Genomic DNA, 69,374 nt, shown 5'->3' with positions numbered 1-69,374 from the left:
ATACACCCGTAATAAATTTACCATTCGTTAATTTCTGTTAAATCTTACCGTCAAATTGCTAGGTTGGATGACATGTGGTAATTGATGGGTGTATCAGTTTGGGATTTCATTCTCCATTTGTCACAGGTTTACCAGTTTGTCATTTTCGTGGTATTAATCCAATTTAATGGAAACTAAGGAGAGGAAAATTTGTCACAAATGTACCAGTTTAGGATTTTTGGTGGTAAAAAAATTAGTTTGGGATAAATTTATCACAGACGTACCAGTTTGAGGTTTTTTATGGTCAAAAAATCAGTTTGGGATAAAATTATCACATGTGTACCAGTTTAGGTTTTTCGTGGTATTAATCCTTTTTTAAATAGGATTTTATTAACGAGTACTCTAAAAATGCTTTGTTAAATATTCATATATTAAATGTTTTCCAATTTCGAAGCATAGATGACAAGACCCCTTTAGACGTAAGGAAAAGATATTATTGATATTTCGAGATTAAGTTGTTTCAATAACGAAGCCGTAGTTGCGACGTTATTTTATAAACTCGATATTCTCATATAACCATAAGGTCTGTACGCATAAAACTTGTAGGTATGTGGAATATTTCGAACGCTAAGCCGATGAGATAGATTCAGTTTCCAATTCTCCATTATGAACCTATTCGACATTGTTGGTGAAAGAACTTTTATTTTTACGAGACACAGTTTTCAAACCTTTTAATTCTAATCCTCAGGCACGAATCCATTTACGAACATCAGATAACGCTCTATCTACATTGTGGCGAAAGTGGCCCTTAAGGTTATTCTGATACTAAGGTTTTCGTGTTCATTGAGGTGAATTTCAATGAAGCCAATGTCAATGCAAAACTAATTAGTAATGTCAAGTTGGTTAAGACCAAACACCATGACTCAAGAACGGGATCATGGAATCCAATGCCAGCGGAGGCACCTCCTTAGGGAGCTTCCTCGTGTTGAGGTAATGAATGAGTGATCGCTAATCTTTTCTTCAATGTTAAATGTGATCCTTAAACCTTTTTTTTTGTAATCTAATCATGAAACTTTAGAAATTCACTCAATAACTAGCAAGATGCTGGTGAATTGCATGGGTTTGAAACTATATTTGTGATATTACTCTGAATGTTGGTATCAACATGAATGTTTGCAAAAGTTATAATATCAAGGAAATCATGACAAAATAAATCTTCACATCAATCAAATTTTTTGTTAGAAATTATTCGAAACTTTATTTAAAGTTGATCGGAACCCCATCATGACCATTTGCTGCTAAACACATCCCACCAGCAGCTCCAGCAGCATGCTGCAAAAACATCATAAAATCCTAACAAGAAAACCATTAAAAATAAACATCATATATTATAAGACATTTCGTCCTAAGTATAACGTTAAAAGGCTTTAGCCTCGGAGTTCCCAGGTTATAAAGCAATCAGAGGATATCTCCTCTCTTCCGGGAAGATAAAAATGGGAAGGGAATTGAGGGGCATGAGGGGTGCGAGGAATGCGGGCCTCGACACATTAAAATGAGGTGTGCATCCATCGTGGCGTATCATCTCATCAGTCAAAGACAAAAACGACACACCATCTCATCAACACGCAAAAGCATCACTCTTCCGTTAGGGGATCTCAAAAACTCTCCCCACTTCCTTTTTCTTGGGATGAAACTTTTGGAATGATTCTTAACGTTTGCACTCTTTCCAACTGGAATTGCAGGTAGCCTCACAAAAATTGGTCCAACCTTTCTAATTCAACAAAGGGTCCCAAAATGGGGCTTGTTCTGCGCTCCCCTGATCACATCTTTTTTCACTAGAACGAAGGACATCAGGGAAAAAGTTGACAAGAAGTTGAAAGAAAAGGGCCCCCCCAAAAAAAAAGTTTGATGTGCAACATTCGAGGAATCATGAACCATTTTCCACGTTCCTTTTAGTTTGTTACATTTTTTTATTCTTTTCATTGAAAGTTCTAACACTGTTAGCTGATGTTACCATAATTTCAATTAACTCGACGTATTAAATTAGTCGTACTGGCGTTCGCCTGATTTATGTGTGACTTCCACGTCATCTCCCGCATTATTTTTGTCCAAAAAGAAAGGAGAAAAATGATTTGCTAACTTTAAAAAATCACGTGGCAGTCCACATCAATTTTTTGACCCTTTAAACGCTAACTTGATAGGCTAAATACACTTAACAAAATGACTATATTGAGTGACTTTTCGAAAGTTTAAGTTGTGATTAAACAAAAATAAAGTTCAGAAACTACATTGAACATTGAAAAAGAAAAAGTTCAGATATCACTCATGTTGTATTATGGTACGTTTGAAGGTTTATTTTTATAGAAGAGATTAATTTAGTCAATGCTTTGATAGGTTTGAATATGGAGTGCTCTAGAAAAAGCTACTTGCTAATAACGTAGCTATTGAAATGTCATAATTATTCTACTAGTTAGATTGCCCACACTATGTTCGTAAAAATTTCTTTATTGGTTTGTATACAAATAAAATTGCAAATCTGAACTTAAATCAGAACATGTATACTAAGTTGTACCAATTTCAATAAATGGTGTACAATATCTAATTACAACATCAAATCATAAAAACCTCTAATTCTTTCTTCTCTTGAAGACGATTCCAATCCCGCATTTGGAATTCCCCAGCCTTTCCGTATTTCTTCATCTGCTAGATGTCGAAGAGAAGGAGAGAGGCGTCTTTGATCCCATACTTAAACTAGCTGATTTATGATTTTACATCCATAATATCACATTTAAAAAGAATATCCAGTCTATTTCAGATTTCACTTGGATAAATGTCAATTTAAGTTATATAATTGACTAATTATCGAATAATAGACTAACAAATTACTGGCCACGTTTTTTCCATTCTCTCTATGGTAACAGAGTCTTTTAACAATATTACCCTTTGTTGGTCCCACTTTTTAGTATCCCTTTGTCACTTTTTTTTTTTGATTGATTTCCTATTTCTCCCTAATTCTTCTCTCTCTCTCTCTCTCTCTCTCTCTCTCTCTCTCTCTCTCTCTCTTCTCTCTCAAGAGGCATAGAAATGGAGAATCATGAAGGTCATGTCCTTTTGTTTGCATATCCTAGGCAGGGCCACATCCAAGACGTCAACGAAGCCCTCCTCCTTGGCCACCTCTATCTCCACGGTTATCGATCCGACTCGCTCAACCTCAATGTAGTTCACGCACTTTGCGAGGAAATTTAGCAAATTGGTTGATGTATATTTTCGACAGCTAGATGGAGAGAAGGCAAGGAAATTGATTTTCAGGCTTTGGGAGGTGATGAAATGTTAAGAGAATTTGCTTGTGAGCAAGGCTGTTTTTGCGAATTTCATTGATCCCTTGTGCATATAAGGGTTTTTCAATGAAGTGTTTTAGATTGTGGAGAGAAAGTTTCAAGGCCGTTGCCCTTAGCCTTCCCATCACCCTTCCCAGCTCCTCCTCATCGACGCAAAATCCTCTACCTTTACCGGGCTCATCAAATACGGAATGCACAACCTCCCCACTAATATGCGCCACTCTCCGCGAACATCATCCTTTTGCTGCCATAAAACATGTGGCATAGAGCCTTCACTTAGGCAGCTCGAGAAGGTGCTGTCGTGGGTCAAGAGGACCAGTTCAGTTGCCTCCACCCACACAAGCGTGAAAGTCTCCATTTCTCTACCTTATTATTGTTGTGAGTGATTACATAAGAGAAACGTAAAAAAGGAAGAAAATAAGGAAAGTGAGTCAAGAAAATAAATAGAATATTAATAAAAGAAAAGGGACACAATTGGAAATAATGTAAAAACACTTTCTTAAAAATTTGGCAGAAGGTGGATGCTAAAAAGTGGGACCTGTAAAGGGTAATATAATCAAATTATTATGTTGAGAAGTGTTTTAGTCAAAGAGGGAGTGGAAAAAGCGCAATCCATTCCCTTCAACTTATATCCGATTTTGATTTTTTTTAAAAAATATATCACTAAGATAAAGTTAAGTGCCACAAAAACTCTCTCAACACCGACTTTAGTTATAAATAATAGATTCGTAACGATGGGCTAAATGATAATATACTCTAAAGAAATCATAATTGTTAGTCCTCACAAGGGCTTGGCTAAGTAGTCAAGCATCATGTTGTGATAATCGATGGATGCACTACTGAAAAATCACAACGTCTCCAATGCTCACAGCAATCTTAGAAGCCACCTTGGCCATCCTATGGGCAAAACCCTATTTGATACACATAGACGGGACCTTTTTGTGTACAAACTTGGAGATTTGTCGAGCTTAAAGGTTTGATATAATATCTTTTTTATTGAATTTATTATTTCCATTGACAATACCAGATTTTATTGTGGCTTAAAAGAAGTAAGATAGGCAGGTAGACAAGTGTTAGGTCACAAAGTCAATGAATTTGACACCCTATATATATATATATATATATATATATATATATATATATATATATATATGTATGTATGTAAGCCAATGCTAGGGATACATGTATGACATGCATTATAAGTTTGGTTTGCGACAAACAATCTAAACAAGTAAAGTCAAAAATATACTTGGGCGTTTCTATGAACTAATTTTAGTGGGAGTAACTTCCCACCATAAGAATAGATACCTACCACCAAAGAAACCACTCACTCACTCACTCAAGTACATGATAGTTTTGAAAAAAAAAAGGAAGAGCACATGATAGTTCTGACCGAAAAAGAAAGAAAGGACATGATAGTTAGGGCCTGTTTGGCAACGTGCCCAATAGTAAAAATTTCTGTTCTTTTATTCTCAGAATCAGTTTGGGAACGGAAATCCGTTTGTTAAAATTTTTGTGCCTGGGCACAATTTTGCAAAAAATTGATCTCAGAATCAATTTTGAAACAGAATCAAGAAGCAAAAAAAAGTAACTTCTTGATTATGGAACAATTTTTCCGGAACTCATTCTTCGTGGTTTTCTTCTTTCTTTTTTATTTATTCTTCATCTTCTTCCCGGCTCCGGCCCGCCGCCGGCGACCGGCCACTGGTGATCGGCCAGGGCTGGCGAGGTCAGCCTTGCCCAAATCTGGCGAGGCCGACCTCGCCTTGGTCGGGCGAGGCTCGGACCTCGCCGTGATCCGGCGAGGCCGACCTCGTCGTCGCGGGGGTGGCGACGGCGAGGTCGGCCTCGCCTTGGCCGGCGAGGCTCGACCTCGCCGTGATCCGGCGAGGCCGACCTCGCCGTCGCCACCCTCTGGCCACGGCGAGGTCGGCCGCGATGCCATCACGGCAAGGTCGAGCCTCGCCCGCCATGGAAGGCTTTGCGAGGGCCGCGATGCCCTCGCGCCCTCGGCCTCGCTGCCGCGCCGGCGATCGGCAACCGGCCATGACTAAGGAAAAAAAAAGGAAAAAAAGTAAAAAAAAAAAGAAATATTAAAAGATTCAAAATATAATTAAAATATTATTAATAAAAAGAAATTTTGTGTAGTTACCAAATGCATTTCTGTTTTTTTTATATTCTAAGAATAGAAATTTTGGACAGTTATCAAACGCCTTCAAATGCTTAAAAATTGTTCTCGGGCATAGAATAAAAAATAATCATTTCTGACCAGAATCTGTTCCCGGACACAGAATGATTGCCATGCGCACCCTTATTATTTCATATTAGGATAATTATACAAATGATCGTTGAACTTTGACTTAATGTATATGTTGTCCCTAAATTTTTAATTTATTCAATGTGGTCTCTGAACTTTAACCTAATATGCAATGTGATCCATGAACTTTTAATTTGTTTAATGTGGTAGATGAACTTTTAATAAATGTTCAATCTACTCCCTTAATTATTTTATCTCTGGATTCAATCTAGTTCCTTCATGGACTAAATTGAATATGCACCAAAAGTTCAGGGATTATTCTGAACAATTCAAAAGTTCAAGGATCGCATTGCACATTAGATTAAAGTTAAGGAGCCGCATTGAACAAATTAATAATTTATAGATTATATTGCACATTGGGTCAAAATTCGGGAAACATTTATACCGTTTTCCCTTTCACATTCCTTTGTTACGATAATCAGAAAAAACGTCGAGAGTACTTCACTAAGTATCGTAGAAATTTTTTAAGAAAATCCCATTCATCAGTAGTATGGATATAAGTGATTGGAGCACACATCTCATCATTTATCATGCTTGCAGCTCTCCTGCGATGTGTCGTGATGGACCGGCAGATATTGGTCCCGGATAATTTAATGAGTTGATTGGATTGATGGTTGGACCACCCGACCGAATCGTTCGGCCGACCGAGGAACAAAGCTGTCTCGTCTCTGCATCTGTGTTAATGTCCTTGCACCAATGCGAGGAGACGAGCAGCTTCAATGCCATTCAATTGATGGGGGCGCTCCTTGAGCTCAACTGCAGGTCGAAATCCATCTCGGCCTATAAGTTTTGCGAATTCCCGGGTTATTATCGGGTGATCTTGAGGCACATGGGTCACGCGCATCGCAAGATCAAGCGGGTCTCGTTCAAGACTTGCCTCATCTAAAGGTACACGCGAGTGTACCTTTATATGTATTATAAACATTCGAGTGCAAATTGATGGGGATTCATGGATATATTATAATCGACTTACATTACGTTGGACATATTTATATGTATTATTGTCCTCATTGTGAATTTGTCCGTACTTAATTATACGAAAAATCTGGCTTGTAAAATTAGAGCACATATATAATTGTTTTCTATAACCACCATGGCCCAGGGGTTTGGCCCAAGTGGTTAAGCAGCCTATGTCATGATTTGTCCGATCAATCGATTTTCCCATACTCTACGTCCTGTAATCATATCCACGCTGATTTAGTAAGATATGGATAGTCTATGAAGTGGACTATCCATATCCTTTTACTATTTCGCTTTATACAATCGTTTGATACGGAATATTTTATATTTGTAAAACTCACATGATGTGTTATGTTTTGTTTGGTCGACCATGATGTGTTATTATTAAGAGTTTTTTTTTTGGGTAAAGGTGTTATTATTAAGAGTTAATATCATGAAAAACCTTAAAATAATACATTTATGAAATATTTATCCTAAATTAATTTTTTGACCACAAAAAACCCCAAACTGGTGCACATGTGATAAATTTATCCCAAAATAATTTTTTGATCACCAAAAACCCCAAATTGGTGCACTTGTGATAAATTTACATTCCATTAAATTAAATTAATACCACACAAAAACACAAACTGCACATTTGTCCGTTAAAACGCCAAACCGGTACACCCATTCACTACAACGTGTCATCCAATCTCAGTTTTTGACGAGCAAATTTGACGGAAACTAACGGAGCGTAAAATTGTTATAGATGTATCGATTTGGGATTTTTTTGGTAGTCAAAAATAAGTTTGCAGTAAATTTGTCACACGCAGATTTGCCAGAGTTTTTCTTGGATATTAAGCGTCACAGATTACAGTAATCTCTTCAGGTTCGAGCAATCAGCATTCTTTGTCGAAACGATTCTTTTCGATTCCTCGCGCCCTAACCCATTCGAGCATTTTACAAGGCGCTTTGAATCCACCCAGCATTTCATTCCCGAAATAGAAAGCAACGTAAACGCTGCGTTTAAGATAAAATTTCTTTTTTATTAATAATATTTTAATAACATTTTAAATATTTAAATATTTCTTCTCTTTCTTTTTTTTTCTTCTTCCTCCTTCTTGGCCAGCGGCCGGTAAAATATTTTTTAATTAATAATACTTTTTATTAAAAATAATTTTTTTATTTTTTTTTGGTTGAAGTATGAAAAAATTTTTCTTATAAATAATTTTTTATTAATAATTTTAAAAAAAAAAAAATATTTTACTAAAAAATATTTTTATTGAAAATATTTTTTTTCTTTGTTTTTTCGCCATACGCTCTCTGGCCATGTTGAAGCAATACTGCAAATTTTTTTATAAATTTTTTTTTATTATATACTTCATATTTTTATAAAAATATTTTTATTGAAAATATTTTTTATTTTTTTCGCTACTTGCCATGGGCTTCTGGCTTCCGGGCCATGGCTTGAAAAATATTTTTTTATAAATAATTTTTTTATTAATAATTTTTTTATAAAAATATTTTTTATTGAAAATATTTTTTTTTATTTTTTCGCCATTTACGGTCACGTCATGGGCCATACTTCGTAAATTTTTTTAGTAATAATATTTTTTTTTACTTTTTTTTTGCCATGGTTCTGGTCGTTGGCCCCTTTTTTTTAGTAATAATATTTTTTTACTTTTTTTTTTTGCTATGGCTCGTAAGAATTTTTTTATTAATAATATTTTTTTATTTTTTTCTCCATGGTTTGAAGTGGCTATGGTCGGTAAATTTTTTTTTATTAATAATATTTTTTATTAAAATATTTTAATCTCACTGATAATGGCACAGGGTTACTGCGCACTGATACATACATTTTTTCTATTATAAAAACAAGAAAAAAGTTGTGCCAAGCAAAAATCGATTCTCATTTTTGCTTTCTAAATCAAGAATCTACTTTTTTTTATTCTCGATTCGTTTCCGCAATCTTATTCGGGGCACAAATTTGCAAAAGAATTTGTGCCTAGAATAAAAAATTAAACAAATTGGATTTCTATTCCCTAAACCGATTCTCGGGAACAAAAAAATTAGATCAAACACTATTTGGCAAAGCTCGCTCATGCCAAGCAATTTCCTAACTATGATAATTTGTTCATTTTTTTCCTTACATATTTTTCTTCTTTTCTTTGTTCAAATTCTTCTTTGTTCTTCGTCTCCCCGGTTCCCTGGTTTCAACTGAAGCTAACTATTTTTCCTTTAAAAAGAAAGAAAACGGAAAAATCACACCAGCATATATTTTGCGAAAAGAGAATGTCACGTTCCCTCCCCCAGGTTCTCTTCCTCCATGCATGCTTTGACCTTTCTTCTCCGATCTACAGCGACAGACGTGTTCTCTTTAGTCTTCAGAAATTGAAAAAGAAAACGAGCAGCAAATGAAAGGAAGCAAGCGCAACGACTGCGAACGCTTCAAATGAGGTTTGACCGAACGTGCATATCTTCGAGCACGTCCATTTCATACCCACTTCAATGGCCTTCCAAGCTCCTAGCCTCGTCGTACCGGACTCACTCTTCCTTTGGGAAATCACACCAGCTTGATCCCCGAGCCCAAGCCGCCACTGTCGATCCCCCCGTCGAGCTCGTGTGGTTTGATGAAGAAACGGCCAGCGTTCGGGGGGGTGGGTGGGAAAGAAGACCAGAGAGTTGAGAGAAACATGTGAAGTGCATGGCTAATTCAATGAGGAAGGTTTGGTAAGGGGACCGGAGCAGGCTACCACGAGAGAAAATATTTTCTTTCTATGAGAGATTCGACTCTGGACTATTATATGTCCGAGGTCCAATATCGAAATAACCTCATAGGGGAGGTCCAATATTGAAATAACCTTAGAGGGATTTTCCTTGACTTTGCCCGTGTCGAAAAACAATTCAAAATGCCTCGACTTTTCTAGGGTTGAATAAAAGGAACCGGTTGGACCGGTTGGTTCTGAGAGTTTCTCAGGAGCATCGGCTCAAATTGGAATCAGGGTTTCCGCCCAGGTGTGGAACCGCCCATCCAAACTATCCAGAGAGGAACGACTTTTTTTTAATTTTTTATTTCTTAAAACTATATAAAGAAAAAAACCTACTCTATCTCCCATTTCGAAAAGGAAGGTCTATGGGCGTGAGTTAGGGGTGTCAAAATCAAACACAATACCCGAACCGAAACACGAACCGACCCGACCTGAACACGAAATTTTCTTATTGGGTCGGGTTGGGTCTCAACTTGGTAACAATAAAGATAATTGGGTATTGTTTTGTATTTATTGGGCTCGGGTACTCAAGTCCAACCCAAACAAGGAAACCATTTAGATCTCTCTTCCACGTCTCTCTCACTCTCTCGCTTCTTCTGCGTCTCTCTCTGCGATTTCGAGTCCTCCATCCAGGGCTTCCGCAGCCTCGCCGAAGGCAAGACCATCGAGTTCCCGATCGAGTCCGACCCGCAACCGCACCGGCGACATGGCCAACGTCAATGCTGCGGGGGGCGCCCCCTCCCCCGCGCGGAGCAAGCCGGCCGGCGGAGAGGCCGGGGGCGGCTTGCTCGGGTCGCGCGTGGCCCGCCCTCCCGCGCCCGATAGGGCTCCCGCTCCTTCCTCGTCGAGGTCGCCGCGAATCCCCCGCGCCGAGGACTTAGCCGATGGGTTGTCGGAACCGTGCTCGTATCGGAGGTGATTTTTGTTTTTTTGGGCTTTTCGATTTTCTTTTCGTTGCTCGTTTGGTTGCCCGAGACGTGTCTTTGTATCCGGACATGATGGCGATCTTCTTTTGCTACTGGATTATTACTGGAGAGTGTTAGGAGCGTGATGCGTTGTGTATTGGATTTCTGCTGTGTGTTCGTTCAGATATGCCTCTGGAATTGTAGATCTTCTACTTCTTAAAATAGAGCATGAGTGAACATATAATTGAATGCATAGGAGCAAGATAATGGGGAGTTGGGATGGATGAGAAAAGGTTCGTTTGGCTGAGTTTGAAACACGGAACCCGACCCGGATCGACCTGACCCGATCACTTAGCTATATCTTGTTCGGGTCTTGTCTCGGGTCGGGCCGAGCACACCTGTCTAGTATTTTGGGTCGGGTCGGGTATCATGTAAACCCGACCCATTGACACCCCTAGCGTGAGTGATATGATAAGAACAAATTAAAATACAATAGTAGTTACTCATTTCAACCAAATTTTGCCACAAATTGAAAAAATCTTCGTGAAACCTATAATGTTACACGTAGCTCACTAATTGTAAAAACGTTTTGATTATCAAGAATATCTTCAACTTAATCTTGAATATTAACGACAAATCAAAAAAAAAAAATCGAATATGCCGCTGGTTCTATTGGCCCATTTAGGAACCCGTCGAATTCCCGATTCCAGAAATTGGGAACCGGTCTCCCTGGTCCGGACTCCGATTCTTGTTTTCTGAGCAAGAACCAGATCACCTCGAAACCGATTACTCTTAACTCTTTTTCAGAACCGGTCGAAGGAAGAAAGAAGAGGAAGGACAGAAAGGAACAAAAATAAAAGAGGAAAGAAAAAACAGAAGAAGCTCCGGACGAAAATGCCCCCCCAATCACAACTCGAGTCGAGAAGGTGTCATGTGCTCACCTAATATCCCCTCGAGACTACATCGAGGCCCCCCTCAATTGGAAGCAAAATCCGCTTCGAAACCTCTTTCGGGAAAGAAAGGATCACATTTTCGAGCCCCAATTGAAAGCCCTTCCCAAAAGAAAAAATCCGATGGCACCCTGGCGTCCTTACCCCCAAAACAGATCGATGTCCTTAACCCCCAAAATAATTGAAGGTCCTGCCCAAAAGTCGAAGCAATTTCCTCAAAATGCCATTTTTTCACCCCCGGCATTACTTCCCCCTATATTAGGAGAAGAGAGGAAGAAAAAAACAAAGAGGCTAAAAAGGCCTAAAAGGAAGAGCAAAAGCGACAAAGCTTAAAAAAAGGCGGTCCGTACCATTCACGTGGCGTATGTATGGGATCCACCGTGTCGCCACTCTCTCTCTCTCTCATCAGCGCCTATCCTCCTTCGCCTCCTCCACCTCCTCCTGCCCTTCCTCTTCCTCGTCGTCCTCCCAGCTTGAGACATGGTGGTTTCTCTCTCTCTCTCCTCTCTCTTCTCTCTCCCCTTCTTCACCAACCATTCCTCTCTCTCTCTCTCTATCCATCACTTTCTCTCTCTAGAGATGTGAATTGAAACCCTGCTCGCGCGCGACGTGTCCGCGGCCATGGCGTCCGTGCGCGTATATATACGTGCCGCGCGCGGTGTCGTTGGAGCGAGCGACGCCTCCACCCGCACGGACCAGCCGTGACCGCCGCCCGTACATCTCTCCGCTCCGCCTCCCGAATCCGCGGATCTCCCCCTCTCTCTCTCTCTCACACACACGTTCGTTCTGGTTGGGTTGTCTTCTGACCAGCTTTTGTTTTTTCTGGTTTTTTGTTTCGGTCCGGGTCGGGTTTTGGTTCGGGGGCCTCCAGAGATGCCGACTGCGATTCGGGCACCCGGCGCGTGCGTGTACGGGGCATCGGGGCCGCGGGCGAGGACGGAGGGCCTAGGGATCGCGAGCTGCCGCCCCGGGCCGAGCGCCGCGCGGTTCGGGCGGGGGTCGCGTCTCCGGCTCGGCGGGAGGCCGGTTCCCCTGGCGCCGGTTGGAGCGATGGAGCCGCCGACGCAGAGCAGGGCGGCTTACGTGAACAGCAAAGCTGATGGCGCTGAAGGTATTGATTGATTGGGGGGGTGCGTTTTCGATTTTCGTGGCGGGATTTGACGTCTGATTTTTTGGTGTTTCTTCTTTTTGTCCCCAAATGGAAAACAAAAGCTTCGCGATCGCGAGGAGAAGCGGGGACTATCGTGCGGTGCTTGTCTGTTTGTTTTCGGTGCTCGTGTGGATGGGGGGGTTTTCGCGTGCATTTTGCGAATTGGCGCGTTACCGACGCGAATCTGGCGAAAAGATGTTCGAGATTTTGAATGTGAGAAGAGGGTGTGAGGTACATGCATGTTTCCTGTGGAATGTTTGGTTGAAAATGCTGACCAAACCAAGTTTGACGGTCTCTCCCACGTCTCTGTCTCCGGGCCAAAATGTCGGCTCTCTGGAGCCGCGGCTTTTATTTGAACAAAAAGAAGAAGATGCCTTTGCTGTTGGTTTAGCTTTTGCACGTCCTGTGCAGCCATTGCGCTTTACAGGCTAGGAACTTTGTGTACAGTACAGCGGCTCTTATTCGAGTTATCGTAAAATGTATGTCAATCATCCTGAATGGACCGCTGCGTGGAGGAATTTTGATTCCTTGAACCTGCTTTTACCGGGCAGGGGCATTTGTAGCTCGAAATGCCATCGACTTTTCGATCTGAATTAATTGGAAATTCGAGGAAACTTTATGCTTGTTGAAAATCTGGCCTCTATACTTCTCTTTTTGACTGCATAAGCCGTGAGATTCTCATTTTGACTATCTAACTAGGTGAAAATCTCCACCAGATATCTACTGTTGGAAACTCAACAAACATCAAGTGGCACAGTTGTTCGGTTGATAAACTTGACAGGCAGGAGTTGCTTCAGCAAAAGGGCTGTGTCATATGGATCACAGGGCTCAGTGGTTCAGGTTTGTCTATTCAGGAGCTTGCATCTTATGTGGCGAAGCAACCTTTTTTTTTTACCCATTTTTATGGGCTAGTATTGGAGTTGCCTGCTTAGATAATGTAGAATTCATGCTAATTTTTTTATTCTTGTGCCGTGAATATCCTAGACATATGTATTTTCAAACCCGCAGTTATTCATTGTTAGCTGTGCTACTGTATGGTTCTGTATACTGCATCACATGTTGACTGGTAGTGCTATTCAACAAATAGGTCTTAATCCTTGTCTTAGTTACATAATGTATTTCCAAGTCTACCATTATAAGTTAGTGAAAAGCCTATTAGAAAAAAAAAACATCTTTGTAAGTTTTGTTCAGAACAAATAAATAGAAAAGGTGGACTGGCCAAATGTAAGAGGATTGTATATAGCATAGAGGTCCTCATCAGGCCTATGGAGGCTAAAGCGCTATAAGTATACACTTCATGAGATCGTTTTGTTCTTAAGTTTTTGGGCTGGAATATGATGTTCTGTGACTCTCGGATGATTTTCCGAATTGTTAGTCCAATCATCAATATTTAGAAGGATGAAGAAATGGTGAGGATAGTGACTATAAAGTTTCTCGTGGGCGCTGTTAAGTGTCTATCTGAATTGCTTGCCGGGATGTTCGGGTTTGGATGGTTGATCCATTTTGATGATGTACTTTCTCTAAAGAGGTTTCTTATTCTCGGAAGTAGGGGCAATCTTTGTAAATGTTCCGGCATAAAATACTCAAGCGATCCATCTGGATTGTGATGCGCTATTTTGATGTTTTCCCCTTTTTTGTGACTGTTGTATTCGCTGGTTGGTCATTTCATTTATTCCAGATGAATGGCCCTTTCCTTCGTGTGATTTCGGTAAACCACTTGAAAGTCCTAAATAGTTCACTATCAACTTCAACTTTGTTGCCATCTTCATTCTCTCTCTCTCGCTCTCTCGCTCCCTCGTATTTATATATCTATGAATTTAACAGGGAAGAGCACACTAGCTTGTGCTTTAAGTCGGGGCCTGCATTCAAGAGGAAAGCTGACCTATATCCTCGATGGTGACAATGTTCGTCATGGTTTGAACAGTGATCTGAGTTTTAGGGCAGAAGATCGTGCGGAAAACATTCGAAGGATTGGTGAGCATTTAGGGATGCGAGTTTTTCCTTGTAGTGACCAAGTTCATCTTTGTTTTGGTGCCATTGAACTTAATAAATACGTGATTTTCAGGCGAAGTAGCCAAGCTCTTTGCAGATGCAGGGGTGATTTGCATTGCTAGTCTGATATCCCCATATAGAAAAGATAGGTCAGCTTGCCGTGCCATGCTGCCAGAAGGTGATTTCGTTGAGGTAGGTGGTCCTCGACAGTTGGAGTCTCTGCCTGACATATTGTAACTAGTGAGATCAAAGAAGCTGATTCCAGAGCCAGATAATCGGTTCTTTTTTTGTGAGGGAAAAAATGACCAGGGAACCTCACATATGGCAGGTCTTCATGGATGTGCCACTCCAAGTTTGTGAGTCAAGGGATCCCAAGGGTTTGTACAAGCTAGCACGAGCTGGAAAAATTAAAGGTATCTGTGCAGGAGTGTGATTGGAGAGTGTCTTCTGATTGCTTGATATTGTCTTTCACATTCTTTCTATGTTCTGGTAATATCTTCCTGGTGTGAAATGAAGTTCGTTTTTGAAGAATACTAGAAGTAGTTGAGATGACATGGAACCTTTTAGTACTTCTTTGGATGCAGGAATGCTGCTTTGATACTTCATGATTTAGCTCTATCAACTTTTTTATGTTGTCTACGAATGTTTTCTCTCTGATTAATTTGAATCAAAGTCATCTTTCTGAACTACTGGAGTTGTCGAACACAGTGAAGATAGAAATCTATGGTGGTTAATTCCTGCATTACTGAAGGTGGTAAAAGAAAATGCTGGTAAACTATCTTGGTTTCTGTATTATAACTTACTTTCCCTTCAAATGCTTTTTGATTGATGACGACTCACATAAGCTTGATGAAAAAGGACGTGAAGGTGTTGGTGAAATATTTTTAAAAGAAAAAAGTTAACAAGAGCACTCTGAGTGAGAAGTGCTCAAACCTTAGCAGAAGCAAATGGCCTGGACTGAATTTTGTACTGTCTTGAGTTCTCATGATGAATATCTGGCATCGTTTTGGGACGACGCTGAAGTTGATCATTGACATTTTGTCGTTTGGTCAGTTATGTAAATTTCTGAACAGCGCATAAAAACTTGAATTAGTTATCACCGGTGTCATTTTCTGTTCCTGCTAGTGGATTGTAATTAGTGGTTGCTGGGTGTATGATTTTGCAGGTTTTACAGGAATTGATGATCCATACGAACCTCCACTAGATTGTGAGGTAAGTCTTGTTTAAATTTCGAAATCTATTAGATTGTCGGATGAAATAGAGAGGTATACTTGGAAGCTAAAATAAGGAAAGTAAGGTCGAGGCTGCATATGTCCTTTTCTTTGTGTTCGGGCCCATGCAGTTATCGCCCGGCGCCTTTGCATAAAATGAAAAAGAAAGCATCCTCTGCATCTTCTCTGACACTAAGTGACAACGCTAGAAACTGAAAGAAACTGTTGCATGTTGCAGATAGTGTTGCAACAGAAGGGATCCGAATGTGCTTCCCCTTATGAGATGGCTGAAGAAGTCATCTGCTTCCTGGAGGGGAAAGGGTACCTCAGGGCCTAGTGCGGCGAAGTGGCCCTGGGCTTCTCTCGTCCGAAGCCTTTCTACTGCTAATACCCTTCGTGCCGCTGAAACTGGCGACCCAGCCTCTTGCATTAAGGAAACTCCTCGTTTCCAGTGTGGATTTGTTCCGGTCGTAGATTAAGTGTTGATTAATTTATTAAGTTGTTCATTGTTGTTGTAGCTTAGAAAATTCAGGCTGCGATAAATAATAATGGAACGGTTGGTCTGGGGCTGGGTTGCATATGAGAGGAATGTGTATTATAATGACAAATGATTGTCTTCATTGCTTCTATTAGTTATTAACTTTATTGTGGAATAAAAACTTTGTCATGTTTCGAAGTTTTGTGGAGCGTGTTTTGGTGTATGTTATTACATCGATCTAGAATACGTGTTATTTTAGCAGGATTATTTCCCAGGTGCCACCGCCGATTGGGCCCCGTCTTTAAAGGGGGTCGACGACCTTCATGACGCCGTACCCTGAGGAGCCTCATGATAGTTAAAGTTTAAGGCTCCGTTTATCTCGCGAAAAATACATGATTTGAAAAATATTTTTCTTAAAAATGATCGTTTGAAATAATTAGTCAATGATAAATGTTTCCGTCAACAGTGGAAGGTGGTGCCGACATGGCTCCTAGATGCCCAACTTAGTTAGGAACGTCAAGATTAGATGGAATAGAGGGGTTTCCCGGAAGAAAAAGGCACACGCATTCATAGGAAAAGGAAAATTGTAGTCTAGTTCCCTTTTAATACTGCCGGGACGAAAAACGAGGAATGAATTCCAGCAATCCCCTACGTTAGGTTACGAGGTCATTGAAAATTTGATCAGAATGGCCTCGAATAAAAGCAAGGAGTGAACTGACCATCCCAGATGTAGTCGAGCATGGCCGGAGAGAAATCGATGTCGGCGATGGCGACGGTGAAGATAGCAGCGGCGGACATGCCGACCAAGTGCAAACCAAGGAAGAAGACGAAGGAGGAAGGAGATAACAAACGAAAAAGAAAGAAAGATTAAAACACAATGAGTTGGCATATTTGTGTCACGTCGACGCCATGTCAGTATTGTTTGTCTTCCGTCGTCCATATAGGCAGTCACATAAGATTTTTAATAGTGCCCATTGACGGAAGGTAACGTATTGGGGTTTTTTGGTGTAAAAAAAGAAGTTTGGGTAAATGTGTTACAGTGAAAAAAATTTGAGATTGTTTGAGGTGAGTATATGTGCCATAGTGAGCCTAATTTGGAATAATGTGTTATAGTGGACATTATTGGAGATAAGCCAAGGAGGAAGAGAGAGAAACCATTGCGAACATCAGCAATCTCTCTCCTCTAGTTTGATTTTTTTTTTCTTTTTTTGGCTTTTCTACCTTATCCTTTTTATTTTTAATCTTTTATCTAGATTTTGTTTTGTACAAGAATACCCTATTTCAGCCAATGGAAAAACCGAGTGCTTGTTAGCCGGCGAAAATTTGGCCAACTGGCAAGTTCAGGCCCTTAATGGAGACTGACTTGGTAATTTTATACCCTTATTTGAAACTAGATTCACTCCGAAATCTATTTTGAGAAAATGGCCCTACTTGATATCCTTATTTGAAATTTTCTCAAGACAAATTTTTAAATTTTGCTGTGAAATTGAAAAAGTGCTTTTTTGCTATCGACTAATGCCAAACAAGCAAAAGCCCATATCGAAGGACTCCAATGCATTTGACTTTGAAATAAATGTTTGATGTCAGGGGGTAATTTTATGCTGCTGTGGCCCATGTATGGTTTTTTATAACTTTTTTATACTAAAAATTAGAAAAAATTAATAAAAGCTACTAATCACATAAGCTTTTCACTTTCTTATATTAACAGTCATTAGCATATTGAATATTACTTCGATGTATATATACATACTACTAATCACATGAATACAAGGAGCAAGTGGAAATTTACTAACTACATTATACAATTTTTTTTTGAATTGAAAGTTACGAAAAATAATGAAATTTACTTCGAGTTTTCAATACTACTGGTAAAAGAAAAATTACTAATCATACAATATTTGTTACTTTTCCAATATTAAAAGTTGCTTCGACATATATGAAGATCACTAATCACATTTCAATATTACAATCTAATGAGAGTCGCTAAATTTAATAAAAATTGCTTAGATTAATAGAAAATTACTAATCACCTATCAATATCACTAGTAATGAAAAATTACTAACCACATAAAATTCGTTACTTTTCGAATTTCAAAGTTATGGAGAATATAATGAAAATGACTAATTACATGTGAATCTTAACAATATATATATATATATATATATAAAGTTACTAACTATACATGATGATACTGAACTTTTCTATATTGAAAGTTATTAAGCACGCTAAAAGTGACTTATCAATAACACTGGAAAATGGTAAGTTACCTACCTCATAGAGTTTATTTCTTTTTATTTTTAAGAGTTATTAAGCATATTTAAAATTACTTTGATGTATATGAAAATGACTAAAAGCATATGACTATTACGAGTAAATGAAATGTTACTAGCTACATAAAATATAATACTTCTCTATAGCAAATTAATATCCGAAGTCCAAGCTCCAAATTAAGCAATCACAAAGTAATTAGTAACTCTAAAATACTTCTAGTAACTTTTCATTTAGAAAAGTAAGTTTCCATACATAATAAAAAGTAACTTCTCCATATTTGTTAGTAACTTTCCTAACAAATAAAGTAAGTTTGCTTTTATGAGCGACTGATAACTTACTTGACTTTTTAGTAATTTCAAAATGGATAATGACATAAACAGTTCTTAAATTTTTGTTCAATGTGTAACGTGATCTCTGAACTTTTAATTTGTTCAATGTAATCCTTGAACTCTAGCTAATGTTCAATGTAGTCCTTGACCTTTTAATTTGTTCAATATGGTCATTGGACTTTTGGTACATGTTCAATTTAGTCCCTAAACAATATAAAAATATTCAATGTAGTTTTTTATTAATTCAAGTTCAAGGACTACATTGAATATTTTTATATTGTTTAGGGACTAAATTGAACATATACTAAAAGTTTATGGACGGTATTATACAAATTAAAAGCTCAGGGACCACATTGCACATTAGATTAAAGTTTAGGGACCACACTGGACAAATTAAAAGTTTAGGGATCACATTGCACATTGGGTCAAAGTTCAGGGACTGTTTGTGTCATTTTTCCATTTCAAAACTTACAAAATAATGTAAAATCTCCGGAATTGGTTAGTAACTTGTGAACATCTCAAGTACTTTAGAATATTTAATAACTTTCCCGTGTTGATTTGTAATAACTAAATTGTAAATGTAAGTTTCTTCTTTTTATTAGTTTGGTAAATATTTAGTAATTCTTGAAGTAATTTGTGGCTACTAATAAGGCTCTCTAGTGTTAAGTAATTTCTCAACATTAGATGTGATTTTTATAGAATCAATTTCTAGTAATTTCCAATCGCAAAGTTACTAATTTCTAGTAGAGTTCAATTCGCTTCTTTGGAAATGAACAGTGAGATGTCTCGAATATGAGTATCCATACAAAAATAGCTCATGCGAACTTAGAATTTGCCTATGTCGGTCTATTTGGTCGAAATGCTTTTTATGAATCAATCGAGTGCTCGCAAATACCGCGTTTCAAAAGAACCAGAACGGATGTACGCATTTGTAAAGACGGAAACACTCGATTGATTGGGTGACTGGGCGAACGTGAAAGCGAGGATAACATAATGAAAGATTCGGACAATGCAGCTATTGGTTGAAAGGTCAAATTGAGTTTGGGGTCACTCATGGAGGTGCAATCATGTCCAGGGGGAACAGAGTTAGGCAGGGCTCATAACAAGATTTGGGTCCCCATTCCCTCCAGCCTAATCGATTGGCTTCTTGAATTTCGACTAAAGCTTTATCCTCCTTTCTCTATCTATTTGGCTATTGCCTTTTGCTTGGTTCCGCAGACCAGACATAGCTTTATTTGCTCATTCATTGATGATGGGTAACCTTAAAACTTGTGGGATGTATGGAGAAAGTGGTGTTAAAGGATGATGTAGAGCCAAAAGTGATGAAGTTAGTTCATCTGCTCATCATAAATTGACAAGTAGAATCTGCAGGTTATGTGTAACCAAATGATGCTGAAGCTGCAAAACATGAATGCAGACATTTCAATAAATCCATTTTAGCAGATTTCTATGTACAAAGCCCATGATTGCTGCAGGAAACAGGGAGAGAGAGACACGTAGTAGAGCACACAGTAGTGAAGCGAGTGACTGAGACCACAAGACAATGCACTCGCTCGTTGCATTCGTCTGATTTCTGAAAAGCAAATTCAAAATGGGAAAATGGAAAAGGAACCAAAGAGCATTGAATGGATGAGGAGATCAAGAAGAAGAAGAAGAGAGTCAAATCCAAGCAAGGCCAAGACCACCTCTACGATGCCCGTGGACGCCGGACAAGAAGCAGACCAGGAACGCCATGCCCAGCGACATCGCGGCGGAGCTCACCGCATGGAACGTCGCCGAGAGCCGCCAGTCCTGCAGCCCCCAGATGGCCCTCACCAGTGTCCCCAACCCATCCACGACCACCGCGATCATCACCGCCATTCCCGCTTTTCTTGCGAGCCCTTCCGTCGGGAGAGGAAGAAGAAGAAGAGGGTGGTCTAGCTTATTCCGAGAGGCGAGCACCGGGGAGGGCGAGCTTGGTAGTTTCAGCTTCCAAGCAAAGTTAAGGCCTTAAGGAGTGAGAAGAAGAAGACGAAGGAGATGGAGTGATGTACCGTTAGAAAGGGCCGTCGCTTCCACGTTGCTTCCTCTCTCTCTCTCTCTCTTGACGATGATGACGAATGGGCCCGGGACAATAGCTTGTTATGGCATGGGACCGGAAGGAATGGAATGAACAATTGATTTCGAGTATTACGGTACTCTGTTTGTGACTCCTAAATGATATCATGTGCATGTATCTGCGATGATTGTCCCAATATACTAATAATTTTTCTCAATATGTACGGTTGTCAACGATCATGGCACCCCATAAGACGGAAAAAAACTCTTACCTCGAGATAAAGGCAGATCCCATGTTACTTCGACAAAGATGGGTTTTGGGCCGATGCGTTGCTTTTAGTGTTGTAGACTAGAATTCGACCGAGGTAATGTCGCGCACATTGATTGTCTATACCATATAGTGAAACATTGCCACTTGAACGTAGATTATCCGTATTCTCTGTGATGTTGTGTCCCGATTTTAATGAATGAACTAACTCCTGTGCGCGCTGGTTTAGAAAATGGAAACCTAAACCATTTTTTCCCCTTGTTTGCCGCGAGCGAGGCTAAGACATCTTTAGATGCCAGACCACCTCGCATCAATAAACCAAGTCACACATTGAGTTGGTCCATATAACATAGAGGTCACAGTACTCCTAACTCCTTCCAGGATGCCTATGCAAAACAAAGGGCAAAGGAGAAAAGGAAAAATAAACAAATAAAGCCAACCATGACAAGAAACTAGGAAATTTCAGACTTCTCCGAGTTGCTTGCTTAACTGATTGAAATATTCATGAAAAAACAACATTCATCTGTAAAGATATACTCGGTGAAATATGCACATCGCCTGAACGTATAAAAAGAAGAAACTACACTGACAATGCTGTCCGCTCAGCGCGTTACCACCATTAGCTCCAAACCAGAAACTGCTCTAGCCTCCAGCCACAAAGATATGTAAGCCAATGAAAGAATGATCAAGAAGATGGACGACATACACAGATCCTTTTTTTTCCTCGTGAAAAACACCCTTACTTCGTTGATGAACTCGATCCGTTAGGCAGCCTCCACTTCCTATGCCAATAGATCGACATCCTGGACCATGAAGGAAACCCAAAACTGTACTCAAGGGGTCCATCCACTGGACCCCCGACAAGCAAAGGAAGCCATACGTACCTAGAGTCCCTCAAGTCAGCTGGATTCCACCGATCTGCCATGAAGATGAAAGCGCCAGGGTGACCCAGCATTGGAATGACAAATGTACTTTGAGCGAGGAACGTGGTGAGCTGAAACATTTTGTTCCCGCCTATGCATGGATTCCCAATGGTCTCCCAAGGTCCCATAATTGATTCCGCCACATGGGCCATCGCCTCATTCGGGGCCCAACCGGTGCACCCAGACGTGATCATGTAGTAAGTCCCTTCGTACTTAAACAATGCCGGAGCTTCCCGATGCTGTCCCACAAGTATCCTCCTCATGACATGGGCCACATCGAGATAATCCTCGGTGAGGGGTCCGACATGTAGTACGCTATTGTTTTCTGAGGAATACATGACATAAGCTATGCCATCATCGTCTTTGAATATGGTCATGTCCCTACTATCAAACCCATGAGGCCGTTTACTATAGAGATAATCAAAGGGGCCAGTAGGGTAGTCGCTTGTGGCAATACCCACAGAGGCCTTGGTGTAGTTAGCATCGTCAATGTGCATCCACATCACATACTTCCCAGTCTTCTCATTGTAAATCACCTTAGGCCTTTCGAGGACTTTGGACTTGTGAAGATCGTGGGTCTCGTTTGTTTCTTTAGCTGCCAGAACAATCCCTTCTTTTTTCCACGTCCATAAGTCCTTGGATGAGTAACATCCGACTCCTATCACATCGACCTGAATTTAACCCAAAGTTGAGACCTAAGATAAACTTTATACAATTATCTAGCAGGAGCACACTAAAGACCGAACAAAGTAATTACATGGTACAACAGGACAACGATACTATGCATAATGGATATGAGCTTGAAAAGCAAAATATCGAAGGAAAATAACATGGATGTTCAACCACATGCTTGATACATACTGCACATCGACCAAAAAGTGCAATTTAAGGCTGCTGTGAGGTGTGAGAGGAACAAATAGATTTTTAGAAAGGTGAAATCGTCATTTTCACTGATCGAGATTATGGAGAACCCAACAACTGTTGTCAGGCTATCCTTCGATATTCTGTTTCCAGCAGAAGCACTAATCTTTAACATTCATTATTGCACATGCACGAAAAGCTAACGTAACACAAGAAAACCGCACCTCTGGCAAAGTCGTGTTAAGAAAAGAGAGGATAAAGAATTAAATACAGATTTAGAAAAATATTGACTCAACCGTATCTCACCGGAATTGGGACTTCCATTTCCTGTTCATGAAGAATATTGAAGTCATGGCAGAGTTGATGTGTGACCAAAAAATATTTAAGAGATGACAAATACTCGAGAAACCGCAATGTCCAAAGTCTAGCGGTTTATTTCAACAATTACATGTGAGTATTCACCTATAAACATCATTTTCCCAAATTCCAACATTCCACCAAAAGTAATGAAATGCAACATCTCTTCTCAAAGAAGAATTGGGTGGAGAATTATTAAGGACCAAGATAGTAATCCAACCTTAGGGCTACATTTGACAAGATCATTTTACTTATAAAATGCTTTTGATTAGGTCACTTTACTTTTCAAATGATTTCAAGTGAGATTACTCAAGTCTCCAATATTTTCCCTTCAAATATTGACTGAAAGTTGACATGTCAAATGTGGCGCTTTATCTATGTGCCATGTTGCAAGCCACCATGCTTTCCATCATTTTTTTAACAAGAAAATCAAAAAATAGTTAAGGGGGGAAAAGAAAGAAAAGAAGAAAGTGAAGGAGTTACCCTATTGAAACCAGTATAAAGAAAAATGACCTGATTGATATCTTTAAGTGACAATAACCTTAAGAAAAGTAGTGGGAAAAGTCAAATGACTATGAGGAAATAGGTATAGTTGTGCCATAAAATGGACAGGCAAGCTGTCCAAAAGGCTGGCATATACAGATAAACTTATTGCGGTTGACCAGCAACTTCAGTACAGATGACACTAATGAAAGTTCTTGACATGTGTAGGGGCTTCCATCTGTTGAGCAAGACATCTTCTACATGTGCATTTAGAGTTTGAAGAAAACCATAAGAGAAGTTTGCTGTGAATAGCAGAGCAAAGACACCAAGGTGTCTAAGATTGACCTTTTACATTTTGTTTTTTACTTAATGTGAATTATAGCAAGTACATTTTGATTTTTCTTTTTAAAATCTGAACTCCTGCAACTTTCACAGTATATACAGACTTACCTATAATTTCTTCATAATTTTCTGAAACTAAAATAAAATTTTAAATCTTGGCGGGAGAGCAAAAGAAAAAAAAAACTCTTTTGCATTTTTTTAAATGTAAACAAACAGGCCTTTAAAGAACTCTATGTAAACAGATGGCTTTGGCTCTTTTATCAGAAAATGTTTTGTCAAGAATCTTGGGGTAATAGAGGCAATGTATTCCATTTCCCCCAGTGTTCTTATCTCCCCAAAGTTCATATCCTTCAGCATCACTTCTTTTCCAGGGGAGTGACAAAAGACACTAACACTTCAAGATAAGCAAACACGCCATACAACAAAAATAGGATGTAGCTTATCATGAAATAAGAAAAAAACTCAGAGGATGCATGAAGTTGGCATGAAAAACTCACAGGCTAAGAGAAAAGGGAAGCACTCTGGTTAAGGTATGAGAAATACCCACTAATCATTCTAATTTTCAAGAATCAAACACCCAACTCAGTGCCTCAAGGATGATCGGCTAACAAAAGTAATAACTTACAAGTAGAGAAAATAGCTATGAGTTCAACATTCTGAAACTTACCCTTGCTGCTCCTTTTTTGTGGGCATGGTATGTAGGTCCATCCTTATACTCTCCGTACCAGTAATATGTCCCCGATCTCTCATCATACAGGATCCCACCACCATGAGCCTGAATGGGATTTCCCTCAGTATCTAACCATACTCTACCCGGAAAGTAGTAAAAACTGTCATTTGCTGCACTATTCATTGGATCAATGGCAGTTCTCTTGTCAGGGAAAAAGACATGCCTAATTTGGGATTTCTTATTGAGAAACTCATCAACTATAGGGTGAGTTCTCCTATTCTTTTTTGGGTTCCTAGTGGCATGTGGTGAACGCTTTCCTTTAGGTGGTGGAATTTGAAAATTGTCCTCCTCAACCGTCTCAAGTTCAAGATATATGGGACGGTTACTTGTTCGCAAATAATTTCCTTTGTTTGCGGCATCTTTTTGAAATACTGAGATCAGATGAAGTAGAACAAGACACCCCATGAAGCTCCATACTATAGCGAAGGCTGAACATCTGCTCCCTGCATTGCAATGCAAAGTAGTTGGTTTCCGGTATTTGTTCCTCATCCCCATTTTCTCTTCTGTCTTATCTCCAAATAATGCTGCAAACGAAAAGCATAAAGAGGAAATCTATGGAAATACAGCTAAGTGACAAATCACATGTCATGGCAAAACTGATTCATTAGATGAGTTCCTCTAAGAATGAGATTTCTAACAGAGAAGAGAGTGAAAAGACAATGATCCTGAACTTACTTCATAAGCTAAACTACCATTTAAATTAGTAGTTCATGACCATGCATGCCTTTATAACCGGTTCATGCTAATAATTGGATATGCCAGTATAGAGAAACTTGAAATGAAAATGTGAATATCAAAGAAGCGCATCATCAACTGAAAGACCAAGGTCATTTCCATTCTATGTAAAACTTAACCAGCATAGCCATACGGTCAAATTCAAAGAGCATCTTCAGGTCACAAACCAATTCAAAGAACGCTTCAGCCTTGAAACTCTGAATCAGAAACCAATATGACCCTTAGTCAACGGACCAAGAAACAAGTGCCAGGTTGTTCAAGAATTCCTCACATTTGCATCATGCCAGGACGAGTGCATCTCGCGATCAAAGTTTAAAAACACCAATAAAAAGAGAAGAACAAATGACACAACAAGGAGCAGCAATCTCATCCCAACAACTAAACATGAAAAAGAAAAAGATGGTGCAGATTTATCATTGACCCCAGTCAAAACAAAAGGGGACAAGAACGGAAACCCAAGTCAAAAGCTCCATACCCGAAAGCACCCGCATCGCCTGCGACCCGAAATTCGACATGGGTCTTTTCATGCCGATTCGCTCTCGACTCCGCTGCTCATGGAACGATCAAATCACGGCCAGAAATGCCAAATCTGATGGGAGTTCTCGAGACTCCGGAGAGGTTTTCAAGAGGTGGGCGAAGATGCAACCGACACGGAACGGGGAGAGATCGCTTAAGAACGAGACGAGCGAGAGAGGCCGGTCGTTGGTGAATGGGACGCGCCACCGAACGTCCTTCGTCCAGTGACTATTACAGTCAGCGTGGAGCTCGGGACATGGAGGGAGTTCTTCTTGGGAGGGAGGTGCATCTGCAGAGGGAAGACTATCAAAGTGTGTTCTGCGCATTCATTACGGATGCTTGTCTGCCCTGTTTTTCTTATCATTTGTCTTATTTTTCAACTTTCCTAATTTGGCATTATGAGCACCTAGACAAAGGCTCAAATATACATACACATGTGTGATCAATTTCTCAGTCCATGATTTTTAAGAATAGTGTTAAATATTTTAAATTCGAATTATAAAAATTAATGTACTGATTGTTACTAATATGACCCACTTATCATATCACTTAATTTTATTAATTTCTATGTCAATTTTATCGTCTTATTACATATTGGATCGCTCAATTTCCACATCTTACGTCTTGTTTGCATTGAGCACGTGTTTATCTTCTCCTTCTTCTTCTTTTTTTCATAACATGGCATTGGAATCTTGCGGTCCGATTATTCCCCACGAGTTACACGCAAATCGTTAGTTCACGTGTATTGGGCAAGGCTCCAGTTACGCAATCTATGTTCTAAAGCGCTAATAGGAAAAAGACTGATCGGATTGAGGATTCGAACAAAATGGCATTTAGATGAACGCTCTCTGACCCATTAAGTATTTGCTCGACTCGAGACGAATCCGGGTGCTCTCTACCATATGCGTACATAATAACCACATTATATGATATCTGAGTATAATTGAAATGGATCATGGGCATGATTTTGGTATAGCAACATCATGTAGATTCGATATTATACAACAATAGTGCTGCGAGCTTAGTTTTCACTAGGGGTTTCTTAGAAAAAGTACTCAAAACTCCTGATCAAACCCATATAAAAAGCCAAAACCTTATAGATGCTGGTAAGGATTTAGCTTATTTAAGTACTTAACCACGTTCCATGTTTCCACCATTACCAATTAAATGCCAACACATCCACATTTAGAAGAATCTTATGCTGGTGCAATTGCACGTAGCTTATAATAGACAGAGAAAAGGGGGCCAAAGAAATAGATGTATATTTCATGTTTTGAATTGTATGTACATTTCTCTTCTCTTTGATCAATATGATGTGTGAAGTTATTCCCCATGACATGTACACCTTGCAGTCACCACTGATAAATAAAGAAAAGTCCACAAAAATGAATTAAAAAAGGGTTGTGTCATGTTTTGTTTTGTCCTCTATTTCTAGAAAATTCTTACTACTTATAGACTTAATTATAGGCTTGACGGGTCATGGCTTGCCCAGGCATCGCACGACGGGCGTATTTGAGTGGTCTTGAGCTAGGCCATTTAGTTGTGAAGCCTGCCCAGCCCGGTCCAACAATTTTGTCTTAAATGTTTTTTTGTTACGAGTGGGTTTGGACAACAAGTTAGGCTCGACCTTTGGGCCCGGCTCGGTCCAAACCCACGCATCGGTCGGCTCTACCTAGGAATTGGGAAAAATGGAACACCTAGAGAAGGCTCTTCCCCTATCCTGGCATGCCTTGACCACCCATGCCAACACCAAAACCACCATCACAATTGACAGGGCAAGCATTGATGACCACAACCGGCGTATGGAGGCCCTAAATGGCCTGCACCGGTGCAACACAGCCTCCTCAAACCTGTCCTTCACAAAAGAGCACTCTGACAGGCCCTTGAGATCAGGATATATGTTGATCAGATCCTGGATGGATCGACTGTATGCCCAGGCCATGTAGTAGGTGGACTCTGGCAAGAACTTCCCTTCGCTCTTGCATTTCTCTGGCGGGTTTCCCCGGTAGCATGTGAACGGCGCGAGGACCTGGATCAACAGGACAAGAGAAAAGTTTTTGTGTGTTATGCCTGCGGCAGAAGTCGAGCTCAATCGTGACTTGATTTATCTAACTCTACCAAAGACTAGCACAAATCCTATTGAAAACATGTATGCATTATACTCATAAAGTATGACAAGTGATGGGATTTACTGAGAGTCGTCGAATGCTTTGGACGTGTTGTCGACAATTAACCAGCTAGTATGCTTACGTTTGGCAAGCTGCTGACCGGAATCTCGCCTTTTGAGCAGTTTCCGGGGATGTAGCTGTAGTCAGGAGGTCCGGAAAAAGGTTCACATATCTTCATGACTCCTGGCAATTCGTCGCCTAGTTCACTAATTCCTAAGGACCGATAAAACTCGGTTGACTTGGCATTCAACTGCATCACAAGAAAAAAGACTAGAGGTCAAGATAACATTTGGACATTCGAAGCGTCTGTATGTTTTCAAATTAATCAGTAAGTACCTGGGCGAAGAAGTTGTGAATGGTGGAGCCGATCTCCGTCATGAGTTGATCCGAGTATGACGAGTCCATACATGGTAGGATTGTAGCAAGACTGTTGTTTTTGGGATTTTGCACATAATCCTTAAATGCTGAGCAAGTATCCTTGGCAAAACTTCACAGTCAAATGAAAAAAGAAAATTTCTTGAGCGTTTGCATCTGTTCTACGCTTCCTTGCATGGAAACGCCATGGAATTACCACAAAACTTAAGAGAGTTTAGGACCGAGTTCACCACGAAAAAGGCAAAAAGGCAAACGCTTTCTTGTAAATTTTGACAAGATTAGGAAAGCTGCGACAAAATGGAACTTACTAATGACCAAAAGAAGTTACGATCTTAAGCTCAAGGGACAGTTAGCGAAAGCAGAACATCTGTTTACTCACTCGTGGAAGAAGAAATCGAAGCCGGTGATAACCCAGCAAAGAGTTGTTAAGATCCAGCAAAAGAGAATTATCCTGAAAGCGAAAGCAAAAAGTGAAATGAGAGATGATTGATTACAGGTAAACAACCATATGTAGCTAATGAAATTTGCACATAAACTTACATGACGAGTCCTGGATGCCAGTGCAGTAGAAGAAGAACTGAGCGAAAAGGAAGCACCAACTTCATTAGCCAAACAAGAAAGCAAAAGTCAGGAGGAAGAATAGAATCGAGAAAGAAAACATACCGATCGCCCCAGTAAGCAGAACCATGTTGACTGCTACGATCACAATATGTGCAATGTACCTATAAGCACATCGAAATCAAAACAGATGGCATTCAATCGAGAAAATGAGAAGCAGGCATATGAAATTCCATTCTTTCCACATTAGTGTCCCACATGACCATTTTAATGGTTCTCATTTTCAAATAACTTATAACACTCCCCTAAATTTGACTCTGTTACTGCTGTTGGAAGACGTTGGACTCGAAATGAGTAGCATATGCTAGAGGCGAGATGAAAGATGCTTACGAAGTTTGAATTGCCAGATCGATTGAATGGCCGTTCTTTTGGACGAAGTGTTGGATGACCCTCGACTCCTTTCCGAGTTGATGGGTGGTCAAATTCAACTGGAAAGACACAACGGGTTCATAGGGAAGCAATATGTACTCCATTTCCGTCATTGTTGTAATGATTCTTCGGATTATTCGGTGAGCGTCTTGGCCTGCTTTGAGAATGGTTTCTTTCAGCCTCCTCATTCTGTGGTGGGACCTCTGGTTCGCCGCAAGGACGCAACTGCTGGCCACTCTTCAAGAGAATACACACACATAACTTCAGATGAATCGAGTCGATGCTATACATTGCTCATCTGAGTGCACTTTACAGTGGATTGAAGCCAGACTTGCCTACTCCGATTATTCGAGTACTTAGTACCAGATGAAATCAAATATAGTTCTATCTCGATCATTTTAAGTGATCAAATCAACTAATTTGAGAAACAAAGTCATTGCTAAGACCAAATATCATACTAAAGACTAAAATGTGAGAAAATAATGCTGAACAGATAGGGGAGTTACATGGCAAGAAGGGTGAGCAAGAGCACGAGCGAGATTACTATGACTCTTTGGAGATTCGATGGGTCTGTCGAGCTCGAGCTTGCGCCCTTTGAAAGTATGAAGATTCCGAAGCCTAGTCCACTCAACATCCACAACCCGGCAATCGCGTATCCGTGAACTCCTGTAAATGCCGCAGACTGAAAGATGAGCAAAACACAGTCAATCCCCACTTTTTCAATTTCACCTTATTATTTCTTCTCTCATTTCATTTGAAATGACTTATACAAAATCATATGCTGGGCAAACTACTGTTCACGGCGTTAACAAACGCAATGGAGTAACAATTTCCATCTGACATGGAATTTCAAAAGCTTGTAACCCACTGTATCTGTATCTACACGTTTGTTCCAATGGTATGTGTTCAATTTATCCAAGCCACAGTCTCCGAACACTCGAGTAGCGCAAACAAATAGATGCCGAATAGCCTGATCATGCTGAAGTGTTTTTTCTCGAAAATGACTCGACTGAAGAAAGAGCTACGCGTGACGTAAATGTGCACACAGAACTTACAGCCCAATAATGCTTGTTCCGAAGATCGTAACCTCCATGGTAACACTTGAAGCGGCGAGAAGGGTCGGGCTGCCCGCAGCTGCTTCTTTCTCCAGTATTGGGGGATCCGGATGCCAGCGACTGCGGCGAAAACATGGACGTCGAGACCAAGAGGAGGACGAAAGGAACAAGAACCCCATTGCCTTTTGACATGGACTTATTGCATGTATGACGAAGGCCAGTCCTCCGATACGTATTTTCTGTCAAACAGAGCCTATGCTATATGAACGTGATCGAGCACTGGTCATAATCTTTCAGCTTTAACGACAGAGAGAGAGAGGGAGATGATGGGTTTGACTTCCTCACCAAGGTAAGAATAGCTTGTGGCCATGGCTTTGGAGGAATGTACATTGTGTTCAGACGAAGCAAGAAATGTGTGCCAGAGAGAGAGAGAGAGAGAGAGAGAGACTCTATGGGAGAGTAACGAATCCTGAGCCTGTATTCACGGTTCATGCGAACGGGAAGGATCGGTTGACCACCCTTTTGGTTTGCTCTAATTAGACTTGACTGTTGCATTGCCTTTCTTTCTTCTACACGTAAGCCTCACTTTTTGCCTTTTCTTCCTCTCCTCCTTTGGTTTTCCTGCTTTCGTTTTCCCTCATCCCTCCTCTTCTCTTCTCAAACCTTAAGCACGCACGGCCTCCGCGGGAGCGTGACGCGTGCAAAAAAATGCATCAAGATCATTGAAAATGACATTGATTCTACATGCATGTGAAAATTGACAAGATGCATCGAGATTTATGTGAGCTTAATGCTGTCATACTTTTATATATGGAGTTATATAAAGTGGCCAATTTCCTCTCGTTTTTCACCGTCCTCAATCTTCCCTCACATATCACTTTCAAAGTTGTGCATGCACTAATCGGTTCCACACGACGAGTTTCACCGCCACGACGGAGATGATGCTCTCGTCAAGCAATGCCCAGAAATCTAGACAGTCTTTGCTTTGCAAAATGAAGAACACCCACGGCTGCTAGGCCTTTGTCTTCATCTACCAATGAGTTGGAGACGTGTTTGAGAACAGATTACTTCAAACACATCGATAGAATTGGCCAATACAACGTTGGCGTTCTGAAATGTCGGAAGAAATGGTGGAAGAGGGGAGTAACCGGTTTTTCGATTTTTTCCATCATGGCTCGTGATTTACCGACCCCACCGACGACGTCTACGATATCATAGGAGTCCACTTTAATACTAGCCGACTTCTCGTGGAAGGTGATATGTCCAACTTGTCTGCGAAAATCTTAGAAATGGTTGTCGCATGGCATGATTGGTTTTTGCAAGAATTGACTCAAGAGAAGCGTGCCCAATATGAATAAGAAGACAACAATCACACTGTATTATTTGCATCACGGTGAGGGACATGACAGACATCAAATTTTTTTCATATTATTATGGCATTATTATGCGCAATTTTTTTTTTCATATTATCTAAAAATGCGCCTGCTTTCCAATTTCGTTTAATTGCATTAGTGTTTTCATAAAGTTTTCTCAATTAATTTTTTATTTTTATTTTTAATGTTTGAGCTGAAAAAACCTCCGTTGTTTAGGGGCTAAGTTTTCCACGGACTCAAGTCAACAGATCCAAACATGTTATGACTATTTCATATGAGATTCACACGATCAACGACCACGATATGGATCGGATCCGTGTAAGTATTTGCCGTGCTCCAGCGTCGAGAGGCTTGGCATCCCAATCAACTTCTTGGTTTAGGGCAGAGGTGCCCTCCCCCAGGACTTTGCAGTCAGTTTGGAGGATGGCTTTTGTATATCCCTCATTTTCCTCGATGGCTACCTCTACCTCTGCCTCAAGCGGAGATGCCGCCTGAATGAGTAAACCAGCAAGCAAGCAATGGTAAAATACCTGCAAAATGATGTACAACTTAGGAACTAGAGCATGAATATTGGGTAATTGTACTCCTAGAGTGCTTTCTAGGTATCTTCGTTTGTTTAATATGATTGGGATGGTAACATGCGTAATAGTTCAAAGAAAAAAGAAAGGGTTAATACCGCAAAAAATCTCAAATTGGTACACATGTGATAATTTTATCCCAAACTAATTTTTTGACCACCAAAAATCTCAAATTGGTACACCTATGAAAAGTTTATTCTCAATTTATTTCCGTTAAATTTTACTGTCAAATTGTTTTGTTAAATGACACGCGGCAATTAACGGATGTACCAATTTTATGTTTTACCCTCCGTTTGTCATAGGCGTACTAATTTATGATTTTTTGTGGTATTAATTCAATTTAATGGAAACTAACGGAGGGTAAATTTGTCACAAATGTACCAGTTCGGGATTTTTGGTGGTCAAAAAATTAGTTTGGGGTAAATTTGTCACATGTGTACCAGTTTGGGATTTTTCATGATCAAAAAATTAATTTTAAGTAAAATTGTCACGGATATACCAATTTGGAGTTTTTCGTGGTATTAATCCAAAAAGAAATAATATCCATAAAGAATTTTGTTTCGGGCACGCTCATTAAAAACCCAAATAATGAAAATCTATCATTTCCAAATTGTATTAAAAATGAAAACATTGCCTCGTTAGATATACTCATAAATGTCCCTAGATTCTTGTTGACATAATCCATTTATAAACAATAGACAAGTTCAGGTTGTGACTTACCGACCTCGACAATCGAACTTACATTAATGCTGCACTCGGTGTTTGTAATAGGCAGGTAGATAGAATCCATCAATTGCTTGAGTCGACAAGACAGGTTCAGATTTTATGGCTCAAAATTGTGTGATGCTCTTTGTGTAATTCCTACATGACATAACTTGTGGTAATATAAGGTCATTAGGTCACGTTCGGTCCTTTCCTACTCATCTCAATAGTTTTTCATTTGGTTGATAACATTTGAAGTCAATCTCTTCCAAGCAAATATTTCAGTCACCATTGCCACTTCCATTCTTTGCCGCGAGTGCCGTTCTTCCGCCATGGAAGCTTCACCAGGTTTCTCTCGACCTCCTCCTCCACCGCCCAAATTCCAGCCTGATACCGAGAAAATCAAGCGCAAGCTCCTCAAAGATGGAGTTTTCGCGACACCCAGAATCGTCCACAACGTCCGCAAGAAAGCCATCCAGAAGCACAACCGCAGGCAAGACCGCCTCGCCCAACAGGCCCAAGGCCCGCCCTTTTCCGAGACCCAGAAGCGAGAGCTGGCCGAGGAGTCGGACTTCCAGCGTTTGAGGCAGGAGTACAGAGAATTCAACAAGGCCGTGAGGGCGAGGAGCGAGAAGAGCGATGGAGGGTTGATGGTGGGTGTGCCTTGGGAGGGGATGGAGAGGCTCAGGTTGAGGGAGATTGCTGGTGGGAGTGAAGGGTCCGGTGGGAGTAAGCTGAAGAGAGAGAGTTTGAGGGAGCTGGGTGAAATGTTTGAGGAGAGGAGGAAGGAGGAGTTGCACTGGGTTTTGGACGATGACATAGAGTTGGAGGGGATTGTGTTGGAGAGCCAAGGGTCCACGTGGGACCCAGTGAAGAGGAAGACGAGGACTGAGGATGATGCTATTGCTTTTCTTGTCAAAAGGTTTTGAGTTTGTTTTTGCAATTCGTATATCTGAATCTTTTTCTTCATGTTAATTTGAATTGGTTAGTCTAAGGAAGGATATTTCTGTTGTGATGGAGATGTGCGTAATTTCTGGATTGGTTATTATTCCACTTCTAGCTCTTGGATTGGTTTTGAGGTTCCTGAGGGTGTTTTTGGGGTTCAGGTTAGGTGCCAAGGAGATCGAATGGAAGGACTGGAAGTTCTCAAGGATGATGAAGCTATCAGGATTGCAGTTCATGGAAAAGCAGTTGCTCAAGATTTTGCGTGGGCTTGGAAATGATGGGCATTGGAAACAGGCAATAGCGGTTGTTGAATGGGTGTATCATGATAAAGAACGAAGACGTTGGAGGAGCAGGTCATATCTTCTCATTTGTCATTATGATTTGATTGTTTCAGTGGGAGGACAATAAGTTTACATGGCAGAATAATCTTTATTGAATTGTATGTTCTAGTGTATTTCTACATCATTCGCCTTTGATTGTTTAATGCAGTGCTAAATGTTTTAAATTGGAAAGAGGCATCGCCGTTAATTGATGGATTTAAATCCTTCATGTCAAACTTTGTTTTCTTGAGTTATTGTATGAAAATGTTGGAAATTCAGTTGCTAATATCTGAATAAGTAATCAAGTTCCATACTTATAAACAGTAACTGACATTTGCAGATTTGTCCACACAAAACTCCTGGCAGTTCTTGGAAATGCTAGGAGGCCCAAGGAAGCTCTCCATTTCTTCAATCTGATGCGTGTAATTTTCAGCTGCTTTTCTTCTCCAGCATTTGTAATATATAAACTTGCCATGGGACTAATTTTCGAGTGGTGCAGGAAGATTTTCAACTATATCCTGATATGGCCGCATACCACACCATTGCTGTAACCCTTGGCCAAAGTGGTCTTGTCAGAGAATTGATGAACATTGTTGAGTGCATGAGACAGAAGCCTTCAAAGATAATAAGAAATGGGCGCCGGAAGAACTGGGATCCAGTCCTTGAACCTGATGTAGTTGTGTATAACGCTGTAAGTAACTATATCTTTTTCACTCGTTCGACGTATGCAAATTGGCAGTTGATTCTATATTTGACTGGTGGGTGCCAATTTTGTTCAGGTGTTGAATGCCTGTGTTCCATCTCACCAGTGGAAGGGTGTTTCCTGGGTGTTTGAGCAGTTAAGAAAGAGTGGACTGAAACCCAATGGAGCAACATATGGACTGGCAATGGAGGTAATATGTTTTCTAATTGATAGCATTATATATAGATTGAGGGGCACATATCTCTTGCCGTCGTGGTAATGGGGTTTTGGGGTGGGGAGTTCTGGGGTCTGTCAAAATAGAAATGTAAAGGGAGAAAATATCTGACTCCTGCCCAGGTGGGTGCTACTGTGGATTGGCTGTCAATAACACATGTAGATAAATTTTGTAACTTAGGACCAGAGGACCGGTTGGTGGTCCAATATATAATGGTCACATAAGAGTGAGCTAGTTCCTCCTTGGTTCGGAGTGAAATATTATCAGAGAAAGGAACACATATATTATCACTCTTCCAACCAACCAAAGAACCATTTGAACTTCACCAGGCTGACAACTCCTTTACCTATCCCAACTATGAAGAAGACCGAGAGGAGCTTGAAAGCACTTGAACCAGTAAAACGTAAAGTATGAAAGAATAGGAAAATGTAACCAACATAATGTCGCAGTTACTATGTTGGAGTCTGTTGCTATTTATTTTTGTATTTTGTTACTGTGGGCAATAGATTTTTATTTTGGCGGATTCTCTTAGCTACCGGCAGTTCTAGGGGGAATTGCTGTTGCTTGGCAAACTTTTCATTCTGTTGTCCTTAAATTATATGTGCATTCGAGTCTTACAGGAGGTGCTTCTTGAAAGGTAATGCTTCGATGTGGAAAGTATGACCTTGTCCATGATTTGTTCGGGAAAATGAAGAGAAGTGGGCAAGCTCTCAGGGCTATTTCTTATAAAGGTGACATTCTTTGCTCCTCATTTAGAGATTTGTTGATGCAAGAATCTGGATAAACTCATAGAATAAGTGTTTGCTATTTACAGTCCTTGTCAGAACCTTTTGGGAGGAGGGTAAAATTGATGAAGCGGTAGAAGCTGTCGGAGAGATGGAATGCAGGGGAGTGGTTGGAAAGGCTGGTGTGTATTACGAATTGGCCTGCTGCCTCTGTAACAGTGGAAGATGGCAAGAGGCTATATTGGAGGTGACTGTTTTTTACCTTTTGATGCTTAGAAGATAGATTTAGTCTCAATAGTTAAATCTCTATAATCTAACTTCCGCCAGTAGAATGGCAAGGGGCTATATTTGCAGCTGAAACTCTTCGGATATATAATTTTTCAGAAGGATAGGACAGAAAGAAGAGGGCATTCTCAGGGACTGATTTTGTCTTGTTTGAAGTGCTAAGAGTAGAATTAGTCAATTGAGAATTTGAACTGTTCTCGAGGAAAATACGTAGCTAATTTTGTGTCGACATTGCTTAAGAAGCTAGAGGAACTTGTCTTCTAAACCAAGCAAAAGCTGTTTATTTTCTTTGAGCTAGTAGACTGTAGTTATCTTTGTTTTTCTGCTTCGTTGGCTAGTTTGAGTGAAGGAAGTGTCTCATGGCCAATTCTCTCTGGAGAACATGATTTTTGGCCCATGATAGCCCAAATTCTTTTAGTTGGTTGGTTGTGAGAGACCTTGTTCTTCTAGGTACAAAACTGAAGCAGGCAATCCATGCTGAATTGTAAACTTTATGTTTTGTTATCTACCTATGTAGAAGTAGATGCATTGTACTTATGTCAGATTTGAAGAAGAAATCTGCCAATAGTCGGTAGTCTTTCCCATCCATCATGAATTCTCCATTGCCCAAAGGACTTGTTACTTGCCCTTTCCAGATATTCTCGCCCCTCAGGTGACATGGAGGAAGGCAACATGCTGCCATACCTGGAAGACTGTAGTCCATTGGCCCTTGATGACCCTGATTCTGTAGCTTTGGAACCTTCTGTTCTTGCTAAGATGGTGCTCAGGTCTAGGTGCATGGTTACGCATGATTGGTTGATACTATCATCAATAATATTGTTGCACGGTGGGATATCGAGTTTGTGTTTCTTTAAAATTGTTCGTCTGAGTAACTATTTAGTGGACATTTAGATGACAGCAATGGATATGAATTCTGTTTCATGGTACTTTTTCTGAGTGAAGCCAACCATGCAGGTTGAGAAGCTGAGGAAGCTTCCAGATGCTAAACCGATAGAAATAGCCTTCACTGGGATGATAATGTCCGCAATGGAAGGTGGGCATATTAATGATTGCCTGTCCATTTTTAATCAGATGAGAGGTCTTTGTGCTCCTAATATAGGGACCATAAACATCATGCTAAAGGTTTTTGGCAAAAATGATATGTTTTCTAACGCCAAAGAATTGTTCGAGGAAGTTAGAGGAACCAGATCTATTTCCACTATGTGCCAGGATGGTGGCAATTCATTGGTTCCGGATGAGTACACATTTGGCTCGATGCTCGAGGCATCTGCTAGTGCCCTTCAGTGGGAATATTTTGAATTTGTTTACAAGGAAATGTCACTCTCTGGGTATCAACTAGACCAAAACAAGCACGCTTCACTGCTTGTGGCAGCATCCAGAGCTGGAAAGGTATCCTTCTCAATCTATTTCTTTTTGGGAAAATCAACTGATTAAGAAAGTTTACCCCGACACACTTAGTTGAAGCGGTTAATTCATTTTTGAAAGATGTAGACGCTTGAGAATTATCCTTCAAGTTTGTAAGTTCAAAATTCAGAATGGTAGTCTTTCCTGGCTTTTGACTTTGTCCAATTTCATGGAGAAGGATACGCTGTTTGCTGAACTTTTTTATGAGGTACATGGTGGACTGGATCTGTTTCATTGATTTCTTAAGTTGACTACACCATGGTCGTTCTTATCTCCACATATATGTGATACGCGATGGCCCAGGGAAATTTTAGTTGACAATTTCTTCAAAAAGTTGCTGAAGTGTTCACGCAAAGAGGATGCTTGAATTTTGTAGATTTTCTTTTGTGTTATTGTAGTTACTAAAACTTGGACTCTCCTCTATAATTCATGGTTTCTTTCCGCTATTCTTCAGAAACTACAATACGATAACTGAATAGATTCAGAGTATTGGTTCTCTGACTATGCATGGAGTTCTTTTATTTCCACTCCTATTCTTTCTTCTTGAAATCTGTGTTACTGGAAAATAATAAATGCTGTTATTACTATAGGGCCATCTACTTGAACATGCGTTTGATGCAATTCTAGAAAGCGGCGAAGTGCCTCACCCATCAATCTTTGTTGAGATGGCTTTCCAAGCTGCAATTCAACATCAGTATGAAAGAGCAGTCACCATCATCTCCGCTATGACTCATGCATCCTTTCAGCTTAGTGAAAAGCAATGGATGGACCATTTTGTGGAAAATGCAGACAGGATTGGAAAAAATTGTTTGCAGGACCTTCTGAGTGCTCTCCAAGAAAGCGATGTAATGACAGAAGGCACTTTTGCAAACTTATTGAGATCACTGCACTCTCTTTGTGAATCTGCATCTGCGGAATCGAGAGAAATCTCGGATTTGGGCGCTTCTCTGCTGGGACTGCGAACTGAGTATCTTTCAGGAGGTCACGAGGAACTGAAAACTGAACAGACAAATCAACTGAAGCTTTCTGCAAATGTCGCCTTTCCTATGCTTAACTCTATTAACGGAACCAGCAGCAACATGGAAGGAGACAAGCCTCAGGGAGAGACTGCGCGCAGGTCTTGGAATTCCGCATGTCGCGAAGAGGGAAGAAATGACCTTGACAGCGACGTTTTAGCAAATGACACGGCAAGCAGCGAACCCTTGGACAGTGTTCTTTCGAGCTTTAACTTGGATGGGAGCTTAAAAGAGTTTGACGAAGACGACCCCGACATGCCACCCGAAGGAACCGAGGACTCCGAACCAAACTTGCCGACGGCGCGTGAGATTCTGGAAATGTGGAAGCTAAGCAGACAAAAAGATGGTATATACTTCCCTTTCCAACTTGGCAAAAAACAAGCGCATGTTGATTCAAGCCTCGGTGATTGCCAAAGTGCAGATACGTGATGTTTGATTACCGTAGCGTAGCGGCAGAAGTACGCGTAGTTCCTTGTACATCACACCGTATAAGAACGGCGTATTCTCATCTATGCTCGACCCACTCCCGAGTTGTTCTTCGATATTTCGTCAGCTTGTCAACTTATGTTCATATGCTGATGTTCTGAGTGCATTGCCCGTGATTAATGAATGATTCTCAGGAGGAAAAGTAGGGGTGTTTTGTTCTTTGTTCTGCGCTCGGTGTATAGAGAATCCGTTATACCAATGTCAGGTCAGTTGTGTTACATGCCATGTCTATAAATTAACGATGTTTTGCTCTTTGCGTCTTTTTCTCTCTTCTTTTGCACTTTTTACTAAATTAATGATGCGTTTGTTTCACTCGGAAATGAATGATTTGAAAAATACTTTCTTTAAAATAATTGCTTATATTATTTGAAATAATCAGTCAATGAAAATGTTTCGTTATCGATCAATTTATGTTTAAATATTTTTGTAGATAATAAAAATATTATTTTGTCCGTTATTTTTTAAGCAATATAATCATTTTTTAGAAAAATATTTTTTAAATTTATTATTTTTCGCGAAACAAATGAAATGAAGTTATTTTATGAGACAAAGCGAGATAAGTCATCCACGCTGATTTGTAAGTTATTAATGTCTTATGACCTCACAATTCTAGAAGCACTGTGTCACGATCAAGAGGTTTTCTAACACCAAGGACCGTGACACATCGACGAAGACCCGTCCAAAACCCAATGGAGCTTTCGGAATTTTCCCAAGGATGGGCGAGACGGTAATTATGTCGGGGTTCTAGAGAGTTCTCGGCATAAATGCCGGTAGTTGATAAGGTCGACGAGAACGATACGATCTCGGCCACTCGTATAGAAATCGATCAATGGTTGTAATCCGAGGCCCTCTACTGTATAAAGGGTGTCCTCCTCCTTATTTGAATTATCCAAACAACAAGAAGCATTTCCTTTCTCTCCCAGAGCTTCTCTCTCTAGGTTCTCTCTCTACGATCCGAGTGTCCGAGGAAGCCTAAGTCGCCGCACGGGTCGTTCCCAAACTATCGGCTCGTGACAAGCATCTCGTTATCTTTTTCTCTAATTATCCTATCTTCACCACATTTCAAGGTAATTATCAGGCTAATCCAAATTTTAAAAAAATCAAGAAAATAACAACGAAGAAAAAGATAAGAAGAAAGAGGGTAAGCCTCAGGAAAAACAAAAGCGAGAATGACTTAAATGGTTTCTAAACTTTGATTAAATGTGTTATGTAATTTTTGAACTTTTAATTTGTCTAATATAGTTTATAAACTTTTGCCCAGTGTGCAATGTAGTTTCTGAACTTTTAATTTATTTAATATGCTCATTAACTTTTGATACATATTTAATATAGTCTTTGGACTATATGAAAATATTCATTGTAATTCCTAATCTCGAATTAATGGAAAGATGTATACCGAACATTTTCTTATAGTTCGGGGACTACATTGAATTTATATTAAAAGTTTAGGGACCAGATTAAATAAAGGGAAAAAACCACCAAAAACCCCAAACTTTGCCATCTGTGACACATTTACCCAAAACTTTTTTTTGTGACACCAAAAACCTCGAACTTTGCTTTTTGTGACACATTTACCCCAATGTATTTAGTCCATGGGCATTTTCGTCTTTTTTGCTTTTTCTTTTTTTTTTTCTTTTTTTTTCCTTTCCGGCGAGGGGGGGCCTCGCCGGCGTCGGGCGAGGGCTGCCCATCTCCGGATTCGGCCAGGGGGGCCCTCGCCGGCCGAGCGAGGGCGGCCTCGCGATCCGCGAGGCGGCCTCGCCGCGTCGGCGAGGTTCGCCCTCGCGGGCGAGCGAGGCGGCCCTCGCCCAACACAGTGAGGTCGACCCTCGCGGCGTCGGCGAGGGTTGACCTCGCCCGAGCGGCGAGGGCGCCCTCGCTCGCCCAGCGAGGGCGACCCCGCCGCCCTCGCCGGATCTGGCGAGGGCCGCCCTCGCTGACGGCGAGGCCCCCTCGCGGGATCCGCGATGGGCACCCTGCTGGATCCGGCGAGGCCCCCTCACGGAAGGAAAAAAAGAATAAAAAAGAAAAAGCAAAAAGACGAAAATGCCCATGACTAAATATATTGGGTAATGTGTCACAAAAAGAAAGTCATGCGTTTTAGTCACACAAAAATAGAAATGCCATGCATTTGAGAAAGGGCTTTTGGTGATTTTTTCCCTTAAATAAATGAAAAGTTCAAGAATTATACTACATATTGAACAAAATTTTAAATATCATATTAAAAAAATTAAAAATTCAGGAATCGCGTGATGAGCCAAAGTTTGTGGACCAAACAAAATACCCCAACGGGAGAGAAGAATTCGCGTTGACGAACAATGTTCGAATCAAGAACCCTAAAACCCTAACCCCATCATCACATCATCTCCCAAACCCAATCCCCGCATTGAATTTCTCCAAGAAACCTCGAACCCAGAAGAATGCCCGCGAGGATGATCCACCCCAGATCGCTCCTCAACCTCCTCGCGGCCTCCCGAAGCCCCGCCCGCCCCCGCTCCTTCTGCACCCACCAGGCGGCGGCGCCGCCGTCCGCCGGGACCCAGAAGCTGGAGCGTATTGCCGACGAGCTCCTCAGCCTCACCAAGCTCGAGAGATATGACTACTCCATCCTCTTCCGATTGAAAATGGGTATCGACAAGTACGGCCCCGCGGTGTCCGGTGTCGGGTCGGGAGGGACCGCGCCGGGCTCGAAGAATGCGGACGCGGGCGCCGGCGCTGCGGCGGAGGCGGCGGAGAAGACGGTGTTCGACATTAAGTTGGAGAAGTTCGACCCCGCGGCGAAGATAAAGGTAATCAAGGAGGTGAGGGGGTTCACGGATTTGGGGCTGAAGGAGGCCAAGGACTTGGTGGAGAAGGCGCCGGCGGTCTTGAAGAAAGGGGTCACGAAGGAGGAGGCGGCTCCGATCTTGGAGAAGCTCAAGGAATTGGGTGCTACTGTGGTATTGGAATGAATTTGGTTCCTTTTTCACATTTCACTGTTTATTTTTCTGGTCGAGTTGATGTTGTAATTTGGAATAACATTGAGCTGAGCAGTGGCAAATGCATCGAATTTTTGATGATACGTGTGAAATTTGTCCATTTCGGGAATTGTTTCGATTGTTGTTCCTTGAAGGTCTTGTGCTGCAAAAATGTTTGAGAAGTGTTTGGTGAAGTTGCACATTGCCTCATCAAAGACGCGATGGACTGTCCACTCTCCATTTCCTGGTGGAGTTATTACTGGCAATGAACATTGCTTTTCCATTAACGATTATCAGGTTGAGCTAATTAAACGAGCGAAACAGATCCTTGTGATAGTAGGTTTTCCTGCTGATTGGTGTATTTTGTTGGAAAAGTCGCAATTCTAGATAGTGGAGCTTCTGGAAGATAAGAGGTACTTCCTGCTGTCTATCCTTTCTCTCACTTTATTATCTCAAGGCTGTTTGGATGACATCTTCTGGGATTGATGGATCCTCCTTAGTTTCTCGCTTCATTGTTGCCAATATCGTTCGATTGTGGTCGGACTAATATATAGTGTTTCCGAACGGCAATCCATATATATTACTAAAAACTTGAAATCATAAGGGGGTCCAGCAGCAGCGAGCTGTATCTTTGCATATCAGCTGACATGAGTGCGAATCAGAGATTGTAATAAAAAACTCAGTGTTTGCTTTTTACTGTTTATGGTACTTTCACGCCCGTTTTTGCTTCGTCAATTATTATTTTTAGATGTTATAATAATGCATTTGAAGTATTCATAATTTGGTCATTGGTAGTCAGTCGTATCTGAGTTCACCTATCGATATGCATAGCTGCTGCTGGTGAGCTTCTTATTCAATCTTAGCTATGCACTAGTTTATATCATGCTATGCGTTGTAATAAATATCTTGTTGATTTCTCAGGATTGAGAAAATGGAGTATTGCCAGGAAGATATGCAATCACTCTCAGGACAGGTATTGAGTTTGAATTGGAGGTTGGCCTTTGCCTTAGAGAATGACTGGATTAAACATGACGTACACCGATCACGAGTATAAACATGACTGTTTATACCTTGTGTCTGGCTGTAGTCTTTCTTTCGGTAAATATAAGAACTCCATTCATGTGAAAGAAAGATTTATGGGTAGCATGAGAAGAAACCAGTCAAAGATTATGAGCCCAATCATGGGCTAGGCGGCTAGCTGGAGAAACAGTTCTCGGCAATGTTTACAATCGTGCCCAGGTATTGAAGTGTTTCCATAGGTATCTAATTATATTTGATACAACAGTTGATACATACGCTTGTGAGACGCGACATGCTCAATTGCTTCCTGCTTGTAAAATCTAAAACGAAGCCGATACAAGTTGGCTTTCAAGCTGTGATACCATCGTGCTTAAGCAAGTTCAGAGCTGCCCAAGTAATATTTGGTGTTGCTTCTGCTCGCAGCAGAGAGGTCTAAGGAACCAAGTATTGTTCCTCATTGTCACGTTCAATCATCTAAGTTGGCATTAAACACCCGTTACTATCCATATCGAATTAGAAGCTTTAGAAGCCAGATGTAGGCAATCTGGAGTCATACAATAAGTCCACAAGCTCCTGACGTAGGGATCATACCGGTTTCGATGAGCGAAAGAGTACTCCTCTTACACGAGATCTTTGCCATCTTGGTGGACGGTTTTGACTATGTCGATCGATATTTGTGACATTCTTAGCGCCCCGTGGTTCCCGAACTACAGCAAAAGAAATCAGTAAGTGCAAACTAGCGCAATTTTTTCCAGTCCGGGCTTGGACGGTGCGATCTGCAGGGCTTAAGAAAAAAACTAGAACAATATTAGAATCTCAACCGGGAATGGGTTCACAACGGCGGGGGATCTAAACAAGCTTTAAAATCGAAGGTGTCTACTTTCTGTTTTCTTTAATAAACAAAGTTATTTTTGTAGTAAAAAAAAATTAATGGATCAAAGGCCCCCACAAGTTAGGATGGGATTGTATTTGGTTCCTGTCTGAATAGGATAAGGACGGATATAAGAGGGGTATAATCCGCATAGAAATATCTCATATGGGAGGTGAGATAAATGTGAATATGATATCTTATATAAATGGTATAAAAGCTAAATGATCATTTGGTTATGCCATTTGGGGCTTTTCACTCACCAAAGCAATTGCATTATGGCCTTCTCAATCCTTCTAAACCACAGCTGAGGAACGGCGATCCAACAACCGTGTTGCAGTAGCGGGTATTCGCTCCATATGTATCAAACTTCTTAAATCAATAAGATTGATTAGACCAAATACAATTAATAGGTTTAAAAGAATAATTGAAAATATTTAAATTATAATATTAAAAATAAACTCAAAAATTATTCAGTTCTACTTTTATTAACATATCTGAATTTCTTTCTATTCTATAGTACATATTCTATTCAATTTTTATCAAGGAATGGTGGAAGGGAATAAAAACATAAATTAAAAAAGAGAGGGAAAATAATAAAAAGAATAAGTAAATAAAAATGAAGTAGAACATCCCAGGTTTCAAATGAACATATTTAATCTTGAAAAAAGAACTTTCTAATCCTTGAAAATGAGAGGCGAGGAGATTTCTAGGAAAACCCTACCTTGTCTTCTTTCTCCTTCGTAGCTTTGTTCATGTTAAAACTTTATGACTCGATTGTAGCCTTTTAGTTTTTTTTTTTTTGGTAAGGGTAAGGTATATATTACTTTCAAATCACCAAATACAAAGGAAAGCAAGAGACTAACCAAGTTCCAAAGGGACTATACAAATCCAAGGGAACACGGAAAGCTCAACCACAAAAAGATAAAGGAAGCAAGGAAAAGCTATACAAAGGAAGGCCAAACCAGCCCAATTAAGAAAAATGGAAGGTGATAGCCCCCAACTCCTTTGTAATCTCCTATTCAATGGCGTGTCTGCAATTCTTCCAAGGGTTGAAGCTTTATCCTTCACCACTTTGATCATATGATTGCGCATACCAGGGATGAAAATACTCTTGTTTCGGAAGATAGAGTTGTTTCTTTCCCATATTATATGACAAAGGGCTCCAAGTGAGAACCTGGAGAGACGATGAGCAAATGATGATCCTCCACAAACCTTCATTGCCCATGTTATATGCTCATGCCACGGCCGGTTACGCCATGGAAGATAGCATTTAGTTGCCCAAAAAAAGGCCAAACTTCTTGTAGAGGAGCACTGAAAGAAGAGGTGGTTGATTGAGTCCGGAGTAGTACCACAAAACGCGCACAAAGCGGAATCAATCCTGTAGCAGTCTGAGTAGGCAACCGCCCAAGGGAAACTATCCATAGAAGAAAGGAGTGGCGTGGAGCAATATGATGATCCCATATAAAGGAATGCCACCGAACGGGAGTCTTTTTCTTCTTATATGGTTCCAAGCTATCGCCACCGAGAAGGTAGAGGATGGTTGAGGAGCCCGAGATCAGCTCATCTTCAATGTCTTCCTCAAAAATAGGTGGAGGTTCCGTCCAGGTCAATATAGTATCCAAAGTATGTGAATGTTGCCATACCGAGTCATAAAAGGCCCGAATAAACGTGTCCCGGGGATACGAGACGATAAATGTCCATATCACTCGAACGGAAGGTATAGGGGCCTTTGTCATGCCACCAATCAAACCACCATGAGACCGAACGACCATTACCAATTTTCCATCGAAAAATAGTCCGAGCAGAGTCTCGCATATCAAGGATTTTCTTCCATGTCCAGGAACAAAAAGTGGGCTTAGAACCTTTTAGTTTGTTGTTGAAACTCTAAAAAAATGGCTAGATAGTCGAATCTCCTACCCTCCGTAGCTCTCTAGTTTACGTCGAAGGTTCACGAGAGCAGCAAGAGAGTCCAAGCTCCTTTTCCTTAGCTTTCTAGTTCACGTAAAAACTTCACTAAAACGGCGAGAGAGTCAAAACACTATAATTTTCGAAATCACAAGTGTCAATGGTTATGCTTTCTCTCTCTTATTAAATTCGGCATTCACTGGCTAATCTTTCTTGTTGATACTGCTTTAACCTATTTACATTTCTTGTTATAGTTGAATGTATCGCTTTGAAATGTGTAATGAGTTTCTTTGTCGTTTAAGGTCTAGATCTTATAATAATCATGAATTGGTTGCAAGAGGTTGTCTCCGTTTGTGTATTTGTAGTTTCTTTAACGATGAATCGCAAGAGATTCTTACCATCTCCGTGCATCATCGAGTCCATTTACATCGATATGTACTTCCTACCAAACAATGAAAATATTTGATTAAAACTACAAATCACCAAACAATGGATAAGATATAACAAAATCTCCGAATTTCATATCCTATGTTATCCAGTCCTATTCTGGCTAGAAATTTAGAAGACCAAACACAGCCAGAAAAGCATGCCATCAGTACTAGAATAAGACGATTTGTGATACAAATACTAGAGTTATAGAAGTCGGAGAAATTCCCGACCTTCCTCAAGAGTAAATTCATTGAGAGAGAAAAAAAATTAATTTAGATCAAGCAGTTGCGACTTAAAATCCCAAACTTTTTCCTGACCATCTTCACAACTTTAATAGTTCCTTTAAGGTTCTCATTTTCAAGTAAACCTTAAGAAATTAATTAAGTTTACTAAAAGTGAAAATAACCTTTAAAATGGAGGAACTACACAAATTTTTAAAAAGTCATTCACTTCAAATAAGACTTAACAAGTGTCCAAGAGGCACCCTTTGACATCTTCCTTCTTTTAATAGGCACTGCCGAATAATTATCCCCATTTCCAGAAGGCATTTATGGTACTTTGTAAAAAGCAGTAATATCATTTAGTTGTGCTTTTTCTTAAACATGCCTAGTATTTCAATGTATAGAGGAAATAGTTCTCTCTATTTTGAAGCTTTATGTTTCGTGTCTTTGAGACACTACTTAACAAGATCCAGGTACAGACTAACATGTAGAAAATGTGCGGCTAGAATCTGTTGCATATATGAGCCACAAAAGTCCTTGCCATTGTGTTCTCCGACAGTGGTCTCAAAGATCTATACAAAATCTATACTTTCATTCTCTCCATTGTTCAGAAACAAAGACAATGTTACCTTAGCATATAATTGGCACCTCAATTCCCCATATTCTCCCCTACTTTTGCCTCTATTTCATTATGGTCTTTCGATCTGAAAGACCTAAAAGCTCTACACGGGTTTTCTTTTCTTTTCTCCGGAGCAACGCAAAATTACCCGAGTATTCCCAAGATTTACAGCTCCAAAACATATTTACAGTGAAAAAAGAGTTACAAAAAGTAGCTGGATCGGTTCACATCCATCCTGAGCGATGGTTTATGTCCAGCATTTGAGATCACCTGCGGGTCACAGCAGTTGTCTGCCAAAACACGGAACACAAGTAACTGATAAGAAACAGGAAAAGAATGAGCCACAGGACCAATGAAGAATATATCTCATGCTTCAAAAAGAAATACAAACGCAAACGTTATGATCCCACTCAGGCCCAAGCACAGTAGCAGCCGAGCATGCACAAGGTCAGCTGGGGCTAATGCTGAAAATTTTCAACTATTAACAGAAATTGGGCAAGCTGCGAGAGGAAGACAGAATCGGCCAGGAGATAGGTATTAGAAGAGAGAAGGAATCGAACTGGAGCATTTTCATAGCAGAACTAAAGCCCACTTGGACTGCTACCTCGGAAAAAAAATAGTTGGACAAAGAGAAGATTCCTATATGTCACTCAATCTTGGATAGAGGCATTGCACCTGTACTGCAGTGTTGAAATTGTCCATCTATCTAGAAACGGGATGTAGGGAGTCACGGGGAAAGTTGCACTAGAGGTCCTTAACATTGTGTATGAGATAATATCCAGTTCTAAGCATTTCAATTGGTGCAATCAACTTCTTCACTTTTTTGAAAAGGTTCATATAAGTCCTAGCAAAAATGCAACCCCAGTTCTCCTCCATGGCGTACTTTAAGGCTGTCATGTAGGCAATTTCTGTTAGGTATGTTAGCAATTTCTGATAGGAGACTTAATTGCACTTTTCCGAAAAGGTTCAAGACTTAATTACATCATTAATTTCATTTTGCACATAAGGTTTAAGATTTTAACACACTTTTCCCATAAACTCAGTGATATAAAAATGCAACCCATTGACAATTAACTTTGTATATTAGAAAACAAAAAAACAGAATGTGTATGGCGTGGTTCACATTAGCAGTGGATACCCATCCATGCCAACACCCACATAAGTCTCTCTATTGAAAGGAACATGAACTCCATAAATGAGTTGGAGTAACATTGAAGATATATTACTGAGTACAAACGGCTGTGAAAATAAGTATCTCTGAAGGTTTTCTGAGTGATCTACAGAACATTTTCCATCAATCGACATTTTGCTAGGCAAAAAAGAACTTAACCGAAATATATGTGCCAATACAGTGGCATATCACTTCCAGATATTGGCTCCTTTGCAACGATTAGCTAAGATGAGGTAAAAAGTGCCACAAAAGGCTATTCATGCCACAATTCTCCTGTGTCACTTACTCTAAAATGAGGGGAGATTATACATACTCAAAAAAACCTTATCTGAACCTGACAGTGCATGCTATGTACTTCTAGAGTAGAGAAAGAACTTTTACCACACATGAAGAGTTCCACATTTCAAAGCATTCATTGCTGCTTGGGCAAAAATATGCGCTGCTTCAGCTTCAGCTTCCGCAGCCTCTGCTTCCCTTGCTGCCTCTTCAGCTTCTGCAATGGCAGCTTCTGCTTCAGCAACTGCTTTTGCAGCAGCCGCAGCAGCCTCTTGAGCAGTCATACTCTTCATCCTCAATAGCTCTGCGTCAATCTGGGATTTAGTAAAAATCTTGACCTCTCTCTTATCTCCTTTAAAAGAATCCTTGGGCCTTCCCTCTAGAATTGACCTAGAAGAGCCCTTTCTAGCTTCCATGGTTTTCGGATTTTGTGCAATTCTGTACCGGTGTTTTACCTGTCATTTAAAGGAGGCATCACCAAGTTATCAATCTCCCCTTGCAGTTAACCCTTCATCTGCTTTAAACATGTATCCCCATGCAATAGCCTTTGAACCAGAAAATTCATACTATCTAACGAAGCTCAAGGCCACAAAAGACTATTATGTGTGCGATAATCTGCATAATATCAAATATGGAAGTAAAATATGAGACCCATTATATCAAGTAAGGAACTTAATAAAGATGGTTTACTACATGATATCAGCTCTCTCCTCTTTTAGTTTGTATTTGCACAAGCCATCAAGAACTTCCTCACCCTTCTACTGCAACAAGATTCAAGGACAATATACCTTAATCAATTTACCATTTGCAATCATAATCTTCAACTTTGTTGACAATAACTTCTTGAGGTTTGGTGGTGCCAAGTATTGGTCCTGCATGTGAAAACCCTTCAACATCCAAACAATCATAATGGGCTTCTACTGAAAAACTTCAAGACAAGGATATACACATATTAAAGAGACACCATGGTTTGTTAAACAAAAAAATTGTTGTTGGAATCTGGAAAGTGGCAAATCATTTGGTCATGCATTAAGTCATCCTGATGGTACCAGCTAATATTACGAACCTTTTGCCAAGACGCGCCTAAATTAGCTAGTAGAGTGCTGGATTAGAAGTTTAGAAGTAGCCAAGATTCAAGGCTGGAGACTAGAATGACCAATAAATCATATGCAAACCACTTTGACACAATATTTCTAAGATATTATAACATATATATCTCCTATTTACATAGGAATTAGAGGCCATCCCCACCCTAACCCAACTCATCCACATACAAAGAATATATGTACGATATAATACACACAGGTCATACATTAGTATATACATGGACAAGATGATGCACGCAAAATAGATAGATAGCAAAAGGCAACTTCATTAGGAGAATTGAAGTGAGGAATAGTTTGATAAATCATGTGGGAAGAAAAGGTGGAAACAATCAAAATGTTACCATACAAGCAAATGCTCTCTTTGGTCCTCTTTTTAGATCAACAAATTCACAATTAGCAAAAAAATAATCTTATCTAAGTGAAGATAGACATATATTTTAACCTTTTTGCCCCAAGCCCATCATGACAAATAAATGTACCTCTATATAAGCGGCAATTGCAGCTCTATCAGAACCACTTGGATCCTTCAAATTCGTAATGGCCTCTATTATTAGATTATCCAACCTACAACAAAGGAAAGCAGACCGAAAAGAACAAAATCATAAATGAGTTGACGGAAGGGAATGAAAGCTAGTAATCAAGGCATTCGAAAGGCCCATAAAAGTTAGGTTCTCCCAGCTCCCACACGAAAATCAGATGATAGATGATGCTGGACGGACACGTCTACCACATGGCAACAAATATGGAAGACTAGTATAAAAATTATATTCGAACTTCATGAATAAGGACATTCATGATGGGAAAAAAACAATTTTATATCTGATTGATCAAGAAGAGACTCACTGTAAAATTGATATGATATTAATGTTTCCGTTACAATCATACTGAAACTACACGTGAATCAAAATTGTCCAATAACTCTCAAGGATCAGCATCGTATGGTTGACCGTAATTCAGGAAACAAGATAATCTTGAAACAGCTCCAACCTCTGTATATTGATTCATATGAAGTACTTATGCACATTATCCAATCTATACATCAACTTTTCATGTTATTTAGCATGCATTGTTTTTCATGTCCATGTCTACTCAGGAAAATGAGAAAATTCAAGTACTACAAATTGCCACTAGCTTCAAAGATAACAGACAGAAACAGCATTAATATTGTCAGAATGCCCACAACCTTTTGATTCGCTCTTTTGGATTTGCATTGTTAATTGTTTCACTGGCAAGAGGGGTGGCATCAAGGATCTCTTCATCATTCCTTACAGTGGCCAAAGCCAAGGGGTTGCTATCATGCTTAGGGGTCAGCTGATTCTTTTTAAGAGCAAGCCTAGCCTTCTGCCTCGATCCCCATATTGCAGTCACATTGATATTTCTCCATTTATCCTGCTCGGACATGTCACAAATCATTAGAGAAAAGTGCTTGGTTACACTAAACTAAGAAAAGTTTCCACTTTCATATAGCTAAGTGCTATGGGGGCATCGTAAAATTCTCGGTCATCTGAACCGAAATCATCACGACACTAATTAATACTAATAACTGCAGCTAGTCCAAGTAGATACCTTAAGGTCCACATTCGATCGCATCTGCAAGATGGCACTGAACTCCGTGTCGGTGAGTATAGTACGCCATTTTCCCGCACCGTGCTTGATCACTCCAGCTTTAAGGGCTGCTTCTTCCTCTGCTGTCCACTTCTGTTTAGGAGCACCCATGAACTGAAGCCCAGAACAAATTTTTTAGCGAAAATCCGGAGGCTAACATATAAAAGATCAAATTTTTAGTTAATCCTATCTCCAGCACCACGTCAGATATCAACACATATAATAAGTCTTAAGCATCGATCAAGCATTCAACAACGAAAATCAGAAAACACAGAATCAATCATCGGCTCTGAATTTAAAAACAACGGCCACGGAGAGAAACTCCGCGATCGAACAAAAGAACAGCATTCTCTGTTTAAGCATCCGGCAACCGATGGCCAGGATACAGCATGCCGCTCCACGTTTAGGCACCGAATTGCCGAAAATCTAACGAAGCTGAAATCGCACGAAAACCAAACTCTCACTGAAGGCGATTCCGGACAATCGCGCGCGAATTCGTCCGGATTCAGCTCAAATCCCGGAGCTTCCGCTCCCGAACGAGGCAAATTCCGTCAATCCGCGAGCGAAGCACTGACGAAGAAACGACGAAACGGAGATCGGAAAAAGAAGGTAGGAGCGAGCGAGGAGACGCGGCGGCGTCGCGGATGACCATCGGCGCCGCGCCAATTCCCGACGCGCCAAGCCGGATGAAAACAGGCGGGAGGAAAAGCGCCGGGAATTGAGCAAATCGGAGAGGCCGCGAAGACGCGAGTGCGAGCGGCTCGCCGCCGCCGCACCGCAATGGCGATTCGAACCGCCGCGCCGTCGCGGCCGGAGGAGGAGGAGGAGGAGGAGGAGGAGGGAGGGAGGCGGCGGCGATTACCTCCGGCGCCGGCGATCAGCGAGGTCCGCGAGGGAGGAAGGAGGAAGGAGGAGGACGAGGAGGAGTGAAAATGAAATAGGCGTTGCATTTACGGGCAAACTCTCTTTTTTTTTAAGTTCCTTAAAAATATTAAAGAAGAAAAAGGAAAATAAAAATTGTGCGCGTAAATGGAAACATAGACTCCGCGGAAATTTTTTTTTTTTTAAAAATTAAGTTACTTTAAATTAAATTGAAAAGGAATTTTAAACTGTGGAAATTGGTAGAGCACTAGTATATAATAGTACATTTGTTTAGTGTGCATGCACAAACAAAATACGAAATTGGTTTTCAGGAATTTCATTATTGATAGTACCTTCTTCACCCTGAGCGGTTTCGCTTGTTTCGCGAAAAAATGAATGGTTGTCTAAAAAACGATCGCGTGTATTATTTAAAATAGTTAATCAATAAAAAATGTTTCATTATCGATAATAATTTATGTCTGAACATTTTCGTGGACGACGGATATTTTTCGTTAATTCATTTTTGTAAACTATAAAAGCAATTATTATTAGGAAAATATTTTTCAAATCATTCATTTTCCGCGAAACAAACATATCCTTATTATTGATTTTTTTGGTTCTAGAGGTCTGTTTGTGAACTTTTTTTTAATCTTTCTTCCCTTTTTTTTTCTTTTCTTATAATTTGATTTTTATTTGATACCGAATATCGCAAATATTTTAAAGTATATAAATTTTTGAATGTAGGATCACCCGGACTGTTCTTGGTTAAAAATGTATTTATCTTGAGAATTTTAACGAGAAAGTAAAATTTAACTCAATGTGATCACAACAAACGGATCCTTAATTATTTTTTTAAAGTTTTACCTTTGGTTTTGTTATATTGTTGATATTATTTTCCTTTTGTAGTATATATGGAATGTTTAGATTATGAATACTTTGTAGTGAAGAAGGTCGATAGAGAATAGATGTAGGACCATAATGACAAGTCAACCTATGGTGGTTTTCACATTAACATTTCCCAAGTTTGGTAATACAAGAAAATTGGAATCTCAATCGAAATATATAAATCGCTTTGGTAGGTAAAAAGAAAATATGGACGCGAAACATCGCTGGTAAAAAAAAATTCGAACGGCTTTTTTATGGACATATAATTTGGAAAAAGATATGGTTTTTTTAGTTACAATAAAGATAACAATATACATACATACATATATATATATATATATATATATATATATAGATATATATATATATATAAGTGGCTAAGTTGCATGCTTAAACAAAAATCTTAAAATTTTTTTGCTAACCCCAAATATTAGTATGAAATATTATATTACATGAAAATAACATGATTAAGTTATTAAATGTCTGGGATTTTTTTTTTATTTCAGTATACTATACTATAAAACAAAACGTGTGTTAGGTAACCTCAGAGGAAGTCTGGATTTTTCCCTCGTCAAGGTCATTAAAAACGATTAATTTGATACTATATGGAAAAGAATATAATAATATGAGGGTCCACATATACTATAGTGGCAAGCTCGAGCTCGACTCTGCTCACATATTCGATGCTTGAAGCTCGAATTGAGCTCGGCCAAGTATTGAATTTTCCGCTCGAGCTTGACTCGACTCGAAAAAATTTAAGTCACAAAATGAATTTGAGCTCAAACTTAATATGCTCGAATTCTTTCCTGTAAATCTATGAACCACGTGATTTCAAGGATTTTGTCATTTGAATTATGAAATAGTTTCATAGCATGAACAACGGTTAAGCAAGTTCGCGAGTCTGTCAACCTCGAGCTCGACTTGGTAAGATAATCAAATAGTTCGAGCTCGAGCTTGGCTCCAAATCAGACCAGTTGAGATCGAGTATCAAAGAAGGTCCCGGATGGTGAATATTTTCTTGATTTAACCTAAATTGAGGAAAGCTAATGCCACGGTTGATGCAATTTTTTTTAGTAAAAGCACAATTGAAGGCAACATTAGAGAGTGTGACATGACGCTGTAACTCCATCATCTATCAGGGAGAGTACACGCCTTGAGGTAGGGTAAATTGCAGTTTGGCCTCTATACTTTCATGATTTTCTCGATCAACCCCCATAGTTTCAATTATGCCCCTCAATTAGACCCGTTTCCGGCTCGACACGACGAACTTTGCTTGCGACTTCTGAACACCGTCAAATAAGGGCGCCGAGTTTCTATCTTGGCCGTTCCTAGTGCTTGAATTTGCTCGACTGATGGGCATGAGTATCAAATTCTGTCGTGCCAAACTGAAATTTCGGGCCAATCTGAGACAAAACTCAAACTATGACGATTGACTGAAACAAGTCGACTTATGAGGGGTTCTCTCAACCCTGAAATACAGGGGGCAAAATGCAATTTCCCCTTTAAAGTAAGCAGCAATCTCACATGTTTGCAGGTTCAGGCATTGATAAGCTGACAAAAAAATGGATGGAAAGGCAATACAGGAAACATATATATGCATCCAGAGATGTCAAGTTTGCATATTCTCCTACTTAGAACATTGAAGCATCATCACTCAACAGCAAAGTGCTGAAACTGCATATAGTTTTTCTCTGTTCTTTCTTCTTCAAAGAAAATTTCCAATGGGTGGAACTGCATATGTATATGCTCCTCCGAAGTGATGATACCACAGTTAAATTGAGCAAGAATTGCAAGAAAGTTGCGAAAGTGTCAGTGTTACACATCATCTTCTCCCTCGAAAGCTAACAAGAAAGCTGCTCCTCTTCACTAGTCACCTATGACAAAAACTCCGCTAGAGTAAAGAAGTTAAGCTGCGTGTTTTCCCTACCAACAAAAAATCTAATGCACAATCTCCTAAACTGCAATGTTACAATTACATACCATTCGCGAAAGGAAAGACCCGATTCGCTATGAGGACTTCGATACCACTTTGCTGCCTCAAATGAAAAAGACTCTGTCAGATGATTAAGTTACTGTGTAAGCGACCCGCTTGCACTGCTTTTTCCCGAAAAGGCTATTTGAGTAGTATATCCGAATTAATTTTGGATCTCCCATCTGCTGAAACGTCACGTCTTGCATCTCAAGATGACCTAAGATGCGGCTTAAATCCATGGTAGCCGGTTGCGAAGTCTAGTGGCCCAGCTAATGCTCGCATTATCATTGATTGGAGCCAAAGTGATTCTTTCAGCATTAGCGACCGCCCATTTGCTGAAGTCAGGAGAAGATACGAGTTCTTCCAGGGATATTTTGGTGTGCTCTTTGGTAATCTTTTTCCACTCATCGTCCGAGTATCTTTTCCTATCAGGCGTGGCATGGAAGGTAGAGTAGTACGTCTCTGGACCTGACGGCCGAGAAGGTGGCGTCCTGCTCCCTGAGGAATTGCAGTTTGTGTAGAAGATGACATAAGGAGGACCAACTTAGCAATATAGAGATTATATCAAATAAAATGAAGCAAACCTTGCAAGGGAGAATTATACAATGCAGGCGAGGACATTTTGGTCCTGCCTCTCTCATCATACGAATCTTGCAAGACATGTGATCCCATGTTTTGTGGTGTTCTATTGTACTCCTTAGGGGATGAAAGCAGTTTCCTGGAAAAGTTCAAGGAGCTCAGGGACAAGTACTAGTGAAATGGCACTCGATGTCTCAGGCACAAGCATTGGGCTGAATTGATGGAGAGCACAACATACAAAATTTAGACCTTTTTCTAAAAGCACCAACTGATAAGCCCTATGAATATAAACAAAAGAGTTGGTCATATTAATGAAGCGATTAAATTTGACTGCTGACAACAAAACTAGAGATGGAAGTAAAAGACAAAGCAAATAGATTAATCTGTTCTACTGCGCTTAAGGCTTCACCTCATCATACATTTAGAGTAACAATTCTGTAACAGCTATTGAAGGAAAATGCATGACGTGACTTATCAAGGTATACCTGTACAGTCGGCGAAAAAATCTTAATCTACCAATTTTCCTGATCATAGATGAGGTTGCGATTCCAAGTATCAATGCTTCTAGAGCAAGTATGGGATCAAGAGAGCACTGAAATGTAATCAACCGGCGACAAAAAGTGAGTCAGGCCTTAATCGTCAAGCTAGATTGTAATTAACAAACATTACACGCTAATAGAAGATTCTCAAGATAAAGGAACAAACCTGAAGGATCATAACAGCAGCCAAAACTCGAATGGACCATGCAACAAAATGAGATGTGCTTACATCAACTGACCCATCTTCTGTGAGGACAAGTTTTCGGACAACCCAAAATCCCAACCAAGCCCCAGTAAGAACCAGAAAGGCTAGGAGAAAAATTGCCAACTGCAGTTCCAGATAAGTGAGCAAACTTTAGTGACAGGTCTATAAACAAGATGTATGTGCCTATTGCAATCATTTAAATGAGCATAAAACATGACAAGCTCCTCGTAGAATGCAGGTGAACAGTCAATGGAACTTTTGTTCCTAAGACTGAACCTCAGACTGGGCATTACTTCACGATAGATGGATTAATTTACCAAACTGACAGACAGTTTAATTTTCCCAAATATATTAACTTAGGATACGGTCCTAGACAGAAAATGCATAACAACCTACAATCTGGTTGCAAAACTATTAGGATCCAAACCCAACCTGCTATATAGACTGTATATATAAGACCCAGGTATAAAGCATGAGAAACAAAGATCAATTCAAAGTGGATACAAAATTTTTCAAATTATATTCTCCTTCAGCAGATAAGAAAAGGGAATTTGCATAAGGGAAATCGTTTTTCTTAAGGGAAAATATCAGCCTGGAAGGTGAAAAGATGAACATTAAAAGGTCTGACATTGTTTACAGCATTCCAGAATACTAGCTGACTATATTGGGTAATTAACATGCATGCTTCAGAATTGTATAAATCATTCCAAGCAATCAAGCGAATCTAATGCAAAACAGTCTAAGCTTCTCAGCTACAAGTCAATGATGATATTGTAAACTGGTATCCCATATTAAATTGCAGTTCATTAATGCTTTATACTAATTGATTGAAAAGATACATTCCAGTTAATTGATTCATTTATTTTTATGTAAATCGGTGTACCATGATTATTATATCAAAGTGTGGAGATGACATTAAATTAAATAATAAACATCATGAAATATTAACATTGACCAAGAATTGGAAGTTGAAGGTTTTGCTTCTTGCCACGAAAATGTTGCCCGATATAAGAAATACCCAAAAAACAAAAGGATTTTTGGAAACAAATTGGAATCATCTTTTTCCAACCTTAAGTACACCACTGGATTAATATAAATTATATAGAAAAAAATTCCGTGCAACTTATGGGTAGGATGCTAGAAGTTTAAAAAAAGTCAAAAGTTCATAATTCGGTAGTTGGAATCACGTTAAGTACACCACTGAACTAATATAAATTATATAGACAAAAATTCCGCGCAACTAATGGGTAGTTTAAAAAAGTCAACAGGTCATAATTCAGTAGTTGGAAAGAAAAAAAAATGAGTATCTGCTTGAAACAGACTGATGGCAATACAAATTTTGTTGAGAACTTACATACAGGATTGTACATGTCTTCGCTAATTCCCAACTCCGAGAGGATTGAACGAAAAAGTCCAGGCAAGTAACGGAGAAAGAAAGAGCCCAAACCGATCTGAACGAAGGAACATGATACTTAATGAGGTAGATTCTCTCTCAGTGAAAGATTAAACAATAATGCTCAACATTCGAACACTCACAAGAGATGAATATAAGAATATGGCAAGTGAATTTTTTCGCCCAGTCGGCAGCAGCCTCATTCCCTGTCAATAACCATTAACAAAGAAATAAGAACTAAAGAACCTCCTTATAGTCCCAAAAAAGGGCCTTGTCAAGAAACACATGGAAAAAGAACAGCCATTGGCTTTCAGGTTAAAAGTAGAAAGCACAATATTCACAAAGTAAGCAGACGTGGCATAGCTAGGTGGACAGAACATAAATGCTTGTGTGCACAACTGCACACAGACATACATAACCATGCATATGATGAACAAAGGAATCGCGGACATAGGGCATAGTTATAGAAAAAGACTTCCCTGTACTCATGAATTATAAAATGCTTGCATGTACATCAAGAAAAGTGCGCGGCCACAGAATATGCAGAAATGTGTGAGAATATTCGCTCTTCAAACTCAAACTTAGGCAATATAACAGAAGAAAGTCTCCTGACACAACCACACTGCATCTATCTATAAGAGAACTAAACATATGACAATAGAAAGAGTAGAGTAGAGTTGAATTCTATATAACCAGTTAATTATCCATCGATCAAATCTCTAGAATACTTAATTTAGAACAGAGACAAACAGATATCCAAGCCATAGAGATGTGATCATTGTCCAATCAAAGAAGCAACCAAGAATGATACTATGAAAAATCAACTAGAGAGAATCCATTTTACCTGAAAAAGAACCATCAATACTACAAGGATGATGCCAACTGCCATTGCACTGCTGTAGTAGAAAGCCAATGAATTGCTCAAAAAAGATGCTAAGGTCATTAAGATCACGCCCACGACCAAGAGAACTACCCGATACAGGAAAAATTCTGTGAAACATGTACAAACAATATTACTGCAAAGTGTCACAAGTTAAAAAGGAAAAAGTATGCAGGGTAACAATTCATTCATTAATTCAGGATACTTGAAAAAAATAATAATAACAAGCACCTTCTTCAATTGACATCTCGAAAGTTTCCAAGGATGAACCAGCTACTCGAATATCTAAGAGCTTATGATCAAATGGCGACATAGACCGAAACCATGAACCCTTGCCAACTTTTTCCCATTGGTTTTGAGGGCACATGCACATTCCAAGAGATAAATTCCTGCAAATTAGAGTAACAGTTAGGCTAACATTCTTCAATATCCTAAGCCTAAAAATAATATGGACCAGAATAACTAGATAGAACTTTCTCCTGTCTTAAGAACTTTCAAGCAAATCATAACTAATATCAGACAAACTAAACTGTGCACGCTCAAGAAAGGACATTCCGTCGTGCCTTCTAAAACATGAATTGCACCATCAATCTCCCCATAAAAAAATTATTTGATAGCAGAACGCAAGGATTTTCTTAAGTTAAGTATAGCTTCTATTTGATACTTGGAGTTAGCTTCACTGCCAAGAGGGATCCTCCCCTGAGATTGGTACAACTCTCCTCAAAACAAAACCCAAAATAACGTGCCTCGTTCCACTGAAAAACAGGTGCACAATGGCTCTGAGGGTTCAATTATCAATGTCTAACATCAGTAGATCATGTTATACAATGAAAGAGTAAAAAATTAGATACACACTCCAGAGGCACAATCAGCAAAGAATCACAAATACTCACCTGTGGAAACAAACCTCAAATTTGGTTGGATGAAGACTGCTACTTTTAGAGAAAACTTTCACTTTAACTGAATGGGCTATTTTACTCAAGTGATTCATCCTTGATAAACCATGGATATGAACTCTTTCACAATACATAGAAGTGCCCGGCCTAGAACCAGGAGAGTTTTCCACCGGCAATCCAGGTGATAGCTGCACTGAAGTAGACTGACCAATGACTGCAAAATTGATACTACAGTTATAAGTCTGAAGCATATGCATGCATATGAAAGAAATTGTTATGCTGCATCAAAATGTGTTGATTATGACCATAATCTGTTTCCACAGTTTTTCGCTCCTCTTTTTTGGGGATATATAAGCATAGAGGTTCAGTAATATTGACTCAAAAGCTACCTGAAACTAATTTCAGTGTCCATCACACATCCCTTTTATTGACTAAATAAGAATAATCAGGTGCCTCTATCTGGCAATTAGTATCTCTGATGCCAACAAAGAGAGGAATCAAGAAATCCTTCTTTTCTTGCCGTGCTGCAAAGATTATCTTTTTGGTTTTTGGCCAACTCGATTGATTTTTGAAGGTTGCTTTATTCAATCTCCAGGGATTGAAAATAAAGCTACCCATAAGTCAAGATAACTCAACACATGGCCATTTCTTATTTTCCTATTTATCTTCTTTCAGATTCTTGCTGGGTAAAGAAACGGAAAACTCTCTGCATAGTACAATTACCAGTCGAGCATTTCTTGGGGATTATGGGTGCACAATGATTCAACAAACTTTAGGCAACAAAAACCATAGCAAATTGCATAGCATAGAGTAGTCATTGATAGAAGACGACCCATCAAGATGGCACCTTAATTTGCACTTAGGAAGAGTAATCTTCAATAGATATGAGATTCATGGATATGATTAAATACGAAAAAACAAATATATATATTAACAACAGCAAGAAGAAAGAATCATTTTCCACTAAGTGGTTTGGCAAAATATAACAAAAGTGGAAAAACACTTAGCATCTAAAGGCCTTTTTATTATAATGCCACTACTCACAAGGGATAGCTGAATCAACTGATTGCAACTATAGACTATAAATTTTGGTAGGGGAATTCTTGAAACTACATGTTCGGTAAGGCATGGGCTCATTCAGTGAACATTATTCCCATTCCTCTCCCTTGTCTTTTCACCAAATTGCCATTGCGAAGACGGAACATAATCAAACACAAGCAACCAACACTCAGTCACCCATATCATTACCCACATACAAACTACAAAAGATTTCTCTTTCTTTCTCTCGCAGCTTCTTCCCTAGTTCCTCCTCCTGCTTTCTGCTCAAGTCTTTCTCTCCTCTCCTCTTACAAATCCCACAACTTCACAGTGTAACATAATGAAATTACTCATTCCACTTCTTGCCCCATTTCCCTTCCCTCCCCAATTTGTTGAACCATTCCCTTCCCAATGCATTCACCATTTCAACTCACGAAAACAGCAGTTGGTCTAGTTACGGACACCCCAAAACGAAAAAAGAAAACACGAACTCAAATCTAATCAGGACAAAAAGCTTCAAAATTTATTTAAAAAAAAAACAACAAACTGAACAGCTCAATCAACCAGTAGCTGCACGTCGAATCCTAAGAGAAGCTGATCAAACCCAGCAGCATACCGAATTCAGAGGAAGGCACAGAAACGAAGATAAAAGACTCGTACCCAAGGTGGGTCCTGCGGCGGAGGCGGAGGCGGAGACGCCATGGATTAGGACAAGGAAGCAAAGCCCGAGAGAGCAAATGAAGCTGCGAATTCGTGCGGAGGAGTCCATGGCCGCCGTGGTCGCGGCCGGGGAAGACGGGGGAGGGTAATTCCTGCCCAGTTTCCCAAAGCTTCAACCGTAAGAAATTCAAAAGGGCCATCTTTCTCCACAAAGAAGACAAGAACTGAACTGGATCAAGAATCGGCGGCGGGCCGATGAATCCTGAATTTTTCGCAAGCACTGGCCCACCAAGAAAGCCCACCGGAAGGATTCATGGTACACCTGCAAAGGGGGCGGCCCCACCACGCCTCTCGGTCCCGTCACCGTCCAGGCGGCGTTCTTCCTCAGCCCCCGGCCGGGTCGCCGGGGGGCAAAAGCCCGCGCCCCGTCACTGTTTCCACAGTAAAACATGCAATTATCTCAAAATCCGTACACTGATAGCACGTTTCGCCAATAGTGATTATTACGCTACATATGTAGTACGAGTTCGCCATCTGTTTCAGTGTTTGCTTCCAGTAATAGTTGGTAGCCGTAATCCCTATCATAGCCGAAGTTATGATTCCCGAATGTTTGCTTGCGGTAATAGTTAGTACGCCGTAATATCTATCATAGTGAAAGTTGTAATAGCTGTTACATGAACTCTATGTGCGATAGTTATTATAACCAAATTGCGATAGCTAGTCCTAAAATGCTCACGTCTCTTTTTTTTTCTCTCTTAACAATTATTATTATTATCATTTTTTGGCAATATAATAATTATTTTATTGAAATTAAGTACTCAAAATATGACTAACATTTACGTATAATCATAATCCTGATTAATAAATAGACAATTAGTATAGTGCCGGTACAAATTTTAATATCTTGATAATGTACTTTTTTAAGTATGATCCTCATAATAATATCTGCAACTTAGTAATAAGCATATTTTTTATTGTTTGATTGCATGTAATATGTGATTATCTAAATTTTCGTATTTACATATAAAATTATTCATGTTTTCTTGATTATTTTATGTATAATCAACAATGGCATCTCATTAATAATGAATCTATATTACAAATAACAATATTATCTCGTTGTAAAATAACATTTTACAAGCGTATATGAAATGGTTAATGGTTGTATAAATCGATATATGTTATATACATTCATTTAGATGATAAAACCGAAGTTGTTAGAGAAAAAGATTATTTTCCATATTTGAATTTAAAAAAATTAAAGAAACATCATAGTAATTAATATTCATGCAGATTTTTATAGTGGCGTTTATTAATGTATATTATGCTCATATTGGTTACTAAATCAGTATTCAATCTTGTCCCATGTAATTTGACTTTAGAGATAACTTAGGCACTTTGATGATATTTCTTCTTGTTGTTACATATGCTCTCCGTTGAACCAAATAATGTAATTAATGCGATAATGAGAGAGAGGATTTGAGAGAAAAATTGTGTGTGTCCTGACGACTGCACACGCTACAAAACCCAAGATTAAATAATGTTGCACAATCGGTACGCACATTTACTATGGCACTTTTTCCTATTCCTAACACTCATCCTCAAACTAGAGCATATATATCACGTGTTCAGAACGGCCGAGAATCTTAGTGAATGTTTTAGCTAACTGATCATTAGTCCTAACAGATGTAGTCTTGAATTCCTAAGATTGTCATTTTTCTTTTCGAGTGAAGTGACGACCATATAAAGCCTTTGCGAGTAGACTCACTGGAGTAGTTGCAGACGAGAGAAAAGAGAGAGGGGCTCGCGAGAAGAGAAGAGAATGTGTCTTGGGCTTCGTTTGTTTGACGGAAAATGCGACATTTTCTGGAAAATGTTTTCCTAAAAATGATTGTTTTATCAGCTTATAAAAATGAATGAACGAAGAAAATTTTCATTGTCCACGAAAATGTTTAAACATAAATTGTCATCGATAATGAAAATATTTTTCATTGACTAACTATTTTAAGCAATATAACTATTTATTTTTAGGAAAATAATTTCCAAATAATTCATTTTCCGCGAAACAAACGGAGCTTTTAGGTAGGTTTTTTTTCTTTTTAGAAGTTAGTAAACTATGTTTTGGGCCGGTCTAGGCCATTCGAGTTTCAATTAGGGGTGAGCGGTTCCAGGTTCCGGGTAGGTTCCGCCTGGAACCTGGAACCTACCCTCGGGTACAGGTTCCTCAAAAAGAGGAACCTGGAACCTACCGTCGAAACGTGGAACTTGGAACCTACCCTGTCATAGGTTCCAGGGTCGGTTCCAGGTTCCAACAGGTTCTTTTTTTAATTTCGTTTTGAATTAAACAAAACGAAAATAAACGCAAGAATCCTTCGTACCGCAGGCAGCACCTAAGACCATTCTTTCCAAAGTGTTATTTTATTAGAATTCAGTGGAAACAATGGAGGATATGACAAATAAGACACATTCCTATCATATAGCATGCCTAACAGAGCTCTACTTGCAACTCGCATGTAAGTGAACTGTCATTTGCAACACAAGCAAGAAATCTTGACACAGCAACTTCATAGCAAAAGTGACGAAGAACATTGTCAATTTCCACAAATTAAAGAAATTTGCGAGACAATCGGTAATTGCACAATGAGGCACTTAAGGTCAGCAATCTAAAAGCCTCCTCTCTCAGAAAAAAGGCTGAACCGCAGAGTGCCAAGAATACACCAACCTAGTGATTCAAACAAAACTTTCAACTGCATCCATGAGCCGCAAGGAAAGCCCCATAAGTGAGGCCAAAAATAAGGAAAGGAAAAATCACCAACAGAACAATGCTTGTAACCCCCAACCCCCCTACCAAAACTAAAAATCCCCACAATATGCTAGATGGCATAGACTAAAATGACATCAAACGAAAACAAAAACGAATCAAAAATACCATCGCTACATTACCTCATGGGAGCTGCAGCCCAAAAACGAAAAAGAAAACAAAGACAACATCGACCGAGCAACGCGAAATTGCTAAAAGAAATCCAAACAAGATCACGATCGCAAATGAGTCGGGGAATTCAATCAACATCAACAACAAGAGAAGGATAAAGGGACCCACTTCGATGCATAAATTGCCGCTGCAGATGATGTGCTAGATCTTGCCAGGGACGAGCATGGACTTGAACTTGGCGGGCAGATCAGGCGCCTTGTGCGGTATGTGCAGATCCCCCAATGCCAAAACCAACACCATCTTTCTTGTTCTCGCTACTCTCTATCGACCACAACGACAATGATAAGAAAAAGGGTCAACGAAAAAACAAGAAAAGGTAATATTTCCACACCCAAAGACGATCCTTTCTATTTCTCTTTCTCCCTCGATCGAGCTTCAACAATCAATCTCTCTTCTTCTTCTCCCCTTAACGCAGCACATGAAGTTCAGACTGTGCAAGTGCGTAACAGTGATGAAAACTAACAAGGGTTTTGCGAAGAGAGAGAGACGTTGACTCGGACATACCCTCGAACCGAAGCAGACATGGAAGACCCTCCTCCATCCCTCATTCTTGTCGTGCTCTGAAACTTCTCCCTTTCTCCTCAGGTTTACCATCTCGAACTCACCTCGTCTTCGTCCACGCGCCTCCAGCAATCAGGTTCTTCGCCATCCCACGCTCTGTCGTCGTCCCTCCCGGGCCTCGAACCACCACTCGCGCCACCTCTAGCCCTCGAACCCGCGCGATCCTTAGCAGAATCCTCGTCCCCGCTCTAGATGCTCGGCATCTCGACGTCCGAATCGTCATCGTCGTCGACCACCCTCCTATTCCCGTTGCTGCTGCCCTGTTCTTGTTGCCGCCGCCCTACCTGCCCGCCCACGTAGCCCGCCTCGGGCCGAGGGCAGCCGCTGGAGCTCCTACTTGGGTGTGGTTGATGAAGACAGAGGAAAAGCCGAGGCGACGCCAAACGGAGAGAGGAGAGGCAAGCTCGTGGAGTCGTGGGTGTGGGGAGTGCGAGAGAGAGCAGACTGGAGGAGGACTGAGCGAGGAGAAATAAGGGGAAGAAACAAGAAACTAACAAAAGTTAGGGTTTTTAGAGGGTAAAGTAAACCGGTTCCGGTTCCCGATTCCGGTTCCCCGGTTCCGGTTCCTAGGAATCGGAACCGGGAACCGGAATCGGAACCGGCGGTTCCTAAAAATTTGGAACCGGGAACCGGAACCTATCACCTTGGAACCGGGAATCGAACTGGATCCGCCGGATCCGGTTCTCGGTTCTACCCTAGAACCGTGCTCACCCCTAGTTTCAATTACTTGAATCCCAAAAGATGGGTCCAGCCCAAAGTAAAATGTGTGCCTAAAATGATTGTTTATCGCTTACAAAAATGAATGAATGAAGAAAATTTTCATCGTCCACGAACATGTTTAGACATAAATTGTCACCGATAATGAAAATATTTTTCATTGACTAACTATTTCAAGCAATACAAATATTTATTTTCAGAAATATGTTTTCTAAATCATTCATTTTCCACGAAACAAGCGTAATCTTAAAATAGGGTTTTTCCTTTTTAGAAGTAAGTAAAACTATGTTTTGGGCCTGTTTGGGCCATTCAAGTTTCAATTATCTCAACCCCAAAAGATGTGCCCGGCCCAAAACAAAAATTGATTAGTGGCCTGGTGGGGCGGCCTAGACTACCGGAGCTCAAAAGATTATGGTTGATTTGGGCGAGCTGGTCTAGGCTTTCGGCCTACCGGGCATTTTTGCTCATCCCTACACGATAAAGAGCTCAAATGGTTGCAGAACGACCTAACTCAATATAGTCCGATCTATATCCCACTTATATTTTGCTTATTTTCACTATCAACTTCAGATCTACCACATTGGATAAAACCCCACACAACGTCTCTTAACCTGCTTGCCCTATTGCATGAGCCTTGACACTAGCGTTGATGCCATACCTCAGGCCGCAGCCGCTATTGATTACCTTCCCTCCGGTCATCACCACCATGGATGCAGTAACCGCTATTGATCACCTTCCCTCCGGTCATCACCACCATGGATGCAGTAACCGCTATTGATCACCACCATGGATGCACCGATCCATGGACGAGGTTAGATATGATCTCTTCTCCTCCTCAAGGGAAAAAATGACAATTTTGCATATTGACTCTAGTAGTTGTTTGGTATAGTTGTGGCGGTGTTGCATTGTGACCGTGTTTTGAGAAGTTGTGATTTATGTATTTGGTACATGTTTGAATGCTCTAGGACCTAAATAACTAGTGATACAACTTCTTAAAAGATGCTATAAGCTGTTGTAATTTCGAGGGTGTTGAAACCGGGAGGAGTTTACCAAACACTTTGTAAAAACTGTAGCACACCCATTTTTCATAACTGCAACTGCTAAAAGAAAATTGTACTAAACAGACCTCAGTATTGCCAGTACTTGCAATATCACCGTACTAAACTTTCAACATACAGATTAATTCACAATATTGATATATTAAATTATCGGATTAATATTACATGTTGAATATGGTCCGTCAATCGTGATGATCACCTATAATGTGCCATGTACACTGATTTACTGTGTTTAAGACTAACACTAATAGGTAAACGCTTCAAAGAGTCCATAACGAACGATATTACGATTGCCACTGGGCACATGTTCTGCCAACTTTTTATCTGCTGCTGATTTACAGACCTAGACAAGAATCCCACCACTACAAAAAAACATGAATTTTGCCACGAAAATTTACGACGGGAAATTTTTCGTCGCTAATTTGCGATGGATTTTTTTTTCCGTCGCAAATTAGCGACGAAAATTATTTGTCGCTAATTTGCGACGGAATTTGCCACGAAATAAAAATTCGTCGCAAATTAGCGACGGAAAATAAATCCGTCGCAAATTAGTGACGAATAATTTGCGACGAATTTTGCGACGAATAATTAGCAACGAATTTTGCGACGAATAATTAGCGACGAATTTTGCAACGAATAATTAGCGACGAATAATTAGCGACAAATAATTAGCGACGAATTTTGAGACGAATAATTTGCGACGAATATATTTCGTCGCAAATTAGTGACGAAAATTGATATTTTTCGTCGCTAAATTTTGCGACGCCGAATTAGCGACGGAATTTTTTTCGTCGCAAAATTCGTCGCTAAAACCTCATTTTTTTGTAGTGGAATTTTGCGACGAATTTTGCGACTAAATTTGCGACGAAATTTGCGACTAATTTTGCGAAGAAATTTGCGACGAATTTTGCGACGAAATTTCCGACGAATTTTGCGACGAATAAAGTTCGTGGCTAATTTGCGACAAATTTTGCAACGGATAGTGTTCGTGGCTAATTTACGACGAATTTTGCGACGAATTTTTTTGCGACGGAAATTGAAATTTTCCATCGCAAAATTTTGCGACGCCCTATTAGCGACGGAATTTTTTCCGTCGCTAATTCCGTCGCAAATTCGATTTGCGACGGATTTTGCTAAATTTTTCGTCGCAAAATTCGTCGCTAATCCCTTGTTTTTTTGTAGTGCACTATTACTTAGCTTAAACTTTTCAAATTTACCTTCAAACGTTCACATGTATATGAAAGGCTTTCCTTATTAATCACACATTTGAATTATGTCATCAAAAGCAGTTCTAGTGTCTTTCGTTAGATCCGGATCATGGTAACACGAGATCAACAGATTGATTGATTGACGAGATGTAGAAATTTATAGCGATTGTTGATTTCGCAGTCAGCAACTATAGATTAATTAGAAATTGCAACTGGAGCAGTCATCAACCATCATTATCATCCCCACGCTTCTAAAGAGACAAGTAAGCGACGCATCCTAATCTAATGCATCTACATAAAGCCAAACATTGCCAATCAAGTGTCACTCCTAAAACGCACTAGAACACAAGGGAGACACCAGTTTGATTAGCGGGGACAGTGCTAGTTACGACATCGGAGACGGTGAAAAGTGAACAAAAGTATGGACAACTTTTGGTGGCACTTTGTATTTATTCGACCGAGAGAGGGAGAGTATTGTTCAAGATCCAATCTCTGAAATGCTTTGTAAGGCTGGCTTCCACTGCCTACCACCACCCATCACCCCTCTCAAGCTATCACCGCCGGGACCGCCGCCGCCGCAGCTGCTGCTGCTTCCCATTTCATCAACCTCCTGCTCCTCCTGCAAATTAAAAATCTTAACAAAGAAAGACAGAGAAAAATTGAAGGCTTGATTGAGCTATGTCGTGCGGGGTAAAATTAGGATAAATTGCTCAAACATCCTTGTTTTTTGCGTGTGTTTCTAATCTAGCGACTTGTGTACTTTTAGTGTGGTGGAAACAGCCAAGTGCGTTTGCAATTTCCTCAAGAACCCATCTTGATCAGTTCTAAGTGAAAATTGTAAAAGTAGGAGGGTTACTTTTAACAAATATAAAAGTATAATATGTCACTAGATAAAAAGGCCAAAGTACAAAGAGTGTTTGTACAACTTTATTTAAAAGAAGAGATAAGGAAACAAATTGAATGATCTCATGTGAGGACAAGATCATGCAAATAGAAAAACCATGATCATGTCAAGTTAATTTTATATTTCTGGTGTTCTCCATGAAATTGGTAACAGACATAAATTGTAAATCATGTTGATTTAAAGTAATATGCGAAATCATTCATGCTAATATTCTAATGGCTTAAAGTGTCGAGAGAGCCGTGCGGAATATATATCATATCTTGACACTCTCCCTCACTCAAAAAGTCGATTTTGGTGAAGACTATAAGCGCGCCAATCGGATGCCTGTGGGTGAGAGAGATATTGTTACCTGAAGTGTGAGGTATTGAAATTGAGACCTCTGTCATTGACACCAATATAAAACTCTGTGAAAACGTTTAGTCTAACTATCGTGTTAAAGCGGCTTGAAATATATTTTAGTTCTTAACAAGCTAGCTCACATCCACTATTATGCATGTGGTGGAAGATGAATCGATCCACAAATTTAATATTCCAAGCATTTTGTATGTTCTTAGGATCCAATCATGTGGGTTCATGTCACATGTGCAAGGAAATGAAATAGGGTCAATATGGCCGAAAGAAAGATGGGGT

General features: G+C 39.9%; 8 protein-coding genes across 14 annotated transcripts in view; 3 read left to right on the top strand and 5 right to left on the bottom strand.

Annotated features, from left to right (window-relative positions):
- Window positions 1–12,009: 12,009 nt before the first annotated feature.
- On the top strand, window positions 12,010–16,225 carry LOC115691570 (adenylyl-sulfate kinase, chloroplastic-like). Of its 2 annotated transcripts, none has more exons than XM_056302435.1 (7): window positions 12,010–12,307; window positions 13,046–13,186; window positions 14,171–14,320; window positions 14,412–14,530; window positions 14,667–14,751; window positions 15,504–15,550; window positions 15,788–16,225. In XM_056302435.1, the coding sequence occupies exons 1-7, from the start codon at window positions 12,070–12,072 to the stop codon at window positions 15,884–15,886; spliced, it is 879 nt and encodes a 292-aa protein (XP_056158410.1). In that variant the 5' UTR covers window positions 12,010–12,069; the 3' UTR covers window positions 15,887–16,225. The 2 variants fall into 2 exon arrangements, with proteins under 2 accessions (XP_056158410.1, XP_056158413.1); XM_056302438.1 differs by having other exon boundaries at window positions 12,161–12,307; window positions 13,063–13,186.
- Window positions 16,226–21,410: 5,185 nt separating this feature from the next.
- Window positions 21,411–26,231, bottom strand: LOC115691565 (uncharacterized). Of its 2 annotated transcripts, none has more exons than XM_030618247.2 (3): window positions 25,840–26,231; window positions 24,567–25,153; window positions 21,411–22,527 (listed from the first exon to the last, which is right to left on the bottom strand). In XM_030618247.2, the coding sequence occupies exons 1-3, from the start codon at window positions 25,889–25,891 to the stop codon at window positions 21,673–21,675; spliced, it is 1,494 nt and encodes a 497-aa protein (XP_030474107.1). In that variant the 5' UTR covers window positions 25,892–26,231; the 3' UTR covers window positions 21,411–21,672. The 2 variants fall into 2 exon arrangements, with proteins under 2 accessions (XP_030474107.1, XP_030474108.1); XM_030618248.2 differs by having other exon boundaries at window positions 24,567–25,072; window positions 25,840–26,230.
- An 892-nt stretch (window positions 26,232–27,123) lies between these two features.
- Window positions 27,124–30,864, bottom strand: LOC115691566 (uncharacterized). Of its 2 annotated transcripts, none has more exons than XM_030618249.2 (9): window positions 30,466–30,864; window positions 29,917–30,092; window positions 29,372–29,647; window positions 29,087–29,145; window positions 28,964–29,000; window positions 28,803–28,874; window positions 28,385–28,535; window positions 28,131–28,298; window positions 27,124–27,909 (listed from the first exon to the last, which is right to left on the bottom strand). In XM_030618249.2, the coding sequence occupies exons 1-9, from the start codon at window positions 30,655–30,657 to the stop codon at window positions 27,553–27,555; spliced, it is 1,488 nt and encodes a 495-aa protein (XP_030474109.2). In that variant the 5' UTR covers window positions 30,658–30,864; the 3' UTR covers window positions 27,124–27,552. The 2 variants fall into 2 exon arrangements, with proteins under 2 accessions (XP_030474109.2, XP_056174357.1); XM_056318382.1 differs by having other exon boundaries at window positions 29,917–30,076; window positions 30,466–30,604.
- A 2,487-nt stretch (window positions 30,865–33,351) lies between these two features.
- On the top strand, window positions 33,352–39,470 carry LOC115691556 (pentatricopeptide repeat-containing protein At5g67570, chloroplastic). Its single transcript, XM_030618219.2, has 9 exons — window positions 33,352–34,040; window positions 34,225–34,416; window positions 34,724–34,805; window positions 34,883–35,074; window positions 35,163–35,276; window positions 35,938–36,031; window positions 36,115–36,272; window positions 37,265–37,699; window positions 38,305–39,470. The coding sequence occupies exons 1-9, from the start codon at window positions 33,451–33,453 to the stop codon at window positions 39,157–39,159; spliced, it is 2,712 nt and encodes a 903-aa protein (XP_030474079.2). The 5' UTR covers window positions 33,352–33,450; the 3' UTR covers window positions 39,160–39,470.
- A 2,040-nt stretch (window positions 39,471–41,510) lies between these two features.
- Window positions 41,511–42,277, top strand: LOC115691558 (uncharacterized). The gene has a single exon (XM_030618227.2). It carries the CDS (start codon window positions 41,637–41,639, stop codon window positions 42,165–42,167), a length of 531 nt encoding a protein of 176 aa, XP_030474087.1. The 5' UTR covers window positions 41,511–41,636; the 3' UTR covers window positions 42,168–42,277.
- Window positions 42,278–47,198: 4,921 nt separating this feature from the next.
- On the bottom strand, window positions 47,199–52,371 carry LOC115691557 (telomere repeat-binding factor 1). 3 transcript variants are annotated; one of them, XM_056320605.1, is made up of 7 exons: window positions 52,259–52,371; window positions 51,358–51,510; window positions 50,975–51,180; window positions 50,271–50,355; window positions 49,474–49,572; window positions 48,791–49,140; window positions 47,199–47,528 (listed from the first exon to the last, which is right to left on the bottom strand). In XM_056320605.1, coding segments are annotated over exons 2-7 (891 nt in total). In that variant the 5' UTR covers window positions 51,508–51,510; window positions 52,259–52,371; the 3' UTR covers window positions 47,199–47,527. The 3 variants fall into 3 exon arrangements, with proteins under 3 accessions (XP_056176580.1, XP_056176587.1, XP_030474083.1); XM_056320612.1 differs by having other exon boundaries at window positions 49,474–49,557; XM_030618223.2 differs by lacking the exon at window positions 47,199–47,528 and having other exon boundaries at window positions 48,787–49,140.
- A 2,493-nt stretch (window positions 52,372–54,864) lies between these two features.
- On the bottom strand, window positions 54,865–61,535 carry LOC115691573 (uncharacterized). The gene is made up of 10 exons (XM_030618254.2): window positions 61,305–61,535; window positions 59,604–59,820; window positions 58,942–59,099; window positions 58,675–58,820; window positions 57,974–58,036; window positions 57,796–57,888; window positions 56,399–56,560; window positions 56,179–56,285; window positions 55,699–55,832; window positions 54,865–55,612 (listed from the first exon to the last, which is right to left on the bottom strand). Exons 1-10 carry the CDS (start codon window positions 61,411–61,413, stop codon window positions 55,344–55,346), a joined length of 1,458 nt encoding a protein of 485 aa, XP_030474114.1. The 5' UTR covers window positions 61,414–61,535; the 3' UTR covers window positions 54,865–55,343.
- A 6,666-nt stretch (window positions 61,536–68,201) lies between these two features.
- The window catches only part of LOC115691576 (uncharacterized), a 3,948-nt gene continuing 2,775 nt past the window's right edge, over window positions 68,202–69,374 (bottom strand). The window contains exon 3 of one of the 2 annotated variants that reach the window (XM_056311220.1): window positions 68,202–68,474. In XM_056311220.1, coding sequence (XP_056167195.1) covers window positions 68,319–68,474 — 156 coding nt within the window. In that variant the 3' untranslated portion in view covers window positions 68,202–68,318. The remainder of the gene's footprint in view (window positions 68,475–69,374) is intronic. The other variant, XM_030618258.2, reaches the window with a different exon arrangement.

The sequence above is a fragment of the Syzygium oleosum genome, unplaced genomic scaffold (genome assembly GCF_021117445.2).
Source record: "Syzygium oleosum isolate NSW1041296 unplaced genomic scaffold, Sole_v2.1 Sole_v2.01, whole genome shotgun sequence".
Lineage (NCBI taxonomy): Eukaryota > Viridiplantae > Streptophyta > Magnoliopsida > Myrtales > Myrtaceae > Syzygium > Syzygium oleosum.
This window is presented reverse-complemented; position numbering and strand designations above follow the sequence as displayed.

Bases quoted from the DNA above. Each gene is read 5' to 3' on its own strand.
- LOC115691570 (XM_056302435.1), top strand. From the start codon at position 12,070: ATGCCGACTGCGATTCGGGCACCCGGCGCGTGCGTGTACGGGGCATCG. The intron at 14,531-14,666 runs GTAGGTGGTCCT...CACATATGGCAG, and splicing joins CAGAAGGTGATTTCGTTGAG to GTCTTCATGGATGTGCCACT. The intron at 15,551-15,787 runs GTAAGTCTTGTT...TGCATGTTGCAG, and splicing joins AACCTCCACTAGATTGTGAG to ATAGTGTTGCAACAGAAGGG.
- LOC115691565 (XM_030618247.2), bottom strand. From the start codon at position 25,891: ATGAAAAGACCCATGTCGAATTTCGGGTCGCAGGCGATGCGGGTGCTT. The intron at 25,154-25,839 runs GTATGGAGCTTT...TTTCGTTTGCAG, and splicing joins GGCGATGCGGGTGCTTTCGG to CATTATTTGGAGATAAGACA. The intron at 22,528-24,566 runs GTAAGTTTCAGA...GGTTAAATTCAG, and splicing joins ACAAAAAAGGAGCAGCAAGG to GTCGATGTGATAGGAGTCGG.
- LOC115691566 (XM_030618249.2), bottom strand. From the start codon at position 30,657: ATGTCAAAAGGCAATGGGGTTCTTGTTCCTTTCGTCCTCCTCTTGGTC. The intron at 29,648-29,916 runs GTAACTCCCCTA...ATTCTCTTGAAG, and splicing joins TTGCTCACCCTTCTTGCCAT to AGTGGCCAGCAGTTGCGTCC. The intron at 29,001-29,086 runs GTATGTTTTCTT...CTTTTCGCTCAG, and splicing joins TCTGCTTACTGGGGCGATCG to TTCTTCTTCTACTGCACTGG.
- LOC115691556 (XM_030618219.2), top strand. From the start codon at position 33,451: ATGGAAGCTTCACCAGGTTTCTCTCGACCTCCTCCTCCACCGCCCAAA. The intron at 35,075-35,162 runs GTAAGTAACTAT...AATTTTGTTCAG, and splicing joins ATGTAGTTGTGTATAACGCT to GTGTTGAATGCCTGTGTTCC. The intron at 35,277-35,937 runs GTAATATGTTTT...GCTTCTTGAAAG, and splicing joins CATATGGACTGGCAATGGAG to GTAATGCTTCGATGTGGAAA.
- LOC115691558 (XM_030618227.2), top strand. From the start codon at position 41,637: ATGCCCGCGAGGATGATCCACCCCAGATCGCTCCTCAACCTCCTCGCG.
- LOC115691557 (XM_030618223.2), bottom strand. From the start codon at position 51,507: ATGGGTGCTCCTAAACAGAAGTGGACAGCAGAGGAAGAAGCAGCCCTT. The intron at 49,573-50,270 runs GTACATTTATTT...TGGATGTTGAAG, and splicing joins CAATTGCCGCTTATATAGAG to GGTTTTCACATGCAGGACCA. The intron at 49,141-49,473 runs GTATATTGTCCT...TTTAAATGACAG, and splicing joins CAAATGGTAAATTGATTAAG to GTAAAACACCGGTACAGAAT.
- LOC115691573 (XM_030618254.2), bottom strand. From the start codon at position 61,413: ATGGACTCCTCCGCACGAATTCGCAGCTTCATTTGCTCTCTCGGGCTT. The intron at 58,037-58,674 runs GTAAAATGGATT...GGTTATTGACAG, and splicing joins TATTGATGGTTCTTTTTCAG to GGAATGAGGCTGCTGCCGAC. The intron at 56,561-57,795 runs GTATGTAAGTTC...CTGGAACTGCAG, and splicing joins GCGAAGACATGTACAATCCT to TTGGCAATTTTTCTCCTAGC.